Source organism: Aotus nancymaae, unplaced genomic scaffold (assembly GCF_030222135.1).
Source record: "Aotus nancymaae isolate 86718 unplaced genomic scaffold, 86718_ANA_hifiasm-v0.15.2.pri h1tg000029l, whole genome shotgun sequence".
Lineage (NCBI taxonomy): Eukaryota > Metazoa > Chordata > Mammalia > Primates > Aotidae > Aotus > Aotus nancymaae.
The window spans coordinates 35,496,828-35,550,325 of record NW_026988442.1 but is presented as its reverse complement, the minus strand read 5'-3'; the positions used below and the strand labels follow the sequence as shown (position 1 = coordinate 35,550,325).

The 53,498-nt window shown below is 45.1% G+C and overlaps 1 protein-coding gene across 2 annotated transcripts; it reads right to left on the bottom strand.

Moving 5' to 3' along the window:
• Positions 1-8,444: 8,444 nt before the first annotated feature.
• CASS4 (Cas scaffold protein family member 4) lies at positions 8,445-52,581 on the bottom strand. Of its 2 annotated transcripts, none has more exons than XM_012467501.2 (7): positions 52,265-52,581; positions 27,943-28,365; positions 21,488-21,589; positions 16,996-17,076; positions 14,564-15,865; positions 12,987-13,064; positions 8,445-9,428 (listed from the first exon to the last, which is right to left on the bottom strand). In XM_012467501.2, exons 1-7 carry the CDS (start codon positions 52,298-52,300, stop codon positions 9,018-9,020), a joined length of 2,433 nt encoding a protein of 810 aa, XP_012322924.2. In that variant the 5' UTR covers positions 52,301-52,581; the 3' UTR covers positions 8,445-9,017. The 2 variants fall into 2 exon arrangements, with proteins under 2 accessions (XP_012322924.2, XP_012322925.2); XM_012467502.2 differs by lacking the exon at positions 52,265-52,581 and adding an exon at positions 41,154-41,230.
• Positions 52,582-53,498: the final 917 nt, after the last annotated feature.

Here is a 53,498-nt window from a genome sequence, read left to right as displayed (position 1 = left end):
GTTCCAGGTCAACCTGGACAACATAGGGAGAATCCATTTTTACAGAAAAATTAGAAAAATTAGCCAGGCATTGTGATAAGCTCTTGTAGTCCTAGCGGCTCCAGAGGCTGAGGTTGGAGGAAGACCCCTGAGCCCAGGAATTCAAGGTTGCAGTGGACTATGATCATGCCACTGCACTTCAGCCTAGGCAACAGAGCAAGACTCTGTGACTAATACATATATATGTATGTATGTATGTATGCATGTATTTGTATATATATGATGGGAACGTTTCTCCATTGCCAAGAAGGCAGACCTTTATGGTTGGATGTTACCCTATTGACCTAACTGAAACATAAAAACCCTGAAAATATTTTTTACTTGGGAACAGTTGCCCAGAAAATATGTGGATGTGAAAACTTTAAGGGCTATATGTAAGCTTGGGGTACTTGTTACTGCGATTAATGGGAATTTTAAAAAATAATCCCTTTAATCAGTTGGTCTCTGATTGATTTATTTCTATGCTAACCATGATGACTAAGCTCTATGAGGATAGGGACTTCGTTTTTTGGTTTTTGTTGTTGTTGTTGTTTTGTTTTTGTTTTTTGAGATGGAGTCTCACTCTGTTGTCCAGACTGGAGTGCAGTGACACGATCTCAATTCACTGCAACCTCCACCTCCCAGGCTCAAGCCATTCTCTTGCCTCAGTCTCCCCAGTTGCTGAGACTATAGGCGCCTGCCACCATGCCTGGCTAATCTTTGTATTTTTAGTAGAGACAAGGTTTTACCATGATGGCCAGGCTGATCTCAAACTCCTGACCTCAGGTTATCCACCTGCCTCAGCCTCCCAAAGTGCTGAGATTACAGGCGTGAGCCACTGCATCCAGCCAGGACTTCATTTTATTCCACGTGTCAGTGCCTAGAAAAGTCTTTGGCACACTCAGTATATGAGTACATTTCCTCAGTAAACCAAAAGAAAGTACAAATTCATTGAGAAAGGGGTCAAAAGCCTACTTTTGATAGATGCTAAAACTGGTTAGTGCTATTAGAATTCCGTTTACTAGTGAGGAAACAGAAGTGTGGAAAGATCAAATGACTCCTCCAGGGTCACATAGCTAGTGAGAGACCTGGGAATGAGTGCTAGGATTAGTCCTTTCTCACAGCAAAGGACAGAAAGTCAGATACAGAACAGCAGAAACATCAGCATCTTTAGAAAGACTCAGACCAGTGCTCTTTTCTCATTTGGGAAGAAAAAACAAAAATAGCAACTCTTTATTAAATCATTACCATGCGTGCACTGGGAGATTTGTAGGCATTCTTTCCCTTTGGGCTCACAACCACCTTAGGAGTTAGAGGGTATAATGCCTCCTATTTTGCATATGAAAACCCCAAGACTCAGATGTGCAAGTTGTCTTTGTTCAGGGTCCCACAGCTAGTTAGTAGAAGGAGCAGAAAATGAGGGGCTGTCCCAACGTTATCCCTCCCCAATCCCGCCACCCCCTGCTATCCCTCCCCTAGCCCCCCCCAATCCCCCAGCAGGCTCCTGTATGTGATGTTCCCCTAATGTAGATGACGGGGGATGGATACAGCAAGCCTCCATGGCATGTGTATACCTATGTAACCATCCTGCACGATCTGCACATGTACCCTGGAACTTAAAAAAATAAAAAATAAATGAAAAATAATAAAAAGAAGATGAGGGGCTGTCTCCAATGAGGCCCATCTGACTTAGCTGCTTCCCCGAATGCTGCTGGCAAAACCCAGCAGTACCAGCTGTGCTGGTGTTCCAGCTCAGGTAGCTGCATTTTTTTTTCTCTTCCTCATTGGTTTCCTCTTTTAGAATATTGGTCTCTAGGCTACTCTGTGCCGCAGACTATACACAGCTGGAACTTTGGTGAGGTTTATCATCATTGGTGGCAACTATGTGTTGAGAGCTGGATGCCATGTCAGGTGCTGTGTTCAGCATTTTACTGGGCTTGAGCCATTTATTCTCCCAGCTCTGCTGGGAAGCAGCTGACATCACTGTCTGCTGCCTCTTCCACTGCCTTTTTGAATGAACTAATAAAGGATATTCGCTTACAAGAATCTTTGGAGACAACTTTGTCCCAGTCAACCTATGGATTTGAGTGGAAGCAGAGGAATAAAATCATAAAAAAGAACATCAAATCATTACCCCCTAGTAAAACCAGTATTTTTTAACCTTTTAGGAATCATTGGACCTGTTTGAGAATTTGATAAAAAGTTTGAACTAAATCCCCAGAAAAGTATTGATTAGCACGTATGACGTTTCACATAGCTTAAACATGTTTGTATTTTACTCACAGCCTTCTGAATCTCAGCCTAAGAACCAGCACCTTAAATGGTGTTATAGTAAGTCCTTATAGTAGGTCCCAAATATGTCAGACTTCTGAGCTATGGCAGGTTTGATTTCCTGATAGCTCTGCTCATGGGCTGTTCCATAGCTGCAACTTAGCATAACTCATTTTAAGAGTTGGCATTAAACATTTTTAAAACAATCTGCTATGGTTTGAATGTGCCCCCCAAATTTCATGTGTTGGAAATGTAATCCCAATGCAACAGTGCTGGGAGTTGAGGACTCGTAAGAGGTGATTGGGTCATGAGGGCTCTGCTCTCATGAATGGATTAATGTTGTGATCTCGGGAGTGGGTTTGTGATCCTAAGAGTGGGCTTGTTATAACATTGAGTTGGGCCCTCTCTTGCCCTCTTGCCCTTCCACCTTCCATCATGCGATGATGTAGCACAAAGGCCCTCGCCAGATGATGCACAAAATGGACTGAGACACTGTATATGAAAAATGTTTGAAGAACTTTACAACCATCCTTTAAGGTCATATACAGGAAGGAATCCCAAAGGAGGTTAAAACAAAGTAGAAAACTGAGGCAAGTCTTCAGATATTTCAAGACAAAAATTACTTTCAGTTTGCAGTTTTAGGGAAGAAATGTACAAAATAATTCTGGCAATATACAAAGCTTTGCATGAACTGGCCCCGGGCCACCCTTCCCAGCTAATATTGGCCACTGTTCCTTTCCTTACTAGGTTCCAGCCACCCTGGCCACCCTCCTCTCCTACCTCTGTGCACATGACTTGCTGATCCTTCTCCAGGGACACGCTTTCTCTTTATGTGTTCCCAGCTGCCTCCCTCAAGTGATCCAGCCCGCTGTTCCTGGGACCCCTCCTTGGTGCCATCTTCCCTGACCTTCATCCAAAATAGCACTGCTCTGCCATCACATTAGCCCCATCTTGCTTTATGTTCCTCTTTGCATTTGTCACGCTAATATCAAGTTATAAATATAAATTTTGACATCTTGTTCACCACGGATTTTTTGCATTGATTTTTATTTCTTCAAAATATTATTTGTCTTGATACATGGTGTTTCGGGCACCGCCTTCTATTTTGCATTCCAGAAGAGCGCCTCTCCCACCTCCTGCCTGTTTTTTTTATCTCCCTTGACTGGAAAGAAAGCACCATGCTCCAGAGCCTTTGTGCTGTTTCCTGCAGCATCTCTAGCAATCAGCAAAGGCCTGGACAACAGGAGGTCGGTACTCAATGACTATTTGAGACATGAATGAATGAAAGGAAAAGGGCATTTGCAAGCAGCTTTGATTCACCTCCTTGCACATAAAAAAAGGCAACTTTCAGGGAGCTGGGTTGCATGCACAGGGAAAACATAAACATTTTTAAAAAATGTTTATAAAAAACATAGTTGCCACCAAACAACAAACACAGCTTCCCACCACTTGTCAAACTAACTGGAGGATCTCCAACATGGGCTCTTCACCACTTCCAGCCTTCGATAAAATTTGACTTAGTTGAGGTCAAGTTGCTACCACCACATCACCCACCATTTCCTCTTCCTTCCTTGAGAGGAAACCGTACAGAATTCTGGGCATCAAGCAAAAATACTTAGCAAAAAGCTGCAAAAGCTGAAAAAAGCTACCAAAAGCTAAAAAATTGTGTTTAATTTTATTTGAATTTTTTTTCAGAAGTAATCATCCTATTAATCAGTGGAAATTCACCCTGGAATCATTCTGTTTAAAAAAAAAAAAAGGAGGAAACCCATTTAGCTAACAGCAGCATTTTTCATTATTTTACATGCAGTGATTTTGTACTTTGTTGACAAAGGTCTTCAATTTGGATTCATCTCAAAAAAAAAAGGACTTTCGTTACCTATAAGAACACTATGAAACACTCAGTTACGAAGAACTAAGTTAAAGAATGTAAAGCATTACAAGTGCTTTAGTAGCAATGTAGTAATCATGTAATAAATATGTACCACTGTTATTAATATGCATAAAACATGATTTTATCCACTGCAATAAAAATTTATGTTTGTCTCCTCATAATAATCTCTCCTCTTTTTTATTTTCTGTTTTTTGAGATAAAGTCATACTCTGTCACCCAGACCAGAATGCAGTGGTGTGATCGTGGCTCACTGCAGCCTCGAATTCCTGAGCTCAAGTGATCCTCCCACTGTAGCCTCCCAAGTAGCTGAAACTACAAGTGTGTACTATCAGGCCCAGCTAATCTTTTGGTATTTTTTGTAGAGGCAGCATCTTGCTTTGTTGCCCAGGCTGCTCTCAAACTCCTGTGCTCAAGCGACCCTCCTGCCCTGCCTCAGCCTCTCGAAGTGCTGGGATTTCAGGCATGAGCCACCAAGTCTGGCCTAATCCCTCCTTCTTCCAACAGTATTCCTGGCTTCTGTTAGGGGATCCTGTCAGGACACAGTTCTCCACAGGTCTCTTGCCTTTTGCACATTTCAGAGCAGAGGCACCAATGGCGTTTTGTTGTGAACCATCTTTTAAAGGATATTGTTTAACCATCTTCCAGCAGCCTTGGAAGATAGAGATAATGTCTCCCTCTAGAGCAGAGGGCAGGTTTGTTTGGTATATGATATGTTAAAAATGAGGGCTAGGCACAATGGCTCACACCTGTAATCGCAGCAGTTTTGCAGGCTGAGGCAAGATAATTTCTTGAGCCCAGGAGTTTGAAGCTACAGTGAATTATGTTTGCACCACTGTATTCCAGTCTGGGTGATGGAGTGACACCCTGTTTATATACATATAAAGCGTGTGTGTGTGTGTATGTCTAAATATATATAGGTGAGATATATGTCACATATATAACATCTGTATTATGTATCTAGCATCTGTATTGCATGTCTGTAACATGTATTACATATGTAATAGAGAGACGATGTCTCCCTCCGAGGCAAAGCCTGGTCAAATTTGCTTAGAGCCCATTATAAAAGATTGGGGATTTCTATGCTAAGGTTCCTTGGCTTTGACACAAACCCATGTATGCAGCATCCACCTGAGCCCACCACTGCATTGCCCCCTGGGACTTGGCGGACGTGGGAAATGATGTGAAGGTGAAGCAAAGTTGCTTGCAATGCCGTGAAAAAGAGTCCTTTGTCCCCATGCACAGAAGAATGAACACTGCAGGCCTGACAAATATCCTTATGAAGACCTGTCTGCAAGGTTGACCTTCGGTTGGTGCATGGGAACTTGGATTTTGGGAGGGTTCCCACCATTGCCAGAATTTATAAGAATGGCTCATTGGGCCTAAACTGTTTGTACAAACTGTGATTCATGCTGAACACCTGCTTTCCTTCTGGGAGCCTGGAAAGTTGGTAGGGGCCAGGAAGAGGCTTCCTACCTGATCAGCCCCCAGTAAAACCTGGCTGCTGAGGTTCTCATGAGCTTTCCTGGTTGACAACATTTCACACATGTCACAATTGTTGCTGGGGTGAATTAAGCGTGTCCTGCATGACTTCACTGGGAGAAAACTCTTGGAAGCTTGTGCCTGGTCTCCCCTAGATTTCACCCCAGGTACCTCTTCCCCTTGCTGATTTCACTTTGCATCTGTTCACTGTAATAAGTCACAGCTGTGAGTATGACTGTGTTCTGAGTCCTGTGAGTTTTCCTAGTGACTCATTGCCTGGCGGTGGTCTTGGGACCACTGACACTGTCTCTGATCCCAGAATCTCATGTCTTCTGTCAGCATCCATGAAATGGTGACAGGCCGACTTATTAATTTCAAGGATAAAACCTCAGGCCCATCACAGTGCTTGAAAGAGCAATCCCATTACCTCTCAGGACATATGGGAGAGTGTGTGTGGGGTGGGTGGGAATTCCAGATCTAACTTAACGTGGGTGTTCCATGCCCTGCTTATCATGGAGCTTTCAGGAGCAGGCACCTGATCTAAGCCAATCCAAGCTGAATGAAAGCCTTTTCTTCTCCTCTGTCCATGAATCAAGAAGAGTGTAACCTGGGAAAACCACCTCACAATCATGGGAGTTAACCCAGAGAAAGTGGGACCAAGAAACTGGGCCTGGATGACACTATTGGAGCCCCTGAAACCAGCCAGCCTTGCGGCCAGTTTGCCCCTGGATGATTTTAAGATATATGAGCAAATGAATTTCCTTTATTGCTTAAGATAGATTGGACATAATTTTCTATCCTTGGTAAGAGGAGTCCTGCCCAGGGGCAATGGTTCATGCCTACAATCCCAGCATTTTGGGAGGCCGAGGCAGGAGGATCATGAGGCCGAGATCGAGACCATCCTGGCCAACATGGTGAAACCCCGTCTCTGCTAAAAATACAAAAATTAGCTGGGTATGGTGGTACACGTCTATAGTCCCAGCTACTTGGGAGGTTGAGGCAGGAGAATCACTTGAACCCGGGAGGTGGAGGTTGTAGTGATCCAAGATCATGCCACTACACTCCAGCCTGGCGACAGAGCAAGACTCTGTCTCAAAGTAAAAAAAAAAAAAAAAAGAGGAGTCCTAATTGATGCAGATCATGGCTGTTCAAAGAATAGGCCCCCTGGAGGGCCTCTCAATTCAATTGTAGAGAACCAAGCCTCACAAAGATGGGATCCTTCTTTTGAGGACCCTGAGACTATCTCAATAAAAATCACCGACCTACAGCAGTCAACATTTTAAAAGTGACTACCAAAGTAACAGTAGCAGATAGGAGTTGGACTTGATATAATTTCAGGTGACTTACAGCCGGAGATACTCTTCCAGGCTGCAGAGGTGTTTGTGTGTCTAGGGGACCCAGATCTTCACTTAAAATGAAGTGATGATATAACCGTGGCCACAGGAGCTGAGGACCTGCCTACGGGGCGAGGACGAGGAGGTGGTTTGAGTCAAGGGGAGCTCCGTGCCATTTCCGTGTCTGTGTCCACGCCACGCCTTCCTGTCTGCACCACCACGGGTGACGGTTTTGTTTTCTAGCACAATCTGGTGCCTACGAACTTGCCTCTGCTGCATCTCCCTGCAGACTTCAGGGAGAAGCACTGGAATGACAAAAGGAAACACTGGAGGCTTCACTTGGGTGACACAGACCAAAGACTTCTCCAATAAAAAAAGAATACTGCAAATGACGTTTAAAGTCATGATTATATTTAGTAGTATTAGGGTGGTGCCAAAGCAATTGTGGTTTTGGCCATTACTTTCAATGGCCAAAACCACAATTACTTTTGCACCAACCAATATAAATTGTAACAGATTTGAGACAAAATATAAAACTTTTCAAATTGAGCAGTAGAATTTATCAACACAGAATCTGTACTATATGAAATAAATTAATAGAGAACCCAACAGATCACGTTATGTTGTAAATATATGTATCTTTAACTAGGTCAAAGTAACATAGCAAAAATATATATTTACGGGTACAAGACACATACATAATTTGTACCGATCTCACAGAATTAATTCAATTCAAAACAACAACAAAAAAACTTACTATATTTTCTAATGGATGCAACAAAAATTAACCATTTGAAAATAAGTTCTCTTGTGCTTCCCTACTTACTTTTTTCCTGGTACCTGCTGTACTATGTCTGTGTTCTTCAGCACTTTACTGTCTGACTCCCACTAGATTGTAAGTTCCATTCCAAGAGGGCAAGCCCTCTGATACACTGCTACGTCTCTAGCACCTGGAACTTGGCATGTAGTGGGCATCCAATAAATAAGTGTTAAATGAGTGAATTTAAAACACACACATGTCGGGCACGGTGGCTGACGCCTGTAATCCCAGCACTTTGGGAGGCTGAGGTGGGTGGATCACCTGAGGTCAGGAGTTCCAGACCAGCCTGGCTAACATGGTGAAACCCATCTCTATTAAAAATACAAAAATTAGCTCTTCCTTTCTCTGCCATCGTGGTGTGTGCTTGACTCCACTTCTCACCATGTCTTTTTACCAAGACTTTCAGGATTAAATGATTCCTGACCAAGAAACAAAAGTAAAATCGCCCTACTCCCCAGTGGATTCAGATGAAAACTGGTCATAAAATGAGGTACAACTCCAAAAGAAGACACTGGAGAAGAACCAAGCTGGGCCTATAGGAATTGCACATGAGATGGCACACAGGTTTATGCTGGCTGAGGGTCACAATCATGTTACCATATCAAGCTGAAAATATCACCACTACCTGGAGAGTTGGACAGGTTTTATTGGGAATATATTTTTTCTGAGTCCGGTATGAACATATTGGTTGGCTGGGTTCAATAACAAATATGTGAGACTTTTCATTTTAAAAAAATACAAAAATTAGCTGGGTGTGGGGTCGCACGCCTGTAGTCCCAGCTATTAGGAGGCTGAGACAGGAGAATTGCTTCAACCCAGAAGGTGGAGGTTGCAGTGAGCTGAGATCGGGCCACTGCACTCCAGCCTGTGTTACAGATCAAGACTCCATCTCAAAACAAACAAAATCATGCACACATTTAATCAATATAAAATATTATTTCCACCATGTCACTTCAAGCTAATACTGCCTACTCCGCATGTGCTAAACCTCACAAGGTCTTTACCTCATACCTGACTCTCTTTCCTGACCCCCGTGGGGTCAATCAATGCCTTGGGGTTGCTTAGCCACTTGCTCCTACCAGCTTTGGGCACCAGATCTGTTTCAGCTCATCAGTGTATGCCCCGGCTGACTTTTCCCATAGAACAGAGTTGCACAGTTGTGGGTGTGAAGCTACAGAGGAGGAAGGGAGGTAGAATGTCCTCATCCCAATGTCCCTCTGAACTGCCGTGTGTGTTGTTCCAGCTTCTCGGCCTCTGCCTGGAGGTGCCCCAGCGCTGCAGGGCTGGGGTACTGGAGCACGGCATTCTTAGTGGCCAGCGCTACATCCTTGAGCAGGCTGCAGAGGTGACTGCTGCTGTAGAGGATCTCATTGCGCACGTCTCTCTCCTGAGTTTCCTTGCACAGCGTGTCCACCAGCTTCTGTCCCACCATGATGACCAGCTTGCTCTGAGTGATCAGGATATCCGGGGGCTGGCTGCTGCCGAGGCTGCTGAGAAATGCGCTGATGGCTTTGAAGAGCGCCCCAAAGTAGAGCCGGCAGTGTTCAGACAGGTGGGGTTTCTTCTCAGGAGTCTGTTGACTCGAAGGCTGGGGTATAAGAGGGCCAGGATTCTAAAGAAGGGAGGGAAGAAAATAGATAAGAGATTTAATCAATGGGCTGTGGCTGTCTGCCCTTTCCTGCTTTGGCTGGATTTGCAAGACTTTTTTTTTTAAAAAAAAGCATGGTTTTGTTTGGGAAGCCCAATACTGCAGCAGTTATCTATCAAATTAATGTTGATGTTTTCAGAGCACTGTAACATATAAAACATATAATCTTATATTATAATACATTCATATATGATTTCATTCAATCACCTCAATAAACCAGCCATAACAAACCTATTTTAAGAAACACATTGGCAATGACTATATTTATAACTGTTCTTTTTGAGACAGTCTTGCTCTGTCTCCCAGGCTGGAGTGCAGTAGTGCAATCTCAGCTTACTGCAACTTCTGCCTTCTGGGTTCAAGCGATTCTCCTGCATCAGCCTCCTGAGTAGCTGGGATTACAGGTACCCACGACCACACCTGGCAAATTTTTGTATTTTAACTGGAGATGGGGTTTCGCCACATTGGCCAGGCTGGTTTAGAACTCCTGACCTCAAATGATCCACCCACCTCAGCCTCCTAAAGTGCTGGGATTACCAGTGTGAGCCACTGTGCCCAGCTAAATTTATAACTTTAACAATGCAGGAAAACTTGTTGGTGAGATTTAAAATTTTCTCAAAGAACAGATTTAAAAACATTTAAAAATCCTCTCTGGTTTCAATATAGAGGTATACCAGAATCCTCAAAATTTCCAGAAGAAATCAAATACCCTGACCTTCTTGCCTTAATATTAAAATATTTATATTTTCTAATAAGGTTTCATCAAAATTTTACATTCATGAATTTTATTCTCTGGAAAATAGAACCAACATCGCCCCAAATCCTATATACATATACTCTTGAAAGATTTCAGTACCTAACTTAGTGGCCACAACTCCAGGTAGCAATTGAAAGGTGAAGCTTAGAGTAGAGAAAAGGCTGCCTCGGGCCATTCCATTAGTAAATTAGAGATATGGAGCTCTAAGTTTGAAACTCACTTTCTCTCCATTAAATTTCACACGCTCACATTTACCTATTATCCCAAAATCCACACCCTGGAAGCATTCAGACAGATAGGATATAGAACTGATTTTTTTCAGAAGGGGAGTATGTTTCCAGGGGCTGGAGGGGAATTAGACAAGGAGGAGGAAGGTATACTTTGAAGAAGCACGTTCATTATTAGAACTGCATATTTGGAAAATGAAAACAATGATTGTCTTTGTAATTGAAAGTGAAGGAAAGATTGAAATGTCAGTTCAGATGGACTCTTTGGAAGCAGGGAGTATAAGAATGAAGCAGGTCGGGTGCAGTGACCCACACCTGTAATCCCAGCACTTTGGGAGGCCGAGGCAGGATGATCGCTTAACCCTAGGAGTTCATGACTAGCTTTGGCAACATGTGAAGCTCTGTCTCTACCAAAAACGAAACAAAAATTAGCCAGGTATGGTGGTATGAGCCTGTAGTCCCAGCTACTCAGGAGCCTGAGGTGGGAGGATCGATTGAGCCTGGGAGGTGGAAGCTGCAATGAACCATAATCTTGCCATTGCACTCCAGCCTGGGAAGCACAGCAAAACCCTGCCTCAAAGAAAAAACAAAAAGGCAGGGGGCGCAGTGACTCACGGCTATAATCCCAGCACTTTCGGAGGCCAAGGTGGGAGGGTCACTTGAGGTCAGGAGTTCGAGATACACCTTGCCAACATGGTGAAACCCTGTCTCTACTAAAAATACAAAAATTAGCCAGGTGTGGTGGCATGCGTCTGTAGTCTCAGCTGCTTGGGAGGCTGAGGCAGGAGAATCACTTGAACCTGTGAGGCAGAGGTTTCAATTAGCCGAGATCACACCACTGCACTCGCATCTGGATGACAGTGAGACTCCATCTCAAAAAAAAAAAAAAAAAAAAAAGAAGAGCTTAGAAATAACGAGAAGTAATGAGGTAGAGGTAGACATCAGATCATGAGCATTTTAAGTGAAAATATATTAACTGTAGGTAGGTTAAAAATGTGCTACGATTCTTAACTTGGGGTGCTGGAAATGTGTGGAGATAGTTTTGGTTATCACATTGACTAGGGACTTTTGTAGGTAGTGAGTGGGCAAGTTCTGGGATGATGAACAGTTCATCCCACGCAATGGAGAACTGTTCACCCAATGGTCAATGGTGCCCCGGGCTGCCACTGAGAAGTGGTGTCACTCTAAAGCGGGGGTTTTCTAAGTGTGGTCCTTTGACCGGAAGCATCAATATCACCTGCAAACTTGCTAGAAATGCACATTATTATGCTCCACCCCAGACCTACTAGATCAAAAACTCTGAGAGTGAGGCCCAGCCATGCAAGTTTGTTTGTTTTCTTGAGATCATGTCTTGCTCTTGTTACCCAGGCTGGAGTGCAACAGTGTGATCTTGGCTCACTGCAACCTCCGCTTCCCAGATTCAAGCAATTCTCCTGTCTCAGCCTTCTGAACAGCTGGGATTACAGGCTCCTGCCACCACGCCCAGCGAATTTTTCGTATTTTTAGTAGAGACAGGGTTTCACCATGTTGGCCAGGCTGGTCTCAAACTTGTAACTTCAGGTGATCCACCCGCCTCAGCCTCCAAAGTGCTGGGATTACAGGCACGAGCCACTGCGCCCAGCCAGTCATGTGAGTTTTAACAGATGTCATAGGTGATTGTGAGACACTCAAGTTTGAGAACCACTAGTCTAAGGCATATTTAATGTAGAACAAAATAGCATGATTGTTAGCAATATGGCAGGCCCAAAGACTAGTGTTTGGAGAGCTGAGCGTCAAGGGGCCTGGGTTCTTGCCCTAGTTTGCCTCCGAGAAGGTACAGGCCCTCATCCTAATCATTGGCCATCTCTTTGCTTTCCTTCCACCCTCTACGGCATCTGCCCTATAACCTAGGTAAGATTCCCAAGCTTCAGTTATTCAGAGACAATCCTTACAACCTTTACAAGTTCTACTCTTTCCACCTTCCTCTTAACCTCCACTGGCTTCATTCCTTTGCTTTAAATGGACCCTTTTTTTTTTTTAACTTACATTAATTTAAAGGAAACTCTTAAAAATGGTAAATGGAAAACTACTGTCATTTACCACAAATAGAAGGAAACCAGTAAAAATAAGCACAATGATAACATCTTTGATTTTTTTTTGAAGAAAAAAAGGAAGAACATCAAGTGTCAAAGAGGTGTTGGGGATATACAAGCCTCAGATGAAGATTTGCTGTTGTAATCAGTAACATTGAAACAGAATGTCAAAGAGGACATGAGTCAGTCCTGTTCAGCCCTGTCAGTGCCACCCACAGCAGCCTTGCAGAGCACCTAGAGTCATTTCGCTAATGGCTAATGCTTCACTTTCCATTCCCTAGGGTTCATTCATCAGACTCAGTGGTCTCCAGGATTCTCTTGCTAAAATAAAGGACAAAGAATCACAAAAACGAACTTTCGCCCATGTGGACCATGGCTGTCATGCTGAGCTATCCATAGCATGATGAGACATATCTAGCAATAAAGCGCATGAACCAGAAGTTTTAGAGTGAGTGCTATAGCTTACCGTGATTCCTAAGTCTTTGTTTTCATCTAACCTTTGTTCCAAGATAGGTTTCTCTTTCTCTTCTAAGTTTGGCAATGTCTGAAAAAGAAAATCCCTTCAAATTACCAAAGTGAGTGGTTTTTTACACTACTGTGTAACTGTTTAAGAAACTTGAGCATTCTTTCTCATATTTTCTGTTGATGGTTCTGCCTACTGATTCCTTTTCTCAACCAAAGGAGACTTTGGCAGCCCGAAGTCTGAATTTTGCCTATCAACATGGCCTGATATAATGACCCACACAGCTTTGTTTCAAGTTATATATATGTGCATGTAAATTTTAAACATCCAGATTTCTAAAACGTGTTAAAGCTCCTACACCACCAGGCATTTCAGCAGAACACAAAGGTTGGGAATGAAAGCAGGAAATTATCTCCTTGATGCATCCCCCAAGTGACTGGCGGGACTCTTAAGGCTCGTAATCCCTGAACTAAGGCATCTCATTCTATAATGTCTGAACTCATCCAGAAAAGTCTTTTTTTTTTTTTTTTTCCTTGAGACAAAGTCTTGCTCTGTTGTCCAGGCTAGAGTGCAGTGGTGCAATCTTGACTCACTGCAACCTCCTCCTCCTAGATTCAAGCAATCTCCTGCCTCAGCCTCCCAAGTAGCTGGGATTACAGGTGTGCACCACCACACCCAGCTAATATTTATATTTTTAGTTGAGATGGGGTTTCACCATGTTGGCCAGGCTGGTCTCGAACTGACCTCAAGTGATCTTCTTGCCTCAACATCCCAAAGTGCTGGGTTTACAGGTGTGAGCCACCGCGCCCCACCTCTTTCTTTTCTTTTTCTAGAGACAAGCTCTCCCTCTGTCACCCAGGCTGGAGTGCAGTGGCACCATCACAGCTCACCGTAACCACAAATTTGTGGTCTCAAGGGATCCCCCGACTCAGCCTCCCAAGTGCGTAAGCCACCACACATGGACATTTAAAAAACTTTTTTGTACAGTTGGGATCTCACTATGTTGCCCAGATTGGTCTCACCTGCCTCAAGGGATCCTCCTGCGTTGGTTGGCCTCCCAAAGTGTTGGAATTACAGGCATGAGACACCACACCCAGTTTCAGAAAAGTATTTCTAAGAGGAGCTAAAGTCTGGAGGCTGATCAGACCATAAGCAATTTGAAAGAATGTTTCTACTTCCTCTTCCTTTGCTAAGAAACACACTGACAATGACTCAATTTATAACTTTCAAAAATGCAAGGAGACTTGGTGATGAGGTTTTAAAAATCTACTCAAGGAACAGATTTTTACGAAACTTTAAATATTCTTTTTAATTCTAATATCATGGTAAACTTGAACCCCAAAAGTTTTCAGAAGAAATCCAAATAAACTGACCTATCTGCCTACACTGACCTATCTTTGTCTGACTTGTTAATAAGATTTCATCAAGAATTTTACTTTCATAAATTTTATTTTCTAGAAAATGGAATGAACGTCTCCCCAAAGCCTATGCATTCTCAAAAGAGTCTCAACATCTTAGTGGCAACTAATCCAGGTAATAATTGAAGTCTCTTTTTCGATCACTTGGAACTCTGAACTCACCTGTCCACAGATATTTGCTCTATTTTTCTTTAATATTTCAGAAGAGTGTTCATCTTCCCTTTGCTTAGTGGAAGGGGTACTGTTTTGGTATGATTCAGTTTCTCTTTGGGGAGGTTGGATGCATTTTTTACACTTAAATTCTGCATTTGGGGTCAATTGAACAGTCTCATCCTTTTCACAGTTCTGCTTAAAAAGGAGCCTTCCATTGGCAATGACAATGGAGGCAAACCTCTTGATGTCTTCTGGAAGCATCCGTGCCACCATGACAAACCTCTCAAGGTCATCTGGGCTGTTCTGGACATTGTCAGTCACAAGAACTTCCAGAGGCCAGTGGCGATTGTCCAAGCTTTCCTTTGTTTCAAGCAGGATGTGGTAGGAGTTGGAGATTGTCTGCATCTGGTCCCGAATTCTGTTCTGAAGGTGACTGTCAGTGAGGTTACAGGCAGTCCCATGGACTCCTTGGGCAAAATGCAGAAATTCTCTTACAGATTCTTCTATGTGATCAGTGGCCCTGTGGATTGCATCAATGTTGGCCTCCAGATAGTCTCGGAATCTCCACTTCCTACTGACAAACAGCATCAGGCCAGCAACGGAGCTGACCACCTTGTGCTGCAGAGCCATCGCTGTCTCCTTGGCCACATCCAGGTCCAAGAAGAGCTCCTTTGCTGACTCCTCCATGGAAGAGCTGGAGGAGTCATCAGTGGATGTGGTGGAGCACGAAGAAACGACGCTAGCTCTGCTGTCAGAACTAGAAACTGATAATCTGTCGGGTTCAGGAGATAGGGAAGTCGTCCGCCTGGAGAACCATGAGGAATTATGGCCCGTGGAATTCTCTGACACCTCATTGATTTTCGTCAGTTCCTTCCCAGCCTGAGACACACTGGACATTGCTTTAGGGATGTCATAAATGTTGGGCTTGGTGTTCTGCTGTTCCACTCGGGGCATCAGAAAGCTTGAAGGAACCTTGTAGCTGACATCTGTATCCAAAGGAAACGTGTCTCTGGGTGTGAGAAAGCTGTAAGAAGGAATTTCTGGAACACTGAGTTTTTTCTGCATAGGCACCCTGTTGTTCAGTTGTGGAGTGAGGGACCTGGCTCTGCCACTTGGAGGATTGTGGAAAGTAGAGCTGGAACTGGGGACAGTGTGGGGCACTGAATCTTCCGCAAAGCTGATAAGAGACGTGTTTCTGATGCTGGTCTTTCCTGGGGTGTCATAAATCCATCCCGATTTCTGAGGATTTGGTAATGTGCTGTAGCCACCTCTTCTTAAGGTAGTCGCTGATATCAGGGGAACACCCTGCCCCTGTGGAAGAACCACACACAGTGGCCCAGGTTAGTAGCTTTCAAAAGAGGGTGTGAATGCCTCGTTTAAATCTCATCATCACTCCCCTACTCAAGTTCCTTCAGTGGCTCCTCATTTCTGTTACCACTCAAGGTCCTTCACAATTCTTTTGAGCCTCGTTTCTTTCCACTTCTACCACGCCGACCCACCTCGTCTGCCACAACCTGCTTACGAGTCCGGCCACCCAAGCAGCTTACTTTGCCCTGAACTCAGAACGCTGACTCATGCCCCTGTATTTCATTTTGCCCATACTGGTTCCTCTGCTCTAAATGCCCTTGCAACGCTTTCTTTTCCATCCACCAAACTCCTATGCATCCCCCGACATGGCTGAAATGCCAGCCTTCTTGTAAGATATTCCTTAATGACCTTGGGTGTAAGTGTGTCTGTGGGACACATGGTAGAATCATATTATAAACACGGATTACACAGATTTCAAATAAAGTCATTCCCCCAGTACAGATAAACATGTACTGTATCACAGCGTGTCCCTGAGGTCTGGCATAATAAGAAGTGATTATATAACTTTTGCTCTGTGCCAGGCAAAAGGACCTCTGTCCTAGGTCCTTTGCAGGATTACCTCACTTAATACTCCCAACCCATAAAAACAGTTATTAAATGACTTATCTCAAACCACATCATTAGTCCTATTCTTAAACACAAGTGCAATGAGAGGTTTTACCTCAAATGCAATAGGTCTCTGTTATGAGGAATTTGCATTCTAATTTTTGACTAAGCTAATAATATATTTTTTAAATTTTTGTATTTTAGTAGAGACAGAGTTTCACCATGTTGGCCAGGCTGATCTTGAACTCCTGACCTCAAGTGATCTGCCCACCTCAGCCTCTCAAAGTGCTGAGATTACAGTTGCCCACCACCACACCTGGCCAATATTTGTATTGTATAGAGATGGGGTTTCACCGTGTTGGCCAGGCTGGTCTCGAACTCCTGACCTCAGGTGATCCACTTGCCTCAGCCTCCCAAAGTGCTGGGATTACAGGCTTGAGCCACCGTACCTGGCCCCAAGCTAATAACATTTCTGAGAGGATTTCTGTTGCTCGTAACGCCACACTTTAGCACCTCTTTGCACTTACACTTGCTTGGCTGGCTGGGGGATGGAGTCCTGCCTTCTTGGGGCTGGCTGGTATGTCGTATAACTGCTGCTTCTCTGGCTCCTGGGAAAGACCACAAATGCAGACAACTTGGATGTTTCTTTCCTAATGGCTACACATCACAAACCCTCCCGATACGAGTGTTTTTTCCAAAGGAAGACGCAAATTCCTGAAGACATTTTGGTGCTCTTGGTCATGGTACTAACGGTGGAAATCTAGGTGAGAAGTCCCCCACCTTCCTTGTTTAGGGCAGTATGGGGGATGTTACAGTCCCAGGTTTTTCCCATAATAGGGTATACATTAAACAATGGACTTTACACTTTAAAAAGAGACTTCTCAACCAAAGGTGCGGGTGTGGACAACAGAGCGTTAACTGCAGTTGCCTATGTTAAAAAGGGTAGTTTGTCTTCTTTGAGTTCGTCACCCTCCCTTTTGTTTGACACAGAGTCTTGCTCTGTCACCCAGGCTGGAGTGCAGTGGTGCAATCTCGGCTCACTGCAACCTCCACCTCCCAGGTTCAAGTGATTCTCCTGCCTCAGTCTCCCGAGTAGCTGGGATTACAGGCACGCACTGCCACACCCAGCTAATTTTTTGTATTTTTAGTAGAAATGGGATTTCACTATGTTGGTCAGGTTGGTCTCGAACTTCTGACCTCAAGTGATCTGCCCCCCTTGGCCTCCCAAAGTGCTGGGACTATTGGCGTGAGCCACCACACCACCGCACCCAGCCGAGTTCATCTCAAAATTAAGTCAGAGGATAAATGAGACTGAGACCTAATATGTCTGTTTTCTTCCTTGTTTTTCTCAGTAGAAATTTTCCTGTGTTTATCAGTCATAATTATTCTGCAAATATTTAATGCGTGCCTACTAATGACCAGACATTTTATTGCTCTTGTGATGTGCCAGATGACACTACACATCATGAGAGCAATAAAAACAGGGTGTGAGCGACTCATTTGACAAATGTGTGTCTTACCAAGGACCTAAGTGCCAGGCACTGTGCTGTTTTTTTTTTTTTTTTGAGACGGGGTCTCACTCTGTCACCCAGGCTGGAGTGCAATGGCGCGATCTCGGCTCACTGGAACCTCTGCCTCCCAGGTTCAAGCGATTCTCTTGCCTCAGCCTGTCCTGAGTAGCTGGGATTACAGGTGCGTGCCACCGAGTAATTTTTGTATTTTTAGTAGAGACGGGGTTTTAACATCTTGGCCAGGCTGGTCTTGAACTCCTGACCTTGTGATCCACCCACCTCGGCCTCCCAAAGTGCTGGGATTACAGGCATGAGCCACCACACCCAGCTGGCACTGTGCTTCTTAAAAATCTGATTGTCAGGCCAGGTACAGTGGCTCACGCCTGTAATCCTAGCATTTTGGGAGGCCGAGGTGGGTGGATCATGAGGTCAGGAGATTGAGACCATCCTGGCCATGGTGAAACCCTGTCTCTACTAAAAAAAATACAAAAAATTAGCATGGTGCGGTGGCACATGCCTGTATCCCAGCTACTCAGGATGCTGAGGCAGAGGAATTGCTTTAATCCAGGAGATGGAGGTTGCAGTGAGCCGAGATTGTGCCAATGCACTCCAGTCTGGCGAAAGAGCAAGACTCCATCTCAAAAAAAAAAAAAAACTCTGATTGTCACTACCCTGCTCAAACTCCCTCAGTGGCTTGAGATATATATATATATATATGTTATTATATATGAAATGTGTGCAGTAATTTAAAAACATATATATTAGGATACAAAAACAGGTGACAAATTAGCAAAGCAAGAGATCACCAAAACAGGTTTTGCAAAGAAAGAGAGAAACAGCTGGATGTCGGAAGGGGCTTCTTTAGAGAGAGTTGGGCTGTGAGTCTCCTGAGGGTTCTCCTCAGCTGGGAAATGGGGTGGGGTGCAGCGGGGGTTGCCTTTCGCTCCCCAAAAGCAAACCATCAAGTGCTCCCATGGGATCATTCAATGACTTGACTTATGTCCCCTGAGCTTGGGATTACAGTGGATGGGGGCTGACTCTTGCTTGGGAAAGGTGACAAGAGAGAGGCTGAGGACAAAATGCAAAGTGGCACCATTCTGTGATGGCCAGTTCTCAGGCCAGGACCCGGGGAGGAGAGCAAAGCAGTTGCCTTGGGCACAGCATTAAGAGGGCATCAAAAAACTCGGTCACCAAGGTAAATACTATTTTAAATGCAATATTTAAGAAAATCATGATGCAAAAAAATCATGGTGAACAACAGATCAGACTTTTACATAAAGACAGGATCTAGTGGGGCTGGGATTAGAGCAAGGTGAGTGAAGTGAGTCGTACAAGTGTGTTTTCATTGATAACTTTTGTGCCCATGGCAAGTGCCTGTGCTCCTGGAGTCTATCGTGGCAAAGGGGGTTTGTGTGTTTGTCATGGACCAGGCATGGATCACACGAGCTAAGCAAGAGCCAGAAAGGAATGGCTCAGGGACTCTCAGGAGGGTGTGGCTGGAGATGACCTGCCTGCCCCAGAGCTAAGGGAGGAGCCACCAGCCAGAGGAGATGCATCTGTCCACCTGGAGGGACTTCCAGATAAAGATGCTCAGCAAGAAGGTGAGGGGTAGGAGGTGGGGTCAGAGGACATGGCACTTACAGGAATGCCTGGAAGGGAAAGAATCCACTTGCCCCACTGGCTACTGCTTCAGCACCCCACCAACAGAACCAGGGCCTTTCTCCCACACACCCATCTCCCTGCCTGCCTCTTGTGGCCCTGCAGGAGTCTGAGACCACCCAGTGAGTGAGAGGGAATAGAAAGCTGAGATGGTAAACCAGCAGAGAGCCCAGACAATTCCTGGAGCAAGCAGGCCAAGCTGGGCAGCAGGAGCTTTGGCTTTAAATGAACTAGAAAGTTTGATTATTGCCTGGACAAGTAAATTCCTCAACTGAGCCTGGAGAGGCTAAAGTGACTTTTTAAAACAATTTTTAATTTTTATTTTTTTTCAGACAGAGTCGTGTTCCGTCACCTAGGCTGGAGTACAGTTGTGCGATCTTGGCTCATTGCAACCTCCGCTTCCTGGGTTCAAGTGATTCTCCTGCCTCAGCCTCCCTAGTAGCTGGAACTACAGGCGTGCACCACGATGCCCAGCTAGTTTTTGTATTTTTAGTAGAGACGGAGTTTCACCATGTTGGCCAGGCTGGTCTCGAACTCCTGACCTCAGGTGATCCTCTTGCCTTGGCCTCCCAAAATGCTGGGATTACAGGAGCTGCCGCACCCGGCCTAAAGTGACTTGTTACCTGTGAGTGACCAAGAAGTCACAGAACCTGCTTGGAATTTTATTTAGGCTGGAACTGTGGTTCTCAAGCCTGGCTTGCACAGTAGAATCACCCAAGAGCTTTTAAACATCCTGCTGTGTGGGCCCCACCTAGACCTGATTCAATAGTCTCTGGGCTTGGGGCACAGGCACCAGGACGGCTAACGCTCTCAGATGCTTTCGCATACAATGGAAGTTAGGAGCTACTGATCTGGGCAGGGAGAACGCCACCGCAGAGCAGTTTCTTCTGGGCTAAGAAAGAAGTAAAGCTATTTTTTGATCACATGAAGCATGTCTTGCAAATTTGATATTCCACTTACATACAAGCAAGTTAAAAAGAAACAACTAAAATTTCTTCCCCCAGAGATAATCAATGTTGAGATAATCAGTGATAATCCATGTTGAGGCTGTGGTGCACGTCCTTCAAAATATTATTTTAAAAACAATGTGTGTGTAGGCCAGGCGAGGTGGCTCATGCCTGTAATCTCAGCACTTTGGGAGGCCAAGGTGGGCGGATCACGAGGTCAAAAGATCGAGATCATCCTGGCCAACATGGTGAAACCCTGTCTCTACTAAAAAAATACAAAAATTAGCTGGGCATGGTGGCACACGCCTGTGGTCTCAGCTACTCGGGAGGCTGAGGCAGAAGAATCGCTTGAACCCAGGAGGTGGAGGTTGCAGTAAGCCGAGATTGCGCCACTGCACTCCAGCCTGGCGACAGAGCAAGACAATGTCGCAAAAAAAAAAAAAAAGTGTGTGTATATGTGTATGTACTCACACACATATATTAAATAGCTATTATAAATCATGGCTGGGTGCGATGGCTTACGCCTGTAATCCCAGCACTTTGGGAGGCTGAGATGGGAGGATGGTTTGAGGCTAGGGGTTTGAGACTAGCCTGGTCAACATAGCAAGACTCCATCTCAAAGAGAAAAAGAAAAAAAAAATCTATTCTAAATGAAAAGTAAAAATCTCAAAATATTCAGAACTCAAGTAGTCATAATGTTTTCCAGAGCAGACCTGGGCTCCAAGGGTAAAAAGGAGTTTGTAAAGTTGGCCTCTGAGTGGCGATGTGTATTCCGGAGGCTGAGAGGACTGAGCCCCTGGCCTCCCATGGCAATGCTGAAATGAATTGTGGGCATGATGCCAAGAACCCCAGACTCTGGGTGCAGAGGTCTGCGTGGTGCGGGGCCCCTGAACAAGGCTCACCTTCAGGGCCCCGGGGCCCCGGTGCTGGGTAGGCACATCATACACCTGGGAAGGCAGAGTCGGCAGCGAGGCCCGGGCAGGTCTGGGAAGCGTGAGGATGGCCTTGGAGAGAAAGGAGGAGAGCAGAGGGAAAGGAAATGTCACTCTGATGATCACAATCGGGTTCAAAGTCATCTCTCCAAAAGCAGAGACAGCTGGGTGGGCACGCTGAGGGCATCACCCAGCACCCCTGATGCAGGCTTTTCACTCTCAAGACTGAGAACAGCAGGGTGCAGGTGGGAGGCTCCCGGTGGAGGCAGCCTGCCTCATGGGGGGCCCAGGTGTCCTACATCTGCCTCACCTGGGAAGTTCACCTGAGGCAGGTTAACATGCAGATTCCTGGGCCCACGCCGGTTGGATGGAGTCTCTGGGTATTGAGGGAGACCTGGGAACCGGCACTGTTAACAAGCTTGCCAGGTGATTCTAATGTTCTCTAGGGACCAGGAGGCTGTGACTCTGATACTGGGTTATTCATCTACATTCATCTAGCTAGGCTGAGGCTGCAGATGTGCACGTGACAGGCAGAGGGATGGTAAGGATGCAAGGTGGGGGGACTAACAGGGTGTGGAAGGAAACTGAGGCCTGGGAGCTGTCTCAGGACTGGCCACCTGGGCTGAGACAGGGACACACGAGGTGAGCAGATGAACTGCAGCTGGCAGCTTTTGCTGTGGGAGGCAGAAGAGGACCTGGCCATGTGAAAGTGATGGAGAGGAGTGAGGGGGAGGGGAGGGAGAGAGGGAGTGGGAAAGTTTAACAGGGAGCAGTCAGTTAAGGAGTTTGCATTTTATCCTACAAAGGGTGAGATTGAGAATCTGATTTATATTTGATTGAGCACACTTGGCCAGTTATTGCTCAAGCCATTTTGGGAAACGTGGTCTCAGCCATGGAGCCTGGGTCTGTCCATAGGAACTTCAGATTCAACTTAATCCTTTAGAGCTCAATGATGTCGGCTCAGCAGTGGGTACCACACTGGGTGCCACAGAGCAGCTTCTGAACCCAGCCAGGTCCGAGTCACCTAGAAAACTTTAAAAGCATACAGCGGCTGGCTAGGCGCGGTGGCTCACACCTGTAATCCCAGCACTTTGGGAGGATGAGGCGGGTGGATCACAAGGTCGAGAGATCAAGACCATCCTGGCCAACATGGTGAAACCCCATCTCTACTAAAATTACAAAAAAATTAGCTGGATGTGGTGGCGTGTGCCTGTAGTCCCAGCTACTCAGGAGGCTGAGGCAGGAGAATTGCTTGAACCCGGGAGGCGGAGGTTGTAGTGAGCTGAGATCCCGCCACTGCACTCTAGCCTGGTGACAAAGTGAGACTCTGTCTCAAAAAAAAAAAAAAAAGAAAAAGAAAAAGAATACAGCTGCCAAGCTCCCATTCAGAACTCCTGAACTAGAACATCTCTAGGAGGGGCCGAGGAATGGGCGATTTCTTCTAGAGTAGAGGATGCTGTCTGCCAGGGGCTTAATGTCTAAGAGGGAAATGAGATCTGAGCACAGCCAAGGACACAGGCTGGGAAGCAACATAGGACCCGGAAGAGAGAACAGGGTGATGCTGTGGAGTCTCGGACAGGGAGAACGTATTTCCTACCAGGGTCCCAAGGAGCTGTCGCTGAGTAGGGGGCTTTCCAAGTAGGCTCAAGGGCTGGTTAGGGTTTCAATATGCGGAGTGGGGAGCTGGGGGAGGGAAATGCAGGTGGAGGGGCAGTTTCTGAGGACTGGGTCAGGGTCCCTCCATCCATCACAGTGTCCCCAGGACGAAGCACTGGGAATGGCATGTGGTATGTGCTAGGTTTATCTGTTGTTTTTTGGTGAACGGATGTGCAAAGCTTGGATAGTAAACATTAGCACACAGTGTAAAAATCTGTTCCGCCATTCATCTGGCTAGACTCAAGGACGCAGATAAAACAGCTGCAACACAAACAGAATGAACATTTCTTCCAAGGACACGCTGCAGCTGTCACATGTCAAAACAGCAGTGATGACTGCTTTCTTACTCCCCGATAAACTTGGTTCCCTAAAATCCTAGGTTCTCGAAACACAGCTCTCCAAAGTGCTATCAGTAAGAATGAAACATCCCACTCCTGCATGGGGGATCTGAGTCATTGACAGAGAAGCAGCCTCGATCCCCAGGTCCTCATGTGATCCTTCGGACAGGGGTTTCTGGGCCCAGCACTCCCCTCTATCTGCGCTTCATGGTTCCCAAGGAGAGGGCGGCCACGTCCAGCCTGCATGCTGCCCTGTTTTGTACGGAGCCTATCAAGGCACACCTTGGCTTAGATTTTGCCTAAACCCCACCTTTCCCCATCTCATTACGCTGCCTTTTCCTGTTTGTGAGCTGCCCCGTGGTTCCTCTGCTCTGAGATCTTCCTCTCTACATTTAATAAATTGATTTTGTTCTTGGTGGTCTCAGGCTGATTGGTCTAGGTGGACAAGCCCATCGGTGGTTTCCCATTACATTTTGAATGAAATGAAATCCAAGTTTTGTTTTTGTTTTTTTTTTTGGAGGCAGAGTCTTGCTTTGCCACCCAGGTTGGAGTGTAATGGCGCCATCTTGGCTCACTGCAACCTCTGCCTCCCAGGTTCAAGTGATTCTCCTGCCTCAGCCTCCTGAGTAGCTGGGATTACAGGTGACTGCCACCACATCCTACTTCTTTTTTGTATTTTTATTAGACGGAATTTCACCATGTTGGCCAGGATGGTTTTGAACTCCTGACCTCAAGGGATCCGTCTGCCTCGGCCTCCCAACGTGCAAAGATTACAGGCACGAGCCACCTGTGTTGGGCCAGAAATCCAAGCTTCTCACCGGCCCAGACAGGCTCCGTACCAGCCATGCCCAGGGACCTTGAGTGAGTGTCTCTGACCATCGGCTGTCATGTCTGTATCTCCTCCCTCCCAGCTCTCACTTATTTGAACACACCAAGCTTCCTCCTACCGCAGACCCTTTCCAAATGCTGTCCCAAGGCCCATTCCTCCCCTATGACTTCAGGCCTGTTTTATTCTGATGGCTGACTATGGGGTCCGCTATGCCTATAAGAGCACCTCCACAGGGCAAAGGGACTTTCCTGGGTATGACATTTCAAATGGAAGGAAGCCAGCTCAAAAATGCCCAGTGCTTCTTGGAAAACGTAGGTTCAGTGTGGTGATCAGTTAAGGAACATGTTTGAGAAACACGGTTTCGAAAGGTTTAGGGAGACAGAAGGAAACTCCAGTTTAGGAACTAGTGGGTCCAAGAGCAATTTCACCAGGAAATCTGGCCCTTTGCTCTTGAAATACCAAAGAAGGCCTTCTGAATATAAACTGAAATCAAATATGTTCTTTATGTGGGTGGTTTTTTTAAATTAGGCCAGCACATTATATTAAGGAAGTTGCAATAAAAACTAAAACAAAGCTCCAGATAGTGGTTACCCTGCTGGGGAAGTGACAGAGAGAAGGCACTGGGGGCTTCTGGTCTGCTAGCTTTGTTGCTTCTTGGTCTGGATATAAGTTACTGAGCTGTTACTTAGCATCTGTAGGTAAGATTTCAATAAAGTGTTCATTGGAAAGAATGGTGTCAGCCACAGAGTCAGGTGAAAGAAGATCAAGGAATAAGGGCTCTGTTTTGGGGGTGATGGAAGTCATGCTTCATCAGCTGTGTGACTCTGCATGAGCAATTTCACCTCCCTGGGAATTGATGTCCTGATCTGTAAAATGAAGACTTGTTCTAATCTAAAGATATGCAGCGATCTCATCCAGCTATAGAGATGTCTGATTCTGACACAGACGCCTCTCTTAGGACAGCTTAAGAAAAATGACATATTTCCACGTTGACGAATGTTGATTTCGGGCCACTCTTAGTGTATAGACTGTCAACACAGATTTAAAAAACAGTCCATGAAATGAATGGCAAAGCTGTGTTCCAAGCCTGTGAAGTTGCCATGGGCAAACAGTTCTAAATGTTGCGTGTGTCCGCAGTCCCAGCTACTCAGGAGGCTGAGGCAGGAGGACCCCTTGAAGCCGGGAAGCGGAGGTTGCAGTAAGCCGAGATCACACCACTGAATTCTAGCCTGGGCAACAAGAGCAAAACTCCGTCTCAAAAAACAAAATATTTTTTAATTTCTTGCCTGCTTTGTGCTTGGTGTCTCTTAGGAAGAGATGTGGTCTGTGGCTTACAAGCCAGGAATGCCATCTCACTTGGCTTCTGGGACAGCTAGAAGAACTTGAAGAGCAGTTAACAATCAGTTAAGAATTTTCTGATCTACAGAAAAGGCAGTCATCTCCTCCCTGCCCCTGTCATCTAGCCATTAGCCCTGAGGCTAAAACTGCCCAGAAACTACATTTCAAATGGAAGCGGCTGTTGGTAGACCAGTCAACTCTGAGCCACTAGTTTGGTGGCTCATGCCTGTAATCCCAGCACTTTGGGAGGCCGAGGTGGGTGGATCACCTGAGGTCAGGAGTTTGAGACCAGCCTGGGCAACATGACAAAACCCTGTCTCTACTAAAAATACAAAAAAAAAAAAAAAAAAAATTAGCCGGGCCTGGTGGCAGGAGCCTGTAATCCCAGCTACTTAGGAGGCTGAGGCGTCAGAATCTCTTGAACCCAGGAGGCAGAGGTTGCAGTGCCACTACACTCCAGCCTGGGTGACAGAGCAAGACTCCAGGTCAAAAAAAAAGAAGTAAATAAATAGGGAAGGAAGGGAGCAAATGTGTAACTTATAAGTAGGGCAGACATGGAGGGAGCTTAAGGAAGGGAAACAGGGCAGGAAACTCCCCCCGGTGTTTTACTGTAGCCACCTCAAGAACCCTGGTCCGTGGTTAAAGGGACCCCCCTGAATTTCCTTGTGGTTTCTGTTGTTAGCCGCAGCCCGCACAAGCAAGGGCTCAAATTGTTGATGCGCTTAACATCAAGGACAGATCTCATTGCTAATGCCCTGATCAGTTTTCAAAGTTAAATTTCAATAGTAAACTCATCTTTCCTTTCACACGGATGTCAATCTAGCAGTTGACAGTGGACCCCACGTTTCTGAAACCATGTTGTGTATGGTCAATTTTGTTCATGCAACTGATATTTACTGAGCACCATGTAGGAGCCTGGCACTGTACTGAGTGGCATGAGCAGGGGGGAGATGCCAGCCTTTTCTGTGGATCGGAAAATCCTTAACTGATTGTTACTGCTCTTCAAGTGTCCTCTGGTTAACAGAGAACATTGCCTCTGTTTTTCATTCACGGAGAGGAAGGAATTGCTATTGATTTTTTTTGTTTTTTCTTTTCATGGCTTTGGAAGAAATTCAAACTAACTTCAGCTAATGTCACTTGTTCTTAGAAGAAACCTCACCAAAGCCCTGCTCTGAGTCAGCTGCTCAGACAGCAGTTGAGCACAACAGGCCTAGACCGGGGCCAGTTGTTCTAGAAAAGAGAGTTAGAGTCCACCTCGTTGACTACTTCAGAACGTTCCACCAGTTTCCTCCCGGTGTTTGTAGTGAGCGTCTGTGCATGGCAGCTGTTCTTTTTAACAACTGTCTGGTTCTATGTCTTGTAGCCCAGGGAGTTCGAAAATGCAAAGTATTCAAAATCTTCTGAGGAATCAACACTTTCCTGTTTGAAGACAACTTTGGAAGCTGGTATGGAGAAGGCCTGAATGCCGAGGGGCCCATTCCTGGGGCCCCCACAGCAGCACATGCTTCAGGGAGAGTGGCCTTTCCCTGCACACAGACCTTGCCAAGATCTCTGCCGGAGCTGTGGCTGGGTGGGATGGGTCATGGAGCTGAAAGCAAAGCATCTGATGGCTGGAAGTGCCTGCAGTGACTCGGGCCTGTGCACATCTGCTCTGCATCTCATGAAGGCCAGGGCTTTGGGGAAAACAGTGAATTATTTTTCTCCTTCTTTCCTTTAATTCTTTTCCTTATTAAAAAAAAGTTTTCATTCTGCATTTGTTTTATTATTTCTAAAGACAGGGTCCTGGTCGGTAACCCAGGCTGGAGCGCAGGGGGACGCCATAGTAATAGCTTTCTGCAGCTTCAATCTCCCGGGCTCAGAGGTTCCTCTTGCCACAGCCTCCTGAGTAGATGGGGCTACAGGTGCCTGCCACCACGCCTGCCTAATTATTTACTTATTATTATTATTATCAGAGATGAGTTCTAACTATGTTGCCTGAGCTAGTCTCAAACTCCTGGGCTCAAGCGATCCTCCTGCCTTGGCCTCCCAAAGTGCTGGGATTACAGGAATGAACCACCGATCCTGGCCCATTCCACATTTAATGAATGTTCTTTCTCCTCTGTTTTTTAAAAATGGATGCTTTAGGCCAGGCATGGTGGCTCCAGCAATCTGGGCTCCCATTTTGCGCATTTGATCTGAAGGACACCCAAGACTCAAGGGGTAGTTAGGACCCTGGGTATTTCCACAACCCTCAACCTATGTCTAGTAGTTGGAAATGTGCATACCTGTTTTGGAAAGCTGAGAGTCTTTTCACAGATGATTCTGGCGCTGGCAGGAGGGTCAGGGAATTCGTAGACTTGGGCAGCGGGGAGCTGGGGCCCCTCCACCCAACTCCTCATCTGCTCATAAACAGGGCCTGGAGTGGGAGGGTGGGGTAGAGTGGGCACCTGATAGGTCTCCTCTGAGCTGGCAGGAGCTTCTTCCAGGTCTCTCAGGAATGGGGGGCGTAGCCTGTCCGCAGCGACCTCCGTGAGGATTTGGAGGCGGTTGGCAGGGGCCAGGCCTTGCCTCCCATGAAGCAAACACTTCCACCAGCCCTCGCTTTCTGGCACCTGTTGCTCCAGAATGGTCAGGATGTCCCCTCTGCTGAAAGCCAGCTCATCGGAGCAGTCAGGGCAGTTGTCATAAAGTGCCCTGGCCAGGAGTGCCTGGGAGTAGAGGGGGAAGAAGAGAATTTGCTGTTAGCACCATGGCCAGTGACCGCTACACCAATCTCACTCACTTAGAAAGCTTAATGCAAATTCATAAAGCCCTTTCATTTCATTTCTTCCACCCCAGAGGCTCTTGCCCCTGCTCTTTGCCTGATTTGTTCCTTCACATCCTGGGGTCTAAGTGAAATGTCACATCCTCAGGGCAGACTTACCTGTACGCTGAGACAAGTTTGTGTGGTCCTAATATGGTTTTATGGTTCTGTTTTGTTTTTGTTTTTGAGACAGGGTCTCACTCTGCTGCCCAGGCGGGAGTGCAGTGGTGAAATCTTGGCTCACTGCAGTCTCAACCTCCCAAGCTCAGGCAATCCTTCCACTCCAGCCTCCCAAGTAGCTGGGACTACACATGCATGCCGCCACACCGGGCTGAATTCTGCATTTTTTGTAGAGAAGGGGTTTTGCTATTGCCCAGGCTGGTTTCCAACTGGATGGCCCTGTTTTAATTTGTGGAAACCATGACCCTTGTACTTATGTAGTTCAGTGAGCACATGGTTGGGTAGAAATTCCTACCTGTGTACCTTTGAGCAAATTAGCTACCCTATTTGAGCTTCAGTTTCCTCATCTGTAAAATGGTAATAATAGTACTACCTACCTCATGGGGTTCCTGTGAGAATTAAATGGGTGGATATATATATACACATACTATATATGATGGGTTGATATATATATGTACGCCATACATATATCTGTTATATATATTTCAATCTATTATACATTGTGTATACATATGGGTATCTCTCTTTCTGTCAAGTATAGGTGCCTGGCATTTAGTAAGAGTTTGGTACAGGCAGCTGTGACTGTTATTACTATTAGGTTGCTTTTTGTCTGGTTTTTGCTGTTTTCCTTCTGAACTGGATTGGCAGTTCTGTGACTGCTGGGCCCACATCTCACTTGGCTTGTGTTTCCCCAGTGTCAGGCCCAGGCCCAGGTACATAGAAGATGCTCAATCAATGTTCATTAATAAGTGAATGGCAAGAGGCTGGGCGCAGTGGTTTACGCCTGTAATCCCAGCACTTTGGGAGGCCGAGGAGGGCAGATCACTTGAGGTCAAGAGTTCAAGACCAGCCTTGCCAAAATGGTGAAACCCCATCTCTACTAAAAATATAAAAATTAGCTGGGCATGGTGGTGCATGCCAGTAGTCCCAGCTACTTAAGAGACTGAAGCAAGAAAATCACTTGAACTCTGGAGGCGGAGGTTGCAGTGAGCTGAGATCACGCCACTGCACTCCAGCCTAGGCAACAGAGTGAGATTCCATCTCAAAAAAAAAAAAAAAGAAAGAAAGAAAGAAAGAAAAAAGAAAAAAAAACCTAGTGAATGACAAGAGACTCAGGGGATTAGTAACCCGTCTGTAGTCACACAGCCAGGATCAAACCCAGTCTCCTAATTCTCCCACCCATGCTGTTTCAGTAAGTCACACAGTTCTAAAAAGAATCACCTTGTTACCATGGCAGTGATGGCCAAATCCCCTCCTTAATTGAACTTTCCACTGTAATTACATGAAAGCAACTTGTTTCCTTAGGTTTTAAAGTTATCACTTTCACCTCCTTTTTATATCAATATATGTTCATTTTCAGAAAAATGGAGAAATGAAAGAAGAAATAAAAATTACCCATAATCCCACCACTCAGAGATACCAATTCACATCATTTTTGGTATTTATCCTTCCAGTTTTTTTTTTTTTTAATTTTCTAAATAAATTTAATTACATCTGTTACACCCATTAACCCTTGTTGATACGGTTCTTAAAGCAAAAGTGACTAACTCTCCCATTATGTTTGTTGAAAATTATTGTCCTTCTTGCATAATATTTCTTTTCTGTTACAAAAACGGAATTGGAAGACCAATGCTGATAAATACTATCTTACCCAGACAAGCAGGTCTGTGTGGATTTGGGGAAACACTACTACAAGTCTATCTAAAAAGCACAGGCAGAATCAGATCCTTCAAGCAGCCAAAGAGACGCTGAACACGCCCCGCAAAACCTAACACAGCTGAGATCCTAGGAGATCATGAACAAGTTGTAAATAAAACCTACAAAATAAAAGTTCACTAAAGAAAAAGTAAAAATAATAATAACCAAACAGAAGAAAACAAAAGTACCTGCAATGCCGCCACCACAGGTAAGCGCTGTTAATCCTTTGGTTTTTGATCTTTCTAGATCTTTTCTTTTGCATATTTGTTCACATACACATCTAGAGTCATTGTTATATTTTTAAAACCTAATGGCGTAATATGATATACACTTTTATAATCTGCCTTTTTTTCCCACTTAAAAATAAATTGTGAACATCTTTCCATGTCGATAAACATTTTTCTTCAGTATTCTTTAAAACAGTGACACGGTTTTCCATTGTATGGATAAAACATAATTTTGCTTCTTGGTTTTGGACATTCTAGCTAATTGCTGGTGTTAACTATTGCAAACAATGCTGAAATGATCATCTTTACAGCTAATATTGGAAACTCCCCTTATTTATTTCCATGGATAAGTTCTTCAGTGGGAAGTTGGCAGGTGGAAACCATTAGGGCTCTGGATGCTGTCACGTTGCCCTCCAGCAGAGTTACAACCAATTCACACCTCCGCCCACTGTGAATGAGACTGCACGGTTCCTTGTACCCTCATCTACCCTGTGCATTACTTCTGTGTTGGGTGATGTGTTTGTTTAAAAATCTTTGTCAAGGAAACTTGAAATGTTTTCTAGCACATTCTTAGCAGCACCCAGACTACTCAAAACTATAGAATCAGCTGCAGCCCTCATGTCACTGTGGGGATAACCTGCAGGCAACTCGGGGAATGTGTCACCTCCCTGCTGTTCCCCACTTTTTACTCATTTTTTAAAAAAGAGAAAAGGTCCCAAAAGGAGTTAGGGCCACGTGTAGTGTGAGAGGCATTCCTGCCTGCAGAGATTTCCTCTCTACTCCATGGTGAAGCGCAAATCCTCAAGTGAGAGGGAAGATATGAAGCTATCACTTGTCTGAGTCCAGTGAGTGTATGAGATTACACTGAGAAGCAGAGAGCTGAGCTGCAGCTGACAGACTCTGACCGCACTTCCTGGTGTCAGGCACCCCACAGGGTGTCTTCCTGGGTCAGCCAATTGTTCCTTCACAAATTCAGCAAACATTTATGGAATGTTTATGACATATGGCATGTTGTCCTCCTCGAGTTTTCAAGGGACATGAATTTTGATCATGCCACTCCCCTCTCTATGACCCTTCAGTGGCTCCCTACTGCCTTTTGGTTGAAGCCCAAACTGCCCAAACCTTCAAGGCCCTGTGTGATTCTGCCCCTTTCCACGCTTCTAGCCTCATAGGTATCACTTCCTCATTGGCCCCTGGGACGCCACCCTTTCTGAGGACTTGAGTCCATCACACATGCTATTCTCTCTACCCCAAAGCATTTAGCACCTTTCCACCCAGTGAAATTCCCCACATCCTTCCAGACTCATCTGAAATGTCACTTCCTTAGAAAAAGGGCCCCTGACACCCTCTAGACCAAACTAGTTCTCCCCACACTTCTGCTCAACACCTTTGCACATCAGTACTTATCACATTAGGGTTCAACTCATCTAGGATCTGTCTCCTCACAAGAACGTAAGCGCTGGGAGAGCGAGGGCCACACCCTCCTTGCTCTGGACTGCATCCCACAGTCCAGCACAGGGTACGGGATCTTTGGCTACTTGTTGAGTTAGTGAATGAAAGGGAGGCGTGACGTAACGCCCCCATTTTCAAGTCATTAAGAGGTAAAAAGTCACAAACACCAAGATGAGCACTCCTATTTCTGTCTAGAGTAGGGTAAGAGAGAAGCTTTCTGTGACCCTCTGCCCACGCTTTTGGATAACCTTCAGTAAGAACGACCACCAGCATATCCAGAAGATAAACCTCAAGGCATAAGTAGTCTGCACATGGAATCATTAGCCCTTGAATGTGTTAGGAGTGGGTTTCACAAGAATGTGGGTACTGAGCTTAGAGAATCCAGCAGTGATGAAGTATTTAAAGGAATAGAGTTTTGGAGTCTTGTAAAGAGTATTGATTAAAGGTCAAGACTTAGGCCAGGCGTGATGGAGCATGCCTGGAATCCCAGCACTTTGGGAGGCGGAGGCATGCGGATGACTTGAAGCCAGGAGTTCTGGACCAGCCTGGCCAACGCAGTGAAACCCTGTTTCTACCAAAAAATACAAAAATTGTCCAGCATGGTGGCGCATGCCTATAGTCCCAGCTCCTGGGGAGGCTGAGGTGGGAGGATGGCTTGAACCCAGGAGGTGGAGGTGGCAGTGAGCTGAGATTGCGCCACTGCACTATAGCCTGGGTGACAGAGTGAGACTTTGTCTAAAAAAAAAAAAAACTTATGAAAGTTACATGCTACTTTGTAGATTGTTTTCCAGTTAAATAGGTAAATAATTGCTGTTCAGTAAAAAACGATAATCTGAAAGGTTATGGTTTATTACCTTGTAGGACTTGAATCAGTTTCATATTTAGCCTTGCAATCACACTCTAATATTCCTTAATTAAATTGCCTATACCTACCTAGCGCCTCAATGATCTCTTTTTAAAAATAATGCATTCAAGTTGGACAAGTATCCTCAATGACTTTTGACTTAGTTTTAACATTTCATTGATTCCCTATTAATCCATCAAAATTGATTAAAATCTTTGACATGAGTTCATTTTATATTTGCATGGGAGTCATAATTTTGCCTTTTTGAAAATTGTACTTTAACCATCCGCATTGGGGGGAAAAAAGGGAAAATAAAAGGCTGTAATGAAATACATTATGGCATATTTCATTGTAATTCCCATGAAATACATTTAAATCGATCTTTAAAAACCCACCATCTGAAATGTGCTTGCATTTGTCTAGAAATAAGATAGTGCGTATCTTTAGACAGAGCAGTTGTTACAATACGGCAGCTGCTCTGAAGCTCGGATGCAGCTTAGCTGGTGGATCTGCCTATGGTGAAAGCAAGGGCTTTTGCCAGAGAACAATGGGGTTTTTGTGAGCATCCACCCCACTGGGCACCCATAGCTGTCCAAGATGGACAGCAGCAGTTTTATTCTTGATATATGATTTATTTTGTAATTTTGGCCTGCTGTCTTCAGGACAGCAGACCACATCTTCAAAGGATGTAAACTTCCAGCAAAGGAAAACTCTAAATATGCTGCCATACCATGATTCCCTTCTGTATGAATGAAAAACTGTATGGCATTTCATTACAATTGACAGGGGGCATCTCTAGACAGCTCATGTAATTAATTAATTATGTCTCAGAGTTTCAGTAGCAAAGACCATCCATGTTAATGTTACAAAAGAAAAATGAAATGCATGTGGAAAGTCTTGGGGAATTCCTTCCCTGAAATGGAGGGAAAACAGGGAATTATATTGAATGAGAACCTGTTTTGTGTTGGATGCATTGAAGTCATTATATCACTTATTTCTCTGAAATCTCAGAGGCAGACTTTCTTACCCCCATTTTACAGATGAGAGAACAGAGGGTCAGAGAGATCAAATGACTTGTCCAAGGTCACCTGAACTCTAACTGGTTCCTCACATCCATTCCTTCACTTATAACCCACTCTCCAGACACCAGCCAGAATATTTTATTTTATACACACAAATTGGATCCTGTTGTTTTCTTATTTTAAAAACCTCTAATTGCTGAGAACTGCATTCAGAACAAAAGGTCACCTTCCTAATGTGGCTTCGAGGCAGAATCAGCCTCCCAGTTCGCAGCTCTCCCCTCGTTCATTTCCCTCCAGTCACATTGTTTTCTTACTTTTCTCAGATCCCCTGAGCTTGCTTCCACCTCAGACCTTCCCTTTGCTGTTCGTTCTGTCCAAACCCTCTTCTGCCAGATCCCCCTCCTCTGGGTCTCAGCTCGAGTCACCCCTTTGCAGAGGCTGCCCCTGACCACCCCACTTACAGCTGGGCTCAGGCCCTTGTGGTCAGGCTGGCATGTGGGCAGCACTGGACATTGCAATAGCAGCAGGAAGCACTCATCGTGCACCCGCGTTCCTGGCACTGCGCTGAACTCTTTGTGAATAACAGCTGGGAGCAGTTGACAGGCCACTGCAAAGGAATCCAGTAACCATCGCAATGGTTGCTCAGGTCACTCACAAGATACTCTTTAATAGGGTGTTAATTTGGGAATATTTTTGTAGAAATTTAAGAGGTGAAGGAGGACGTATGTTCACATTTTGTGCCTTGTGGGTACATAGGCAGTTAGATTTTGGGTACAGTGGAAGAAATGTTCTTAAATGATTTCCAAAAAGGACATTTCCCCAAAATGCCCATCTTCATACAATAGCTGGGAGAAGGAGAAGGAAAATGAATATACATTTGGAAGGAAGAATGAGAGGTGGATAGGGAAACAAAGGTGAAGAATAAGAGATTCACTGCCCTCATGGTGATGATAACCTCAGTACAGAAACCTTGACATATCTGGCAGGTGCAATGTGCTAATCTAAACTCGAGCAGCTGAGGATAGAGTGGTCTTAGCTGCACTTGGAGAAATCTGGAGAGCCATTCATTCATTCATTCATTCACCGAGATTGTATTGAGCATCAGCTATATGCCAGGGGCTCTGCTGGAGGCATCGTGGTAAGCACAACTGTTTCTGATCTCATGCCATGTACATTCTAGTGGAGGAGACAAATTCTAATCAAATCATCACAGAAGTAAACACAGGGTTTCCACCTCTCGTAAGTGGGATGGAAAGAAAATACAAGAAGTTATGAGAAATAAAATACAGGAAGTTATAAGAAATAAAATACAGGAAGTTATGACAAATTCTAAGTGCAGTTGGGAAGTAGTGATGGGTGAGGGCTTAGGGAAAGTTTACCTGAGAAAGTGGCCATGGAAGCTTCCATCTGGGGGTGAAAAGGAGTTAGTCAGATAAAGGGGTGGGGAGAGAGAGCATTCAGGCAGAGGAAGAGAAATGTGTGGAGGCTGGAGTGTGTGGGTGGGGGGGGTGTGCGAGTGTGAGTGAGTGCATGTGGGGGGCGCAGGGAAAGTTGGAGGAACTGAAAAATGACCAGGCTGCCTGGAGAGAGATCAACAGAGGCCCTGGCTCCTCATTTCCATAGCGGCTGCTGTTTATATATGGTTACTGGGTGGAAGACCGAGTGCATTGAGCAAGTGGAAACCAGAGAGGCGAATCAAAGCCAATTGTCCAGTCCATCTGGGAGATGCCTGTGGCTTGGATGAGGGCAGAGGCTGGATTTCGTTAGTTTTGGGGAGGAGCTGATGAATGGCTGGATGCAACTTGAGGTGAGCCTTGGAAGAAGAGCAGGAGCATAATTGGAGAGAAGAGAGGGACACACTGCTGAATGGGCCAGGGAAAGTCAGAAGCAGAGAGGGAACTGGCCCGCACACTTTCATCATCCACGGTGGCATATGGGCCATCAGCAGCCATGGCAGCTCTAGGCAGGAGCAGCTTAGATGCTCTGGGAGAGAAGCAACTGCTGCAGCCTCAGTCATGCTGCTTTATCGTCCCTGTTCCTAGGATAGAAATCCCCTCTCTAGGCTGGGGCGGACACAGTCCCTGGGTGACTGTGCCCATGTGGACTCGCCCACATGCACAGCTTGCTTCTCTGCTTTACCTTCCACTTTCTTTCTCCTTAGTTTACTCAAAAGAACAAAGCTGCAGAAACTCAGAGGGTCAGGGCTGGGGGGCAGGCGGGGGTACACTGATTGCTCTGTTGGCCTCATTTTAGTGCTTTGTGGTGCCCAAGACTAAGAGAGATTAATGACCTGCCTCAGGTCATGCAGCAGCAGGTGGTAGAGCAGGGAGCCAAACTCGCGTCTATCTGCCTGAAGCCTGCTGTTGCCAATCCTCTGCACAGCCTTCCCAAGTCCAAGTCTGCTTCCTACTCTCATCTGCTAACTCTTACGTCCAAATGTGTGCAAATCCAGAAAGAGCTACTTTAAAGACAGCTATAAGCAGGAGCAGCAAACTCAAACGATTATAGGAGCTGGGCAAGAAATACATGAGTGAGGCAGGCGGGGCGTAAGACATTTGGGTGTTGTGGAGGCTGTGGCATGTTCAGACAGATCTTAAAATATCACTCCTCTGACCCAGGGAAGCGCTCTGCTGCTGAGTTCAGCCCATTGCTGGGGTCTTAGAGTCCCCACTCAGATTTCCTTTGCAAACTGAAAGTTAATAGTCAGGGAACCTGAGTGTTTCTGCCCAATGCAGGACTCATTGGAGGGCAATTTTTATCCCAAAGCCCCGGCGGAGTTGTCAAGACTGTGTCTAAGTTGCCCCATACATTGAGGCTCTCTCTCCTCTGTCCAGCTCCTACTCTCTTTCCCATCACAGGGGTCAGAGCAGCATCGTGGCCCCATCCTGCTTCCTCCTTGTTTTATCTTTCACAGCCCACCCCCCACCAAACTCTTATGCTCCTAAAATTAAAACGGTAGTAACTATGAGATAGGAAAGAAGAGATCATGAGATGGTTTCCATCCAAGTAACCGAGAATATCATTCTTTGGGAAGGTAAATCATACCATGAGGTCACCGGTCCTTAGTGGGAGGTGGTAAATCAAGAAGTTCCCCCAAACAAGTGGTGGAGATGTAACTGTGGAAGAAGCTGGGGCAGTAAGCGATGTCTAGGCCCCTGATCCATACAGAGATATAGATCTCCCAGGTCAATAAGGAGGTCATTTTTCTTCTACTAAAATCCTTCTTTGAAAAACATCCATGTTTAGCATTTCGGTTTCCTTCTCACAGAGATTCCATGTCTTACTTCCAAGAATTCTTAGTATTCAAGCAAAGCGACGGAATGCTTCCTCCTTCCCCTTTGAGGGCCATGAGGGAATGGTTAGTTATAGAGAAACCACATTTAAAAAATGCATATGCTATAAATATCACAGATCTTTTGATAAATGGGAAATGTGAATCCCTGAAGTTCATCAAGGATTCCCATGGATGTAGGAGCTGTTATGTTGCGATCAGTGACATATCCTGTTATATATTTTTATGAGGTAGCTGAGCCCAGACTCCACATCAGGAGTGAGTGTAGAATGGAGAAAGGGCTCTTTGATCATCTTGGAAGTCAACAGTCTCACCTCGAATGTACTTGGAAGTATTTCATTTCATGTAAATTCAAATATAGGGTAGGAAAGATTAAAGCAGAGAGAATGGTGTTATCTGTTGGCTTGTGAATGTTTACTTTCCATCCTTTTAAAAGGACATTATGTTAAAAAAAAATAGAAGTTTCCAAGAACATAAGAAAAATCCCCTCACCACCTCCATTTTTCCCACCCACATTCTTCAGAAAGGGAAGACAGAGGAGGAAGGACAATCTGAGGAAGAATCAAAGTATCTACAGACGCTTCTTCTGGGAGGGATTTCTGGTGGGTGACAACATTCTGTGAGGTCACTTCCAGAAGGATGAGAGAGTGGTAATTTTTTTTTTTTTTTTTTTTTTTTAGGTACAGGGTCTTGCTATGTTGCCCAGGCTGGAATGCAGTGGCTATTCACAGGCATCATCATGGTGCACTGCAGCCTTAAACGCCTTGCCTTATGGGTAGCTGGGACTACAGGCACATGTCACCATGCCTAGCTTAAGGAGTCACAGCAAAGACTATCTGGAAAGGGTCCTCACTTTGCAAACCCCACATAACAATACAGACTTCTCACACACTGTGTATGTCGGCTAGTGTTATTTTCCTATAACGAATCAAACAAGGGGGAGAAGCTGGCTGGGAGTGGTGGTTCTCACCTGTAATCCCAGCACTTTGGGAGGCTGAGGTGGGCAGATTGCTTTGAACTCAGGAGTTTGAGACCAACCTGGGCAACATGGTGAAATCCCATCTCTATAAAAAATATAACGATTAGCTGGGCATGGTGGCACACGCCTGTAATCCCAGTCACTCGGGAGGCTGAAGCTGGAGGATTGTTTGAGTCCGGGAGGCAGAGGTTGCAGTGAGCTGAGACTGTGCCACTGCGCTCCAGCCTGGAAGACATTATGAGACCTTGTCTGAAAAAAATAAAAAAAAAAGAAGAAGGGGGAAAATCCTCTTTAATCTTTTAGATGCAATTTAGCCCCTCACGAAACCATTCTGTTCTCCCTGACAGGAGTGTCCGTCGCACTCCGATTACCCAGGCACCGTGTTAGTCTTGTTGTCCACTGTTAGCCAATGCCTTGGGAATCAGATGGCTCACTTGGGAATCAGATGACTCACTTGGGAATCAGGATGGCTCACTTGGGAATCAGATGGCTCACTTGGGAATCAGATGGCTCACTTGGGAATCAGGATGGCTCACTTGGGAATCAGATGGCTCACTTGGGAATCAGATGGCTCCCTTGGGAATCAGATGGCTCACTTGGGAATCAGGATGGCTCACGGTTTCTCAACTCTGTCCCAGGCATTGGGATAAGTAGTTAGCACTGATGACCACATTTGATATTCAAAGAGCTTATGAAGCAGGTACTGTAACTAACACCGCATTTAGGAGATGAGCAAGCTAAGGCACAGAGAGGGCAAGAAAGTAGCTTAAGGTAGCTCAGTGCTCAAGGGCCAAAGCCAGATTGGAATGCAGGCAGTTTTGGGTCTGAAATGTGCTCTTTTAGCCTAAAAACCACTTTTCTTAGCACAGACTCTATCTTAGCAGATACAGGATGGCAAAGTAGCTCCTGGAAGAGGGAGATGAAGCTGAGAAACAGAGACATTTGTATAATGGAGTACAATATAGCCATTGCAAGAATGAGGTAGAGCTTCTATCAATAGAAATGGGACAATCTCCAAAATGTAGTATTAAATTTTGTAAAAAAGAACAAGATGAGCATAGCTCTGCATTGATGCTTTTATAAGTATAGCATCTTTCTATGTCACTCATTGAGGGGCCCTTCTGGGTAGAAAACAGGGATCTGGGGAGCTAGAGATTTGGGATTAGAGAAAAACACTTTGAGTCCATGTTCATTTCTGGCAAAATGATCTGGGTCCTGTGCACAAAGACCCAGGCCAGACAGGAGGACCTCCCATGATGGGACATGTTCCTCAAGGCCAAAGTTAGGATGTGCAGTAGCAGGACACAGTAGCTGTGTGTTGTATGCATGTGATGTTGGGGAAAGCATTCAGAATAACCACGTCCCTACTTTCCTCCTGGAAAACCTCCTACAACTCCTGTAGTTGTGCTGTGAGGTCTGCAATTGAGAAGGGAGCACCAGGCAAGCAGCCACCTCCTCCCTCACCTAACATTCATTCCTCTCTCCCTTCCCTCCCTCATTTTCACCAGCTCATTCCTGTCTTCTCTTTGTCTCTTCTGCCTCCTTCCTTCCTCTGTCATCATCTCCCTTTGACATAGTTATCCAAGAAAGAAGCTGTGATCTGAACTTTTATTTTCTCCCGTGAATTGCAGTGGCTTTCCATATCAATATTTACATTTGAAAGTAAAATTCCATAAGTTAAGAGGAGCTGTCACTTAAAATAGCAAAATGGTATATTTCATCACCAGAACTTGTTCTAAGAATGTGTAAGTAGATTAAACTATTTCTCTTTAATTTGTCATGCCTAATGTGGTGAGAGAATTCATTGATGAGGTTATAAAACTTGAGACAGATTTGCTTCAATAATCTGCATCTCATTATCAGAAATATTTGGAATTCTTTTAATGAGGTGATAGCTACATGGTTTCTGGCCTCATCTCCCATAAAGGACAATTGTTTTTCTTGGAGCTGTTTTTAAAAAAACTTAGCAAAGTAGTTAAGTGAGAGACGCTGAATGGAAACTGCTGCTTTTTTTGTGTGTGATTAATATTAATTTGCCAAACAGGCCAGGAAAAGAATTGCGTTTCTGCTTCAGCCCCCTTTTTTGAAAAAGGTGAAAATTCTTGAATGAAAAGCTTCAGAATGTGCAGATAATGATCTGAAGTTATTTAACTGGAAGTGTGAATTGAAACTCCCTTTTCCCAAGTACTCTTTTTTTTTTTTTTTTGAGAAGGAGTTTTGCTTATGTTGCCCAGACTGGAGTGCAGTGGCATGCTCTCAGTTCACTGTAACCTCTGTCTCCCAGGTTCAAGTGATTCTCCTGCCTCAGCCTCCCAAGTAGCTGGGATTACAGGGGCCTGCCACCATACCCAGCTAATTTTTTGTATTTTTAGTAGATAATGGGGTTTCACCATGCCCAACTACTCTTATATTTAAGGTAACATATAAGGCCGGGTGCAGTGGCTATGTTTGTAATCCCAACACTTTGGGAGGCTGAGGCATGTGGATCACTTGAGGTCAGGGTTTGAGACCAGCCTGGCCAAGATGGTGAAATCCCGTCTCTACTAAAAATACAAAAATTAGCTGGCGTGGTGGTGTGTGCCTATAGTCCCAGCTACTGGGGATGCTGAGGCAAGATAATTGCTTGAACCCGGGAGGTGAAGGTTGCAGTGAGCTGAGATCACGCCACTACACTCCAGCCTGGCGACAGAGCAACACTCCATCTCAAAGTAAATAAATAAAGTCACGTTTAAGCTTTAAAACAAAACTTAACTGAAGAGAATATAACTTTCTAAACAAAAGTGTAAGGTCTCCCTTTTTGGTTTCAAAACGTGATGCAACTTTGAATTGTTTCCCATGGTGTGAGAGTCATTTAGAAACCATCATTACCAACTTCCTTAATATAGAGGGAGAATGGGCAATCACAAGCTCTAGACCCCTTTACACAGTTAACTCAGAGTCCCATGCAATCAGATAGTTGCAGGAAATGGATGCCAGAAGAGAGAAACTCAGATACTCACATTCACCTTCATCTTGATCATTTCAAGAAATTATTTTAAAAAGTACTATCCATATCCTGGAAAACACCAGCAGAAATCGCAAATCACTTGGGAAGGGCAATCTTTCTGTAGGAGTTTGTGCAGGAATGCCGTGAGGTCTGGGTCTAAAAGTACCTTCTCTGCAGCTGTCCTTGCAATGGATCTGGCCAGTGGCTGTCTAAGCTCCTGGGGGAGGTTCACTGCCCTTCCTGCTATCCCAGCCATGGGAAAGGGTGGGCTGGTTACATAACACATTCTCTCCGACATTCCCATTGGTTCCCTCCCATCCAAATGGATGCAAATAGCCTCTGTGGCCTGTTTATCCATAGAAACCAGGGAGAAAGAAGTGAATAAACCTGGTGAACTTGGATATGAGGAGGGATACAAGAGAAAAAGAAAAACTTTAATGAAAACAGAGTTCCTTAGTTTCTTAACACCTCTAAAAATGATCCTGGAGAATGGCATATGCTGTGAATAAGCACAAACTTTAACTGGGTTCTCTGTGATAACATTGAACTCTGACCCAACCAGCTTTGAATTCTTCCTGATGATTCAGATGAAAAAGCCACACATTAAAGGAACTTCTGCAGCTGTAGGAAGCACTGCCTGCTAACGGGCTTTGAGGAGGAGGCTGTGGCCAGAAAAAAATTCCAAAGCCACCCAGTGGAAATGAAATGTTTGCTTCCCTGATACCTGAAGACTGCGATTTTCCAGTAGGTTTGGGTCTTACCCAGATCGACATGCTTTAATGCACTTCCCCTACTCATGGAAACCTTGCTAAGCTGACTTTTAGGGCTTCATAGAGTTGGCAATTATTTATTAAGCACCTACTGTATGTCTGACAATATATGCTGTGGGAACAGGTAACCAGGTGTCCTTGATCTAAGCTCAGGATTGAAATGATACAATAAAAAAGGTCTCTCAGGCCTTCATGTAATTGATTATCGTGGCTGTGGCTGGAGATTGGCCAATGTCATACCAGACTGCATTCTCCAGCTCAACGTGCCCTAGAGATCCTAGTGTGTTCCTTCACAGCCTTGCCGCTGCCTCCCACTGCCAAGTCTATTCCTTGCCAGCTAAGTTCCTGAGTTATTGCTTAAGATATTTGGTTTGGGGAACTGTTGGTTCAAGTTAAGGGGTTGACAATTTCACCCTTGCTCATGAAAAGCTCACCCAAGGAGGAGGGTTCTGTTACTTAACAGAACTTCTCTGGGCTTCAGTGTGTTCATCTGAAAGTGAGAGAGCTTCACAGGGCAACCTCCAAGTTCCCATCCAGCTGCAAAATATACATTTCCCGTGACCTCTTTTCCTACTCTTACCTCTTAGGTCATGAAAGCCAAGTGAAGGATTACAGAGAAAATAACGTGTGGGTGGTTTTCCTTTCTAACTTCCTTTCCTTCCCTCTTTCCTTTTTTCTTTCTTGAAGGAAAAGAGGAAAGGCATAAAGAAAGAAGGAGTTTTGTATTATTTCATGGGTCATAAGCAATTATGCCAACTCCAATTAGAAGAAAACTTTGTCTAAGCCTGTGTTTCTCTTTCTTTTTTCTTTTCTAGAGATAGGGTCTCACTTGGTGACCCAGCCTGGAGCGCAGTGGTATGATCACAGCTCACTGCAGGCTCGAACTCTCAGGCTCAAACAATCCTCCCAACTCAGTCTTTCAAGTAGCTAGGACTACAGGCATGAGCCACCATACCCAGCTAATTTTTAAAATGTTTTGTAGAGACACAGTCTCGCTATGTTGCCCAGGCTGGTCTCCAACAGCTGGGCTCAAGCGATCCTCCCACCTCAGCCTCCCAAAGTGCTGGGATTACAGGCATGAGCTACCACACCCGGTCCCCAGCCTGTGTTTCTAAAGCTCTGTGTGTCTAGCAACTGCATGCTTCCTGTCATATCCATGTGCCACTGTACAATTTTTTTAGGTAAAATAATAGATTGAGCCAAGTTAAAAACCACTCTTCCTCAGCAATGTTACCCATGCAGTTACAGGTTTGATGAGCTAGTTTTAGTTTGTTTGAATGCACACCAGGATACACCAGTAATGTAAAAAAACTGTTCTGTGCACCACACTTGAAATCCTCTGACATGCCTGCAGTCAGGGTCCCTGCGGGGTGTGATCTTTCCATTTGATCGATCAGGAAGAATTCAAAGCTGGCTCAAGCTGTTTAATGTGTCACAGAGAAATGAGTGAAGGTTCAGGCTTGTTTACCAAATTCTCCATCTTTCTATGGTTATTTTTAGAGGCGCTTCAGGGAAGCAAGGAGCCACTCTGTTGTTTAAGCTTTTCTGCTTTTGTTCCGTTGGTGTGAATTTATTGCAATTCACTAGGTTTGCTCGTTTAGTTGTTAAGAATGGACTACAGATAAACCCATCCCAACCCTTGTTTGAGATACCCAAAGGGAGCTTAGGGAGAATGTCTCGGGTAACTGGCCCTGTCTCCCAGTGGCTGACCATCACCTCACTTTGGGGAATGCCAGTGTAGGGAAGGAGCACCTTGAGATGCTTCTTATTAATTACTGACTCTTGTGTTTCTATTCCCCTTTCAACTGTGGGGAAACCTTCACTTCTGAACCTGAGCTGGGTGGTGGCTCACTCCTGTAATCTCAGTGCTTTAGGAGGCTGAGGCGGGAGGACTGACTGAAGTCAGGAGTTCAAGACAAGCCTGGGTAATATAGGGAGAGCTCCTCATCTCTACAAAACATAAAAAGAAATTAGATGGGCATGGTGGTACGCAGCTGTAGTCTCAGCTTCTTGGGAGGCTGAAGCAGGAGGCTTGCTTGAGCCCAGGAATTTGAGGTTTTAGTGAATTATGATCACACTACTGCACTCCACTCTGGGTGACAGAGCGAGACCCTGTCTCAAAAAAAAACTTCTGAACCCAAAGTGAACATTCCACAAAGCACTTTTCACTTATTGTTAATGGCAAACACCTGCAACACACAGGCGGGCCCCTACTGCTCTTCTGCCTCTCATCCCTCCATACCTGGCCTCCTGGAGGAGTTTGAAGAGTGCAGAGCCTGGCTCGGTGACTCACACCTGTAATCCCAGCACTTTGGGAAGCTGAGGTGGGTGAATCACTTGAGAACAGGAGTTTGAGACCAGCTTGGGCAATACAGAGAAACCACACCCCTACTAAAAATACAAAAATTAGCCGGGCACAGGGGTGGGTGCCTGAAGTCCTGGCTACTTGGGAGGCTGAAGTGGGAGGCTGAGGTGGGAAGGTCAGTTGAGCCCAGGAGGCAGAGTTGCACTGAGCTGAGATTGTGCCACTGCACTCCAGGCTGGCGGGGGAAAAAAGTGCAGTCTCCCGTGCCCAGCGCCGGCGACGCTGCTCCAGGCACAGCAGCCGCACGTGTTCCCAGGGTCGACTCTGCTTTTCGAAGCTGTGTGCACAAGGCTGCTCTTCCCCTGAACAAACGCTTTATGGGTGATGTGTTTGGAAATGGTTCCTAAAAATTGTATTTCCCCTTTTTGCAAGTCAAGTTAGAGTGTTCTAATCTTCCCCTCCACGGCAGCTCTCTTACCAGCCTCCCACCTTCCTCCTTTGAAGCTATTTCCCCTTCAGGCCCCTGTCATTTCCTCCCTTAGTCATTGAAGTTCCAAAATCGCCCTGTTATTATTCTATGGTTGCTTCCCCATTCCATTATCGTGTCGGCCAAGCGCCTGTCTATTCACAGACCCTTTAGGTTTTGGGGTGATGATGGCAGTCCCCTTAGCTTTTCTCCCCCTTAAATGTGCTCTATGGGAAATAAAATATTCAAAGACTGCAGGTCATTAAACCAGGAAACCAATCATGAGTAGGTAATGGATTTATTACTCATAAGAATTATTTACTATATATGGAGAAATGGGACCAGACACTTGTCCTTGGAAGCATTTAGAACAGTGCGTAGCACACAGTAGACTTTTAGTATTTGTAGAAGGAATGAAAGGCTCATTGTGTTCCTCAATCAAACGTAGCACACGTAGTTAAATAGAAGCTATCTACTCCTTGATTTACTATTTTTTCTGCTCATAACCACTCCTCATCCCACACGGCAACCTGCAGTCTCAAACACCAAAAGTTTTACTTTTTTTTTTTTTGAGACAGTCTTGCTCTGTTGCCAGGCGCCAGGCTGGAGTGCAGTGGTGCAATCTTGTCTCACTGCAACCTCTGCCTCCCGCGTTGAAGCAATTCTCTTGCCTCAGCCTCTCAAGTAGCTGGGACTACAGGTGCGCGCCACCATGCCCAACTAATTTTTATATTTTTTAGTAGAGACGGGTTTCACCATGTTGGCCAGGATGGTCTCGATCTCCTGACCTTGTGATCTGCCCGCCTCGGCCTCCCAAAGTGCTGGGAAGGTTTTACTTTTTCTAAAGACAGAGTACATGATTCTCCTTTATGTCCATGGAGAAGAGCAGGGCACTACCCCAGTGGAAAAGGAAGCCACCTACGCTGAAGTCTCTGCATATACCAGCGTCTGCTCTTTCCTACCTACAGCCCATTTGTTGCATAGCAGCCTGAGTGATCTAGAAAACATAAATCAGACCATGTCATCTCCTGCTTTAAGTGGGCGGGTGGTTTCCTTTGCAATTAGAATGGCTTCAAAGCTCTCACACAGCTGACCGTGCCTACACCTCAGATCTCACTTCCGACCACTCTCTCTCGGTTTACTCTGCCTCGACCCCACTGGTCTTTTTGTGAACACTCTACTCTGCTGAATGCATTCCCACTACAGGGTCTTGGTATCTGCTGTTCCCTCCGCCTGGAATGCTTTTCCCATCTCTCGAGTCTTCAGAGTGGCCTTTTCCATCCATCACTTCCATCAGATCCCCGTTTTCTCCACTTTCTGGCGTTTCTCACCACCTGAAACCATGGGTCCATTAATTCCCAATCATGCTGACTCCACTGGCATGTCAGCTCTGTCTTGATCACCCTGAACCCCCAGAGCCCAATAACTACGTGTTGGGTGAATGGCTGAGCCATGGATGGTGAGCTGTGTTTTCGAGTTGGGTATTGTGTCTGGGCTGTTTTGCCTCGTGGAATAGATGAAGGGAGGAAGTTGCTGGAAAACACTGGAGGGAGGCCATAGATCTTTGTGACCTTGGTTTCAATAGCAACAGATTGCATCTAGGGCAACAACTGACCATGGACAAGGAGGGGGCCAATTGTCAAGAGAATAGGCTGAGTGGCATCTTAGGCTGATGACAAGTAGGGGTTAGAGAGTCAGGAATGACCGCTGTGGCCAAACACCTGATTACTAGAAAGTAGTGCTGTTCCTATCCTCAGAGCAGGGCAATATCCAGGGCTCCACCTGCACTCCCTGTAACCTCCCATTCATTCATACACACTACTATAAAGCATTTATTGAGCACCTACTTTGTGTAGGCACTGCGGTAGGCACCAGAGATGTGGCACCAAATAAGAAAGCCCAGGTCTGTCCCTCACGGAGTTTCATTCCCAGAGAGGAAGACAATGAACAAACAAAGTGAGATAATTTTGGATTTTAATAAGTGAAGGTAAGACAGATGAGAGTGATGGGGGTGGGCAGGTGTAGCGGGGGAAGTAATTCGCACAGCATGGTCCAGAGAGGCCTCTGGGTGAGGTGATGCTTGCTAGAAAGAGGAGCATCCAAGGAGGAGAACAGCAGGGGAAAAGGGGAAGGAACTGAGGCAGAAGAGCTGCTGGGAGTGGGATCTAATGGGCCCTCAAGGGCCAGGTCAGCTTTCTGCGCACAATCCCATTTACCCTTGAACAAAGACTGAGTTTGAAATGTCCTGCTCACCACCTCAGAGCTGCTAAAGGTACAAGGAGAACCTAAAACTGCTGCACACTCACAAACGAAGCCTTATCAAGCTTTCTTGCCCACAAGCATGGAAGCAAGCCAAGTCCCAGCAAGTGGCAGACACTTCCAAGCCACCACATTCTGTCACATTTAAGCCAACCTTGAGAATGTGGGAGAGTTTTAAAAAAATCCTAAGTCTTTACGTTGATCTTTCTTGAGTGGGTCTAGAGCCGTGCCACTCAGAGTTGAGATGGAAGAGAAACAAAGAAGATTTGCTCTTTAACTGAGGCCGAATTTAACACGTGAATGATAGTTAAGCACATTTAAATGTACTTACAGCATAAACATTGAACCATCCACTCTTCAGTAACATAATAAAGATGCTTGCTTGAAAACTGTCCCTTCAGAAATCTCAATGAGCATATAGCTGTCTTTATAAAAGAAAGTACAGATTGCAGAGAAAATACTGTGGAAAGTAGGTTTGAAATAGAATCAAACATCAGAAATTCTCAGAAAATGATGGAAAATAAGTGCCAATGCTTATTCCCTTCAGTAATCCCCTTTCAATTCCTGGACATTTACTCCAGTGAGAAAATAATGTTATTGGGGGAAAAAAAGGCTGTGTATGAAGATGCTAATTTCAATATTACTTGTGCACGCGCGCGCACACACACACACACTGAAGTAAACAGAATTTACAGCAAACAGGACTGAATCACTAAAGTACATTGCAGACTCTATTTTCATAACTAAGCATCTTGAAACTACCAAGAATCCAAAATAAGAACTGACATATAATAAACCCACTTATCTGCCTTGTCTTTTAGAACTAAATTTCTGGCCAGGCGCAGAGGCTCACGCTTGTAATCCCAGCACTTTGAGAGGCCAAGACAGACAGATCACTTGAGGTCAGGAGTTTCAGACCAGCCTGGCCAACATGGTGAAACTCCATCTGTATTAAAAATACAAAAATTAGTCGAGAGTGGTGGCATATGCCTGTAATCCCAGCTACTTGGGAGGCTGAAGCAGGAGAATTGCTTGAACCTGGGAGGTGGAGGTTGCAGTGAGCTGAGACTGTGCCACTGCACTCCAGCCTGGGCAACAGAGTGAAACTCCATCTCAAAAAACGCCCCCAAAACTACATTTCTAGTATTTCTTGAATGGAGCTGACTAGCTGGCTGGAGTCCAATAAACCAGCGAATGAGGTGTTAGATTTACTGTCTTTGCCATGCACAATTACTTCTATTTCTGTTGCAATTGTATTGCTTGAGGCCAGTGTTTCCTATCACTAATATCACATTAAAAAAATTTCCCCTTGTTCTATAAAACAGTTTTTTAAAAACAGAATCAAACAGTCTGGTAATTATACAAAATCCGCTATGCACAAAGGTGAAAGCAGGTCTATTGGCAGCAATGCTACTGGCCAGCAGGTAGAATTAGGAACACTTTGCAGGAGCAGTCACTGTTTATATCCAATGTACAAAGGTGAACTTCAGGGTCTGAAAGGCCATCTGCGGTGGCCCTGAATGAAAGGCAGAGTTATTTTAAAGGTGAATGCAACAAAGCTAAGGACCACTGACATGACATGACCCGTTGAAGCATTGTGCTACCATTTATAAAGCAAGTAAGCAACAACATAGGCATTAAGATGAGATGGAGGCTGGGCGCGGTGGTGCACACCTGTGATCGCAGCACTTTGGGAGGCGGAGGCAGGAAGATCATAAGGTCAAGAGATCAAGACCACCCTGGCCAACATGGTCTCTACTAAGAATACAAAACTTAGCTGGGTGTGGTGGTGCATGCCTGAATTGCTTGAACCCAGGAGGTGGAGGTTGCAGTGAGCTGAGACTGCACTCCAGCCTGGTGGCAGAGCAAGACTTTGTCTCAAAAAAAAAAAAAGATTAATGAGATAGATCAACTGCACTAATATGAACTGAACACCAGTGCATATTGTTAGTTGATAAAGGCAAGAAGCTCGACAGCTCCTATTTGTGTAAAACCTTGAAAAATGTATCTTATAGCTGCATTGATAGTTTCTGTAGGGACACCCAAGAAACTGTTAACTGAGGATGCCTCTGCTCTAGGAGCTGAACACTTGGGTGTTTCCTGGTACTGTGTGGCTGGGTGAGGGCGGTGTATGTGAACTGAGATGACATAGGCTGCTACCACATAAGGGCCTGTGGACCAATCTAGATGATGACCCATAAGTGAAGAATGATTGTATTATCGTAAGGACTGCCTAAACAAACAACAATAAGCAACAGAGATTGTATTTGGCCTGCAAAGCATAAAATACTATCTGGCTCTTTATGAAAAGAGTTTGCCAACTCCTGGTCCAAGGGAGAGAATATAATGAGCTGACTAAGAGTGGGACTCTGAGCTTAGTCTGCCTGGGGTTGATTCCTGGCATCGCCACCTACTAGCTGTATAGCCTTGGGCAAGTCAGCGAGGCATCGCTTCCTTGTCTGTGACAGGGAAGTAAGAATAATATCTCTGCTTCATGAGCATGTTGTGAGGATGTAACAACGAGAAAATGCGAGCAGAGCACTCAGCACAGGGTCTAGCATATAGACAGTCAGGAAGGGTTGGCTACTACTATCAGTATATATATTTTATATATGTACTGATATATATATATATTTTATTTTTGAGATGGAGTTTCGCTCTTGTTGCCCAGGCTGAAGTGCAATGGCACATCTCAGCTCACTGCAACCTCTGCTTCCTAGGTTCAAGCAATTCTCCTGCCTCAGCCTCCTGAGTAGCTGGGAATACAGGCGTGCACCACCACTATGCCCAGGTAATTTTTTTTGTATTTTTAGTAGAGACGAGGTTTCACCATTTTGGCCAGGCTAGTCTCAAACTCCTGACCTCAGATGATCTGCCCGTATCGGCCTCCCAAAGTGGTGGGATTATAGGCATGAGCCACTGCACCTGGCCTATCTGTATAATATTAATAGCAGAATTTCATGGGGATGCTGGGAATATCGATTACATGTTCAATGCATACACACATGTTATTTACAAATTGCAGTGGGGCTTGGCAGTGTGCACCTTAGTCCCAGCTACTCGGGAGGCTGAGGCAGGAGAATTACCTGAGTTCAGGAATCTGAGTTCAGCTTGGGCAACACAGTGATACCCCCATTGCTAAAAATATTTTTTTTAAAGAAAAAAGCCCCCACCAAATTGTAAAGTCTACATAAATTAGGCAGAATAAGCTGTACATAAAAAGAAGTCTAAATCATAAAAAAATATTGAGGCTATTCAGAAAAAAGGCCAACGTTACGAAGGAGAAAAAGGTGGATTGTTCTAGATTAAGAACTGAGAATTGGCCGGGCGCGGTGGCTCACGCCTGTAATCCCAGCACTTTGGGAGGCCGAGGCGGATGGATCACGAGGTCAAGAGATCAAGACCATCCTGGTCAACATGGTGAAACCCCGTCTCTACTAAAAATACAAAAAAATTAGCTGGGCACCGTGGTGCGTGCCTGTAATCCCGGCTACTCAGGAGGCTGAGGCAGGAGAATTGCCTGAACCCAGGAGGCGGAGGTTGCGGTGAGCCGAGATCGCGCCATTGCACTCCAGCCTGGGTAACAAGAGCGAAACTCCGTTTCAAAAAAAAAAAAGAACTGAGAATTGACAAACAACACTTGCATCAGAAAAACCAACACACAAACAAATAACAACGGCCAGAAAAGCTAAAAAGGCTAATTTTGGAAAATGTGAATGTGGGCTGAATAGTGGAATGGCATTACTAAATCAGTGTGAAACGTTCTTGGGTATGATGACATGTGAATATTCTTCTGTGTTCTGTAGAAGAATGTCCCTGTTCTTAGGAGACATGTAATGAAGTGTCTCTGTATTGGCCATTTATTTTCAAAGAGTTTAACAACAACAACAAAAACTAAATGTGTTCTGGGGTCTAAATATACACCAATAGATACACACAAATATGACAAAGTACCAGAAACCTGTGCTCTAGGTGACGGATACGCAGGGATTTACTGAATAATGCTCATAGCCCCCATATTTTTCCGGTGGTTTGAAAATGTTCAAAGTAGCTGAGGACAAAATTCTAGGGTAGCTAAGATATTTACATATAATCTATACAAGAGAGGCAATCATGGGTTACTCAGCCATAAGTTCCACCAGTGACTTTAAAAAAAAATTTTTTTTGAGACAGAGTCTTGCTTTGTTGCCCAGGCTAGAGTGCAATGGTGTGATCTCTGCTCACTGCAACCTCTGCCTCCCAGGCTCACATGATTCTTGTGCCTCACCCTCCCGAGTAGCTCGGATCATAGGCATATGCCACTGCGCCCAGCTAATTGTTGTATTTTTGGTAGAGACGAGGTTTTGTCATGTTGGCCAGGCTGGTCTCAAATTCCTGGCCTCAAGTGATCCATCTGCCTTGGCCTCCTAAAGTGCTGGGATTATGGGTGTGAGCCACCATGCTCAGCCACACTAGTCACTTGTATTATTATTAAAAAATAAGAATGGATTTTTATAAGCAAGCTCCCTATTTAGTGCTTGTTTCATTTCTTTTTTCCTGTTCTACTTAAAATTTAAAAAGGCACAGCCAGATGAAAATACAACCTCGAGCTTCATTTTCTTTATGTCTGGGTAAATTTTTTAATATGTTAGCCATTTTAATTTTTCTTTTCTTTTGAGATGAGGTCTCGCTATGTTGCCCAGGCTGGACTCAAACTTCTGGGCTCAATTAATCTTCTCACCTCAGCCTCTCCGGTAGCTGGGAGTACAGGTATGTGTCACTGTGCCCAGCTTCTTTTATCTTTCTAAATAGTGAATCTTTTTTGATTCATGACAGACGTGAAGTCTGTCTGAAAGCTCCAGCTTTGCTCAAACAATATACAAGTTACCATGAAAATTACATGTAAGTGGCCACTGTGGGCTCAGCATGGGAGGCTGCAGGCAAGGGGCTATCTGGAGGTGAGCGTGGAAACCAATCAGGACAGTTACAGTGGCACTGAGTGTCCTTGAGGTCCAGAGAAAGAAGCAATTAGCAGGGCTGAGGCAGACTCTCATCTTGCTGCAGAAGTTTGCTGGACACAAAGTGACAGATGGTGTCAACCAAGTAAGTTGATTTCTACTACAAAGTCACCGTCACCCATCTTGGATGGAAACTGGTAAGGAGCTTTATAGGACACCTATTCCCCACACTTAAACTTATATTAAACTTTTCCATCTCAAACTCCCACATCAATGTTATTCCACCTTTACTTTTATTAGAAAGTCACAACTAAAGCCAGTCAACATCCTTCATCATCGCAGCTTGCTTCCCGACAGAGCCCGTTCAAACAGCCCCACAACACTCACCTTGGGCACAGCGTCCACAACGCCTGTTCCCTTCATGTCGGTGATGTGGAGCAGCTCCCCTGAGCTCTACAGCTAATATCTCCGCTTCAGAGGCAGATTATGCAATGTCACTGCATGCTTCTGGCTGGTTCTCAGAAACTGAATTCTATGGAGCTATCTGACAACTCATGGGAAATGGTCAAAAAGATTCTCCGAGCGGGCAAACTTTCTGGAACACACGATAAGAGTCAAATGAAAGCAGTGAAGGAGGGGAGGACCAGAAATACAAGCCACACTCACGCCTCAGTGCCTGACGTCTCACTTTGTCTATAAGTAGAGACTAACTCATTTGCTATGTGAAACCACAAAAGAAGAAGAAAAGAAAACCACCGCTCTTCTGCTTTATAGGGTGAAGTTCCTACTTTGAAGAGCTCCGTGTATGAACACAGCATTCTTGTTCTTTGAACTCTGTGGAACAACTCCCATTGAACAGACCAAGCTCATTTCCCTGATGAGAGGCCACTAGGCCAAATGTCTGATAGCGGTCAGCATTTCTTCCTTCCTGCTCCCTAGAACTTGCCTTATGACAGCCAGGATAAAAGCCATCAAGCAGGCTGCCTTAAAGGACACAGTCTCCACTCTTCCCCGCCTGTCAGTTGCACATTCTCCCTGCGCACCTCCTGGTCTTTGCTCACGGTACCTAATGATGAACATCTTCTGGGTGCTGGCTCTGCACTGAGGGCTATGCTGAGCCCCACACATGCATTCTCTTTCTGAAATCAAAGACTCATCCTGTGTGCTGTACTTGAAACTCCTGCTAGCTCATGCAGTTTACCATCACTTGCCAACTCTTTTTACTTTCCCTAAATTCAGATCCAATCTCTAGAGAGGACCTACACCATGGAGATACTGTGCAAAGTAAGTATGCATTTTTTTTTTTTTTTTTTTTTGAGATGGAGTCTTTCTCTGTTACCCAGGCTGCAGTGTGGTGACACAATCTTGGCTTACTGCAACCTCTACCTCCTGGGTTCAAGTGATTCTCCTGCCTCAGCCTCCCAAGCAGCTGGGATTACAGGCGCCCTCCCACCATACCCAGCTAATTTTTGTGTTTTCAGTAGAGATAAGATTTCACCATGTTGGCCAGGTTGGTCTTGAACTCCTGACCTCAAGTGATCCGCCCACCTCAGCCTCCCAAAATACAGGTGTGAGCCACCACACCGGACCCCGGGCCTGCATTTTTATTTAAACAAAACGG

Coding starts and splice junctions, on each gene's coding strand:
- CASS4 (XM_012467501.2), bottom strand. CDS start 52,300: ATGAAGGGAACAGGCGTTGTGGACGCTGTGCCCAAG. Junction 21,590..27,942: donor CTCTCAGCTTTCCAAAACAG/GTATGCACATTT, acceptor TTTCTCTCCAAG/GCCATCCTCACGCTTCCCAG. Junction 13,065..14,563: donor GAGCAAATATCTGTGGACAG/GTGAGTTCAGAG, acceptor TTTCTTTTTCAG/ACATTGCCAAACTTAGAAGA.